The sequence below is a fragment of the Aythya marila genome (assembly GCF_965140915.1).
Source record: "Aythya marila genome assembly, chromosome: 5".
Taxonomy (NCBI): Eukaryota; Metazoa; Chordata; class Aves; order Anseriformes; family Anatidae; genus Aythya; species Aythya marila.
Genome location: NC_139046.1, coordinates 17,399,248 through 17,471,336, shown reverse-complemented (window position 1 = coordinate 17,471,336; position 72,089 = coordinate 17,399,248). Strand labels below are relative to the sequence as shown.

Genomic DNA, 72,089 nt, shown 5'->3' with positions numbered 1-72,089 from the left:
AATCTCATTTGTGCCAGAGACTAAAATCTGGCTACCATGATTATTGTCAGCCTGTTGATCTAATATTCGTAATCATATCCGTAATTACATAGCCAATCACTTTTTAACTGGCAGTAGGATCGCTGGAAAATACATCTGGTTGGAGTAGTAAATCCACCTGCTTTAGAGATTCCTGCTTCTAGTTTGTCTTGCAGATGATGTTGAGCTACTTGCAGACTTTCAATGAAGTCTACACAAGCCATAATTGGCAGTGCTGCCATTCACTGTACAAATTTGTCATTTGCCTGCCATTTATTCTGATACTATTTATCCTGCTGTGATATAACCAATAACCCAGTCATGAATTGAAAGGCAGATCAGCCACTCCAATTACCCTGGGGAGACACAGTTTGCAGTTAGTCAATAAAAAGAGAGACAGTCTCCTTACAAGGCAATGAGTCATATTAAGTTCTTTTAGGATTTTGTTGTATTTTAGAGGCAGTATATTAATAGTTTAGTGTCTAGTGTAAGTGAAAAAGACACCAGCTATATGGGCTACAGACTATTCTGGCTAAAAACAGATATTCTGTATTAAGAGTTTTAGCTAATTATCATAATTCTTTACTATAATATGTCCAGTTCTCCTCTACCTGAGTATGGTTCATAATGGTACAGGGCAGTTTTTAGCTACTGTAGGGGTAAAGGCCATGAATTTAGATCCACAAATGGGCAAATGCTTAGCAGGGCTTCAAACACCCACCAAAATCTTCAGGAATTGCATGGCTGTGTATTGTTTCTCTTGTCATCTCTCAGAAGTCATGACCCTGAACTGGGTGCATGGGCTCCCCTGAGAAACGCATGGAGAAAGTCAGGATCTTGAAAAAAGCTTCACAGGTGTTCTGCTGTGTTTGAGACACACTGTGTCTTATCTGTTAGCCGAGAAGTGTGGCATCATTAAAGAACAGACCAGATAAAAAGCTGGAGAAGCTTTCACTCTCTTTGATCAGAGCTGATTATTGAGGCTATCTGGCTTTCTGGAAACACACTGTTGATGCCTAGCTTTCAGACATTCCTAGCCACCTCTGGTGTGAAATCAGTTTGCATGGAGATATAAGGTTTGCATTTATCTGAGGCCCAGACCAAATTATGCATTTGCTGGGATGATTGCTTCTAAGGGCTGTGGAATTGCTCCACAGGAGCAAAACTTATATCAGGGAAGAAAAAAAAAAAAAAAAAAAGAAAAAGAAAATAAAAAAGAAACAAACAAAAAGTCTTATTATCAAGGAGATGTAATGAAGAGACAGATGAATGCAATTTGTCACCTATATTATAAAGAAGAAAAGCAGACCATCTCCATGCCAAGTCCTACTTTCAGAGCAAAGTGGAGGTGGAGTAACAGTGGAAATCAAATCCAATGGGAGAGAGCTCTTGTCTAGCTTGTGAGGAAACCCTGATACTTCCCATTGAACTGCTATAACTTGACAGTACTTCTAATTTAAAAAGTAGTAACTGTGCTCTGGTAAGACTACCCAAAAGCCTGGACTTACTACTGAAAATGCCCTGAAGTCCTGAAACTTCAAAGCTTAAGTTGAACAAAATGAAGTGTGAAACAGAGTTGCTAAGGAACGGACAGAACTAGTAGGACACATAACTGGTAGGACACAAGGAATTGGCATCAGGTTGTGCCAGGGAAGGTTTAGATCAGATATCAGGAAGAATTTCTTCATGGAGGGGCTGGTCAAGTATTGAAATGGGCTGCCCAGGAAAGCAGTGGAGTCCCCACACCTGGAGGTACTCAAGAGACATGTGGATGTGGCACTAAGGGACATGGTTTAGTGATGGGACTCAGAAGGTCAGGTTGACGGTTGGACTCAATGATCTTGAACAACTTCTCCAGCCGAGATGATTCTCTGATTCTTATGTCTGGAGTCAGTCAGAGCAGGGTGACCCTACAGGCAACCGGAGGAGGGATCTGCACACTCAGAACGTGCTTCCTGAGAAAACTCCACAGCCATTACGTAAATAGCTGTGCCCAGAGCCATTCATAATTGTTTTCAGGGAGTTTACAGAGCCATTGGCAACACAGTTGTCCAGAATAATACAGTATCAACAGTTTTCTCTAACCATCTAAATGCAGAAGAGGGGGAGGAGGAATTCTGAGATTATGAGACCTAAACCTTGAAGTGTTCTTGCCTATTGGCAACTGAACTGAATTTACTTCACTGCAACGGTGCTACATTCAGTCTCAATTAAATGCGCTCAAGACATCCCCTTTCAAACTTTATTTGTAATTTATGACCAGTTCTTAATTTACAGAAGGAGCATCCTGAGCTAAAATGACCACAAAGTAATTCTTCTTGACATGGGAGTTCAAACAAAGCAGGCTTCAGCATAAGGAGGCAAGGTGCCACACACTGCTGGGAAGCAGAAAGTCCCTGCCTCATGTACAGAAACACTCAGTGCCATAGTGAGACGTTGCCAACAGTGTGTGCCCAAATATTTGGCTCATTGTCTTTCCAGATGTCTTTAGGATTTAAACTTCCAATACTCTGTCTAGAAGGATACTCCACAAACTCACCTCTACCTATTTTTTTCTTTTTCCTCTTTTTCTTTTTTTTTTTCTGGGCAGTAAAATTGTGTTCTGCTTCTTTCTGTCATTCTAGTATTCCTAATTACATACTACCCATCCTTTCTCAGTGGCTACGTTCTTCAAGTGTTTACAAACTGCTTTACCATTCTTCCCAAGCCCTGCTATATATGTATGTCCTGATATGTGTTTCGATACTGCTTAGCTATTTTTTCATTTCTATTTATTATTGGTTTTGCAATGGTAAATATTTCCCCCTTGGCAATTTGCATTAATACATCCCATTCAGTCATTGTTTAGCTCTCTCACTTTACCATGTAGCTAGGATGGAGCTAAATTGGCCTATATTTTATAAGTGTCTCACTTATTTTTCTCTGCAGCTGTGACCTTTCTGTTTAGGGAGACAGTTGTCTTAGATTGTATGACCACTGCACAGATATGTACCATCAATAAGAGCAACAGCAAACAATAAATGAGTAATACAGGAGAAAACCATAAAAACCTAGAGCAAAGTGCATCTCTTCATGATGAGAAAAGCACACATAGACCTCTGCTGGCAAGCTCTATGTGAGAATCACTGAAATGAGAAAAAGCATCTTAAAATGTTCAACTGTTTAATGAATTTTATTTCTAAATGTAAGACCTCACTTGTGTGTCTGTGGAGGAATATTGTCATGTTGTCATGGCATTCTTTCTCACAATGCATGATTTGTTTTTAATGTGTATTTCCCACCAAAGATACTACTAACCTAGTCTGAAAACCCAGGTGGCTGTTTTCCACTACTTTCCTTGCAATCCATAAACTGGTCATTGGCAGCCTTCCCCTCAGCTTTTCCTGCCACAAGCCCCTCCCTGGACTCACAAATCCCATCCCTGGACTCACAGTTGCATGGTTACCTTAGCCTTTGCACATACGTGCACACAGTTAGCCCACTTAGGTGAAGTGAGTTGTTAATCTTTGTTCAAATAAAGCAGTTTGTTATCATAATTGTCCTTAGCATGCTAAAATATGTTAAACAATGTTGTCTTTCAGCTCTACCTGGTGAAGGTATAAAATTAATCTTAAAGGCTTGCCGTGTCCTTGATACTTCCAGATACTGGTGTGGGTTTTGTTTGCTTGTTTACTACAGCATAAACAGAAAATATATTCTGAGTCAGCTAAGACTTTCATGACAGACTGGGTTTAGGAGAGAAGTAGAGAAATATGCTACTTATTTTACTTTTAACCCTGAGTTCAGTTTGGAGCCAGGCCTCCAGGAAATCATGAAAAACAACTTAACTCTGCAATTTTTGAAATTGCAATTGTTTTTCTACTCTGAATTCTTCATCACTAGGTTGGCAATACATGGTAGATATGCTATCTCTAAAACTGATCTCAGGGAAGCACAGGTGGATTTAGCACATGCACTCACAAAAACAGATATCAATAATAAATATAGATAGATATTGGTTATATGTATTGAATAAATAGATATGATAGATATTGATACAATTGGTGATGGGAAGGCATTAATTTCTCAAATTAAATTATACTCTTAGATCCAATGATAGCTACAGTGCTGCATAATATTACCAGTGGTGCAACACGTGTTTAGCACACCATTTTAGCTGGATTTCTTTTAATTTTGCAAAAGGACCATTGTTCCTCTGAGTGGACATCTGCTGTTTTCATCCTCAGGCTGGGAAGGTTTGGTTTGCCATAAGCTGACATGCTTTTGAGAGCTGACAGCAGAATATGTTGACACTGCTGTTTCATATCCCTGTTTCATATCTGATTAACTGCAACACTTCCTCAGCTTCCATTTCCATGAGGTGCCTGCAGCCACGATCATGCCATGATCCCATCACATGTTGGGTATAAATACATGTGATCATTATTTGGATGTGAGACCTGGCAGCAACATAGTGCCACTGCAGAGACTTATATCTAGGTGTTCAAAGCATGATGAAGGCAGGAGGATAATGGAACAGAAAACTTTGTTTGTACCTTGCTGCTGATCCACATATAGCTTGTGTCAGTAGAAGATGAAACACTTTACAAATGGATGCTGGCTTGAAATCAGTTCTAATATACATTTCCCACTGTCAAGATAAGAACAGCAGCCTACGGCAACAAGCTTTGACTAGAGAAATGTAGCCTGTAGCTACGGCGTAGTACTGTAGCTATGTAAGCTCCAGAGATAGGTCATGTCAGACCTCTCATGGGTTACACCAGTTTCTGCAGATTGAGAAATTTACTCTGCAAAAAATGAAGTCTCTTCTAGCTCTAACTTGTATAATTTTACAAATCTTTGGCTTAAGCCCTTCTCTTGTGCTAGCAGAGACATAGACAAGTCCTACCAAATGCTCGCAGCACTGTTGCAGTCGATGTACTGATGCAGTGTAATACTTCTGACATGAAGAGCTTTTCACATGAGCCTGTTTCCAAAGGATTACAACCTCTTCATGTTACCATTCAAGAAATTATTAACACAGATGATTGTATGTTTCAAGTGCAGATAAAAGTAAACGACATACCTTCTAAAACAAAAGATTATGAAAGAAGAGGTGACATCCAAAATGTTAGAGTATGAGCAGTTTGATGTTAATGGAAAATGGTATAATCCTAAAATCAGTCGTATACATCTCTAAACACTTCATAGGAAATTATGGAATATGTTATCCTGACAGATGTAACATTTGGGTAGTACAGTATGAGGGAAACTGCAATGAATGAAGAAGAAGGAAACTGAAGAGTAGAGGTATTTTTTACAGCAGAGAATATGGACAGTTACACTACCTGTAAACCCAGATCTGAAAATCATTGCCAAGGCTGACTATATATGGGATTGGTATAGGGGAGAATTTGTATCAGAGGGACAAAGGATTTTCAACAGAGTTCAACGGAAGATAAAATGCAGTTTCAGAGCCACAGCATCACCATGCCTACTTCTGTTTCTCTTAAACTTTTTCAGAGGAGACTGGCACCTCCAAATAGTCCTGAATTCATCACTCTGCCCATTTTTTCAGAAAGGCCCGTATAAAACAATATCCAAACAAGAATTCATGCACTTCTCATTTCTCACTCCACATACCAGAACCACACTCACCCCACTGTATTCAGGGCCTTCTCCATTTTCTTTTATTTATTTATGTATTTGTTTATTTTTGTATAGACAAGAGTTCTGCACAGCCTACATAATAAGTGCTAACACTTCCACAACAGGGCTTTGGCTCTTAGTTTCAGCTGTCTTTCAGTAAGAGTATCCTTTGTGTGTGAGCAGAGGAGAACTAGAAAAACTAGAACTAGATGGTTTCTTCAGCAGCTGAAGAAATCATCTGTAGAAACTTTTTCTTGCAAGTGAGGATGACTGATTTGAATAACCCAATAGATTCAATTTGCATTATTAACAGTAAACATAATTACATAGGTATATCAACCATACCTCCAGATAGTGCTGCAATTACAGGCTGATTAAGCAGACTATGCATCACAGAACTGAAGCCACAATTATTCAATAGAGGATGTGAACATGGTGAGACGCTTGTGCAGCATTAGATTACAGGGCTGCAGGAAATGACAGAGAGGAGTGATTACATTAGAGCCAACAGATTAATGCAGAACCAGTACTTCAGTGAGAAGCAATTAAAACCAACATATCTTCATCTTTATTACAGTGGCAAGGTGGTGAAGCTAGTGACTCCTGGGTTATTAGGGGCATTAGGACTTTTCCGCTTGTTTTTCTTGTGTCTCGGTGACTTCCCGTTCTCCTGCACTGACAATAGCTCTCTGCTCTCTCCTCTTTCTGCTTCCCTTTAATGGCCTGGTGCATTCAGTCCACTTAGGCTGTCATTGTTAGATTCAGCCTTTCTTTCCATCCACTTCAGTGGTCTCCAGGACTGTCCCTAACTGCTTTCCAGCTTCAAGCCTCTCCTCCAGACTACTGCTTATAATTAATCCTTCACTGGCACGCCCACACTGATGGTCTTTGCCCTCCAGCCTCCCTCCTGTGTTACATGGGCTGAGGAGAGAAGTCCTGCAGAGCAGGCACACCCCTTCTGTTGGGTTTTGCAAAGCATGAGCACTCACAGCATTAAATAAAAGTAATTATAACAACTCGGCCCTTTCATGGGGAAAAACACACAAATCACCAGCAGTTACTAATTGGATGGAGCACACGGGCTTGGCAAACATCTGATGCTGTCTAAGAATGTCATACTGACACCCTAAGTAGCCAATACAATTTTTAGAAACTATTTCTATGTGTCATTAGAAATATTACTGTCTGTCTGAGAAATGAGAGGAAAAGCCTGTTTCATGTTTTCCTCTTTCCTTGAAAATTATTTCTCTATTTCTTCATCAGTTGACTGAGTCCTGCAGAGTGGCTCTGGAACAAACTTAGTTTATGTGAATGTTGATGGAATTAATGATAAAGTATCCAGTTTGTTAAAACCATCCTAGACTAATAGTATATCAATAGATTGAATCCGAAGAGTGTTGGGTGATTGTATCTTTCCAACATCAGGAACTATTAACAGGCCAAGTGAAGATCCTTGTATCCCATTCCGATGACTTATCTCCGTATTTCATCCCTTTCCTTTGTTGTTCTTCCAAAGTTAGTAATTTCCTCATCAGGCAGTCTGCTGTATTCACTTTCACAAAGCTACCAGAAGCCCCACAAAATACAGACTGGCTAGTACGTTAGCCCTTACGAACAAATCAACTAATTATTACATTTGCCTGCCACACAACAAAACATCCCCATAGCAACTTCATTCTTTGCTTGCTGCTGAATTACTAAAGGATCTTTTCTTACAGAAATGCAGTGCCTTGCATTTTGCCAGCCACTGTTTCAAAAACAGGAAGAAAAGACATTTTCTTCTTCCACTCACTTTCAGCTGGGTTTAGGATGCCACTTTGCTTTTACACAGCTGTCACTCACTGGAGCCCTCTGGGCCGGACTCAGCTATCACTTTGGGGAATGTATTTGCCACCAGAACCAACGAGGTGAATCTGATGCTGCTTACACTAAGGGAGAAGTGAGTTCCTTCAGCTGCTGGATGATAAGCCTGAGGCAGTCTCCTCCACCTACCTGCCTGCCTACTAGACTCAGAGATTTCGCCAAGGACAATGGTGTGTTTCTCTGAGACTTCCAAAAGAGACCATATGAAGACACAGTATATTACAAATGTTATTTTCAACATAATGGCTTGTTCTGCTATATTCCAAAACCATGTATAAGCAATTCTTCAAGCAAGTAACTTTCCTGAAGCACTGAAAAATTCCTAATTTTTTTATTATCAAGACTTTCAAAAGTACCCATAAATGCTTCTTTAGCTTCTTTCAAAAGTGCCCATAAATGCTTCTTTCAGTCTTCAAAGATTTAAATTGCTTTGATTTCTGCTTCTCCAGCTCCAAATAATTCCTGCCCCAAGAAGTTTGGCTTTCGGTAGCACTCTGAAACAACACCACACAGATCAGTGGGAGCTGTTGTGCAGAGGAATGAGTACCTGAAGATAAAGTGATGTAGATGAGTCCATGGCTGGAAGCTCAAGTGAGCTATCCGCATGAATAGATGCTGCAGAAAAATAAGTTTAAACACAACAGTTGTGTCACTAATCAACACAGCCAGCAGGGAAATGGGATGGGACAGATATTTTACAACATGCCATCATGCCTCAACTCCTAGAACAAAAAGGGACAATCAAAATTATGGCATCCTGTTTACACTGCTAGTAAGTGTGGTGTAATTAATCAGGCTCCTGAGGGTGAACATTTGCTGCACTGCTCAGATATTTCCTATTAACCTAAAAAAGAAACACATATTTATATTTGAAATCCTGCTATTCAGCTGTTGATGATTTTTCCTCATTTCCTGATCTCCCTCTCCCAAATGTACACATGTAAGTGGAACACCTTCCAGCTACGATGCATTGGAATGAGCTGTGTCCTCTGCAGATTAGAAACCCTTTCCTCTACTTGATTCAACTTGGCTTCAAGTAGGTGCTGCCCTTCAAATAAATCTTTGATGTATTAAATTTATTTATTTTTTTTTTTGGTGGGGGGGGGGAGCTACTGGATCAAAACTCAGCAAAACCAAGAAACTAGTAAATTATTCCTGAGTCTAGCTAGGAATATTTGGTTAGATATTTTTCTTTGGAAAGTGTATTTTTTTCCAAAAGTATGTCAGCAGAAAGGGTTTCTGACAATTAATTACTTTACTCAAGAAATGCTTTGGGGAAAAGTTTTAACATTGTCAACCCATTCCACTTGGCTTTTTAAAATAAGTAGGGCTTTGTTATTGTCTTTGTATTTCTAAATTTTACTTAACTTATACTTTAAAACATTAAAAAAAAATAGTTAAAATGAAATAAATGCTTCAGAATTTTTCTAAATTTCCATTCAATTTTTTAAAATTTATTCTCTATCATTGGTTTTGTTAGAAACAGGAAATAATCTGAAACCTCTCATATTTCAAAAGCATAAGTGCGCTGGAAATTTAAATTTTAACTAGGCCTTCAGACTTCATAACAACACGAGATAGATTTTCTTTGACTAATAAGTGTTAAAAAAGGGGGGGGAGGGAGGGGTTAAAAGTTTCTACTGAAGAAGAATTTTTGATTAGCTGGTAACCTCTAAAAGAATGAGACAGATTAAAGCATGCTACCAGGCAATTGTGGCAGCACAAATAAATTTTTTGAATAACAAATGCAAAGACTAACATATGAAGTTTGATGGTGATAGTGGAAATAATTTTCACGGGTTAGGAAGCCTTCCCCAGAGAGTTGCTGGGTATGTGTGCCTGCCTTGCCTGCTGAAGCTAGGAGGGAGAAAAGGTCAGCCTGGTAATTATTATAAGAGATGCTGCTGTAAGCAGCAGCATGTCAGGACCAGAAAAGCAGCTGTAGGTGCAAGAGGTGTCCCCAGGCTCCTAGGGGAAAGCCAGCAGGTATCAGGGAATGTGCTGGCAGCTGCTGCAGGTTTGTTCACTATGGTGTGTGAGTTAATCTGGCTGCTGAGAGCACCTCAGCCTGCCCCGGGCAGAAGGACCCTGCTTAGGGCATGGCCCTGCCTGTGCCCACTTGCCCCCCTGCAGCCCCGCAGACTTCTAGAGACCTGGTCCAAGGTGTTTTTACACAATCTGTTTAGACATTGGTGAAGTTTAACAGTCTGTTAGGTAGCCCAGTAGCCGTTCACGATACTCCCTCCTAGTGAAGGGTTAAGATTCATGTGCCCAGTACATTAAGATGTATTAAGATTCATGTGCTCCTTTCCTCAAGGATTAAAAAAAAAAAAAAAAAAAAAAAAAAAAAAAAAAAAAAAAAACCTTAGTTCTGTCTTCACATACAATTTTATAGAATACTCACAGCTTATACTCACAAATCTCTAAGCTGGTTGTTGCAAAAATCAAGTGCATAAAACCTCATTAACCCTTTTTAAAGAATGATCCCTGCACCATTTCTTACGTGTCCTTCTTTTAAACAGAACATCAGTAATCAAAAATTCAAATGAAGACTATAAGTAGTGGTGTCAAAACATTTACTTTTTAGTACATCTAAACATTCCTTTAATGTAGGTGCAGCCAAGAAATAAAATTTCACAACAGTAATCTAAGCATAAGGTTGTTTATGAATACAATAAATGTCAACTGAGGTTGTGTGAATGGAGGACTTCATGTTCAAGGACATAAAGTTCACCCACCCAGATTATTCCTAACCATGCAGGGAAAATGTGGTTTTCCTGTTCTTCTGGAAGTCACGCTGCTGAGGATTTTTAATCTGCTTTATTATCTCCTTTCCAATGTGTAGCATAATCGATCCACTTTGGCATCTACTTCAGTTGGAGCAGGTAAATGTTCTCACGGGAGTCTTTGGGACCACTGGGGGGAACATGCATTGATGTTTCAGAGGGCTAAGCCTGTAGCTGCAGCCCTAGCCCTCCATTCTCTGACAGCTGCTTGATGCTAATTCACGCAACATAAAGCTGCACTAGAGCTGGGGAGCCATCTCGGGGCTCTCCACTCAAACGAGCAATCTGCAGGTGGCTGTTAGCTGCAGTTTAGTCTTTCCTCCTGAGTAATAGTGTGGTTATTATGTGCAAGGAAAGAAAGGCAGGGCAAGAGCTCCTGACACCTTGGGGATGCAGCAGTCCCTGCAGACAAGAGCAGGCTGAGAGCTGCTCTCATCCACACTGAGAGCAAGGCAGCTGCAGAATATCCCATGGATGGGGAAGGCACAAGGACCACCACTGTTAGCAGTTTGAAAACACAGTGCCATGGCAAGGAAGAGCACAGACGTTCTGACTAACAAGACAAGTCATGGAAGATTGAGTGAATCTGTTCTAAGGGAATGCTATCCTCATTTGTACATACCCAATAATCCATACCCGATAATTCATACCAAATGGGCTTTAGCTAAGAGCCATGGAAGGGGGTATGGACAAAACTAACACTCCTTTTTAAAATGAACAACATCCAATGAATTGTACTTTGCACATGTGTAATGTGGATGTCAGGAAAAGAATGGACTGAAGGTGACATTCACATTTTTAAAATTATAATATTAGCCTTGGTGATGGGAGAAGGACAAGGTAATCATGCTGCCTAGTGTAAGGCACTTACGCAGCTTGGTTAAAAAAAGCCATCTCCCAAGTTCGCTGGATGGGCAATGTCAAGTAAAAGACTCTAAAAGTCTCTCCCAGAAGGTGATAGTTCTGAATTGGTGGAGAAACTTCTTGGTTGATTTGGAGGGGAGGCTACAGGGAGTCAGAACCCTGCCTATAACTCCCCTTCATGTAGTCATGTGCCAGTCAGCAAGTGGTGGGAATATCTTCCAAACCCACTATACGTAGTTGCAATAACAAGACTGATCTTTTTCTTATCTGGAGGTTTGTTTAAATCTATGAAAACATTTTAAAAAGCTTTAGGTGCCTTGCTATGTATTAAGAAATAGAGATTAAACTCAACAGTACAAGCAATCCTAGTGATTTCCTCAATGTACAAAGCGAGAAAAAACCTCCCTGCTAGCTACTAATCCCTGCCCCAGTATTCCCCCAGACCCCAACTGCCCTCTTCTTCCCCAAAAGCTTGGTAATAAAGATGTGAGCTTTACAATATGCCTAAAAGATCAGCAGTAAGCTTATGTCAGAATAAAGAAGAGGGAGTAAAAAATACTGTAGGAAAAACACAATGAAAAAAAAAATCACCCTCCCCGAACAATGCTCAACATTTTTTGATATGAAGGGCCAGCTTTTTGATGCTCTTAAAGCTACATTCATTTTTAGCAAACAAGGGACCGTATGTTCTTTTTTGCTACCCCTGCTTGTTCACTCTTTCTAGTGAGGGCAACACAAAAATCAGAGGCACTTTGATCATTAAACTTATTTATTCTTCACATTTCCTAATTTGACATCATCCAAGCTCTGCATCTAAACCAAAAATCTGGATGTTGATAGCTAAGATGTGCAGCCAGGTTACATGAGTGTATTTCTATAGCGCTCACAGTCAATCAGCATTGACAACCCCAGGAATTCAAAACCATTAACCAGATCACCCCAAATCAGGAAATTGGCTTAAAAAACACAGTATTTCCCTTCTGTGATTCTTGCTTTCTGCCACAACTGTTTCATAGCATGTATTTAAGTTAATGAGTTGGATGACAATCTTGACAACATCCTTTTAATGTAGCTCTCATATTCTAATATTTATAAAAGCTACAAAACCAGATTGCTATCACAGATGTGTCTTGTGAATTCAGAAATGCAAAGCTGAGCTTTTAGGTTCACCCCACACTCCTACCATTCTGGTGAGTTTATGAAATAATTCTCCCATTTCAAATGACTGCTAAGCTACAAGACACTAAAATCTGGGTTTTATAAGAAGTGACAAGAAATCTGAATCACAGCTGCACCGCTGGTGTAGTGGTATCATGCAAGATTCCCATTCTTGCGACCCGGGTTCGATTCCCGGGCGGTGCATGGTAACTTTTTGAGTTCAGTTTTGGGCCCCTCAGTACAAGAAGGACATCGAGGCCCTGGAGCATGTCCAGAGAAGGACAACAAAGCTGGTGGATGGCCTGGAACACAGGTCCTGTGAGGAGTGGCTGAGGGAACTGGGGTTGTTTGGTCTGGGGAAGAGGAGGCTCAAGGCAGACCTTATTGCTCTCTACAACTACCTGAAAGGAAGGTGTGCGGAGCTGGGGGTCAGCCTTTTCTAGCAGGTAACTAGTGATAGGACTAGAGGGAATGGCCTCAAGTTGCACCAGGGGAGGTTCAGGTTGGAAATGAGGAGACATTTCCTCTCAGAAAGAGTGGTCAGGCTTTGGGACAGGTTGCCCAGGGGGTGGTGGAGTCACCATCCCTGGGAGTGTTCAAGGAAAGGTTGGACGTGGTGCTTAGGGACATGGTTCAGGGACTACATTGGTAGTAGGGTGATGGTTGGACCAGGTGATCTTGGAGGTTTTTTCCAACCTCAATGATTCTGTAATTCTATGAAACCAGTCCTACCAGGTATAATTGTAAATAAATATGGGTATACCTGAATCTAAAGTGAGATTGAAGAGAGGACAGGTGTATATATTTTAGTGAGAGGATAGTCGTTTAGCGATACAGTGTAAGATTAAATAAATAAATAAATAAATAAACAAATAAACAGGTATGATCCTGTAAGACAGTAAATTCCATACAGTATGTGTTACAAAAGCACAGTGACTGCTCCTGCAGAGAAGGCAGGCACTTGGGTGCTGCAGGGGACAGGTGGGGAGCAAACTTGGTGGGCCCAAAACAGGGACGGGGCTGCTGTGCCCAGCTCTGTGTGTGCAAGCAGTGGGAAACAGGCTCAACCCCAAACAGGTGTTTGGTTCTGGGTTGAGCACATGCTTGTGTTCAGTCTGTGCTTTACTGTTGAGAATGTCAGTGGAAACACTGAAAGTTTCTACAGCTTTTCCCCAGGAAGTTTGCAGACAGGTAGTATGTTTACTTGGGGGATTTCTTCACTAGTGTTCTTTCATGGCTGCTTATAGGAAAAGCAATTCTTAAAAGAAAAAAACTCTGTGCTTTTATACTGAGTAGCTGATGGGAGAGATGAAAGGAAGCATCGAGTCTTGGGGAAAGAAAAAAAAAAAAAAAAGACTAACTTTGAATACAAATTCAAAGAATATTTACTACTCTTTCTCCGCTGCTGCTGCACTCCCACACAGATCTGCTCACAGCAAGGAGTCCTAACAGAAAATTCACCACAATGTTTCTTTATTGGCAGTTAGAAGTCCCAAAATTTAGATTTCATTCCTAGACATACATTTAAAAAAACTCACTTTCTTTGATTTGTATTTCCATTCTTTCATTACTGAGAAGGTTTTCTGGTTACTCTCTCTGCAAATAACTGTAAAACAAGGTTGGTTGCCTTCATTTATTTTGAAAACACAGATGGAAAAAATGTTACAGGAAAACAGACTTTTGGAAGAAGAGCTGCTGGCTTTTTATACACAAAGTTAATTCCTGTTTATATTGTTGGAACAATCAAAACACATGGTAGCTCACACTACAGGTGGAGAACAACCTGTACTGGTAGCACTCTGTAAACACTTGCTGCAGGCAGTACTCAGTGCGCTAGTTCAGGCACAGGTCCAGTAGAAGATCCTTCCATCAGTATTGCAAAACATTACCTCTGTTTTTGTTTTTGTTTTTGTTTTTGTTTTTGTTTTTGTTGTTGTTGTTGTTCCTTCTATGATTCTATTATTTATTTATTTATGGGGGAGATGGGGGAAAAAATATTTATTTATGGGGAAAAACGTTGGGGACCCAGGATTTGGACTTGATGATCCTTATGGGTCCCTTCCAACTCAGATACCCTATGATTCCGTATTTCAGGCTACTCTCTGTAGTGTTCACTTATCTGTTTTCACAGCACCAGGCCACACATTGAGAGCAGACTTTGCAGTATGTCTGCCAAGGCTAAGACATGACTGACAGTTTTGTCACCATGGTGTATTTAAATCCCCTGCCATGACACCAACCCGAGCAGGATGGCTTCCCTCACAGGTGCAGACAGCAGAGGAGAGCTGCAAACACAACTTGTGGCACAACAATACCAGAGTGCTTTGAACATTTATGAAAAGACCCCTCTCGTCATGGTTAGGAGGGGTCACTTGGACTGACAAGGAAGACTAAGACACGCTTTTCCAATGCATCCAGATTTAATATAATTTTACAAGATTTAGTATCGTTTTTATGGATATTAACATTGTGTCAGCTGGTTGATGATGAGATGTAGTGAGCATTGTGTGCTTCTGGTTCTGACATGAACTAAAGCGTAGGAATTTCTGAACATCTCCTGAGGGAAGGGAGAGTTGGAAGCTCCTCAGTCTCTGGCACTGAGGGGCAGAGCACACCGCTCCACTCGTTTTAATCAACAGCTGCCGCCCCCAGACTGCTCAAAACGTCACGCTTGGCTGTCACGGGATGTTTCTTCCGCTAAGAAAACCAGAAAAAGTTACACAGCAGCGGCGCCTAAAAGGGCGGCCGGGAGGAACCCAGCGCGCTCCTGCCGGCAGCGTTTGTCCCTCTCGGCGTACCGTAGCGCCGCCATCGCCCTGTCCCCTGCCGGCTACCGTCGGGCGCAGCGCTTCCGGTGCGGTGCGGAGGGAAGATGGTGAGGGGGGGACGCGGCCGGGGCTGGGGCCGCGGCGGGGCCGGGGCTGGGGTGAGGGGGGACCGGGCTCGGCCCTCAGCGCTCCGGCGGGACCCCGGAGCCCCCCCCGAGCTCCCCGGAGCCCTCGGCGCGTTTTGCCGTTTTGCCGAGTCACGGCGCGGGGAGCGGGGCAGCGCCGCGGGGCCGGCCCCGGTACTGTGAGGGGCAGCGCTGCCCACAACGGCCGCCGGCCTGGCCCTGCCCTGCCGCCTGGAGCCTCTTAGTGCTGTGGCGGCGGGAGGTTTGTGTAGGTGGGGGCTGAGGGGGCCTTCTGCTTACACGGAGCTGCGCTTAGGCCTGTGGGTTGCTGCCTTTCCGCGTTTATGTGCCCCTTGTGATTTTTTTTTATTCTATTTTATTTTATTTAGGGTCAGAGTCAAAGCGGAGGGCACGGTCCTGGTGGTGGCAAGAAGGACGACAAGGTAACTGAACCCAAACAAACGCCTTTTTCTTACGGCTGTGCTACTGCAGAGGCTGGCTGCCGTGGGTTTTGTTCACAGTGTGGTTTTGTTTGCATGAAATGTTTTGTCTCTTCTGGATGCACACAGGAGAAAGCAGGTTGCCGTTCAAAAATAGAAAAGGGAACTTTGGTGCAAAGGAAAACTGAAAATACTTGGCAGTAGAAATTTACTTATAAAAATAAAAGCCCTGTAAATCTGCCTGGGGTAGGAAAGCCTTTAAGGTGGCAGTTAAGTAACTGGTTTTGATTTGAAAATGGCACCATACAGGTGTTTGCATGAGGTCTTTATGTAATGCTGTGGAATCTTAGAGGTCGGTTTCCTTAGGAAAAGGCAGTATAATACTGTGTGTGGTGAGCTGTATATGAGCCAGTAAACTGAAGGCACGTTACATGTAGATTAAAACACAACAGAAGTGTTCAGTGTCAGTGTTTTCCTCATCCTTTTGTGTATGAGTTGTTTGTGATTTAGTTCAGGTTTCAGCTTTCTGTGTTCCCTGAAAATGGAAGAAGCCTAAAATAAAATAAGCGGGAGAAGAAATTTTAAAATTTTCTTAATACTGCTGAGATTAATACTACTTCTGGGCTTGTTTTTCCATATCATAAAGGAAACAATTTTGTTATGTAGTCGTTCAGTTGAAGTTGAGCTCTCAGTCTGTGTACCTAACCTCTGTGTGTGTTTTTTCATTGCTTTTATTCTGATTTTTTTTTCCCCATGAAATTCCCTTTATGGATAAGGACAAGAAGAAGAAATATGAACCTCCAGTTCCAACCAGAGTGGGGAAAAAGAAGAAGAAGACAAAGGGACCAGATGCTGCCAGCAAACTCCCTCTAGGTGAGCATTCTGCCTGCCCCAGCAGTCCTGTCCCCGAGATGGGGCTGTATGTACAGCCCGGGACACAAGTGATTAAACCACAAGGCCAGATGTAGTTTTGTTTCATAGAAGCTTAAAAAATACAAAATAAGATTGTTGTTATGCAAGATGCATTCCATGGATTCCCATTTAAGAGACAGACATTGAAATTAGGAGAAAAGTAGGGGAAATAGCATTTAAAAATTTTTTTGACCAGAATTTAGTGCGGCAAGATTTACTTAATGGTGTCACTTACTGATTGCTGTTTGTATAGAAAGTATTGTCAGAAAGTAAAGCAGAAATTCTGATGATGAATTAATAGTTAATGGATGAATTAGGTCGACTTTGACCTAAAATTTTACTTGTGATTGCAGTGACTCCTCACACACAGTGCAGACTCAAACTGTTGAAATTAGAGAGGATTAAAGACTACCTGTTAATGGAGGAAGAATTTATCAGAAATCAAGAACAAATGAAACCTTTGGAAGAAAAACAAGAGGTGAGCTTTGAGTGAACTGTTAATAATAAAATGAGTGCTCTAATGTAATCTGCTTCATACAGAAGCAATGGAAATAGAGTGCCATGAATGTGTGAGTCAATGTAAACATTACTTGTATTAAAATCTTTCCTTGCATCTCAGTTACTGTTTGGAAGGTAGGGTATTTTTCTAGTGAAAATTTCTAGAAAGAAAGAATATTTTCACTATGTGTATCCATATACTAGTGTCCATAGGACTAAAATAATTGTGAATTCTGTTACTGGCCTGTGCTTTTATGCCTTTCGGGGCAGTGAAGCAATAGCAAAAATTAGTTCTGTTCTTTTTGGCTTGTAAAATTAATTGACTAATACAATGAAATTCCCAAATGTGCTGTCAGCTTTTAACTGTGTTGCACTTCAGCTGAAGATAATACTCAAAATTTTGGCCCAACCAGAAATTAATGAATAGTAATGTTTTTGCCTGTGTTCTTAAGTTGTTTCTTGGATTCTCCTTGACAACAGGAGGAAAGATCAAAGGTGGATGATCTGAGGGGAACACCGATGTCTGTGGGTACCTTGGAGGAGATCATTGATGATAACCATGCTATTGTGTCCACCTCAGTGGGATCAGAACACTACGTCAGTATTCTGTCTTTTGTGGACAAGGACTTGCTGGAGCCTGGCTGCTCTGTTCTGCTAAATCATAAGGTGAGTTATGCAAGATGATAAAAGAAGCACATGCTCTTCTGCTGTTTTATCTGGCCTCTGTCCTGAGGATCACAGGATTACAGGGTCTGAGGCTAGTGCCATTTATTTCATGCACCTAACTGTATGGATGTTGGGTTTTGGTTTGATCTTGTATCAGTGCTGCTAGCTAACTTTAACAACTCTTAATGCTTGCCTTAGGTTCATGCTGTGATTGGAGTCCTGATGGATGACACGGATCCTCTAGTTACTGTGATGAAAGTTGAGAAAGCTCCTCAAGAAACATATGCTGACATTGGTGGCCTTGACAACCAGATTCAGGAAATCAAGGTATTCTGATGTGCTAATTTGTGCTGTTAAGTGAGCTATAAACATAGCTGTTAGGTCAGGAGCCTGAAGGAGCAACAGCAGAACCAATTGGCTCTGCTGTTGCAGGATACGGTTGGGTTTCTGGGCTGCAAGTGCACATTGCTGGCTCGTGTTGAGCTTCTCATCAACCAACACCCTCAGTCAAACAGCCAACTCAACTCTTTTGCTTTGGATACACATCCAAAATCACAAATATGCTTAAAACATTCATCCATAGCATCTGGTAGTTCATACTGGAAAGCATCATTTAAGGAAAGTCTGCCCCCTGAAGCACTCCACCCGTGTTTGAGAGCCAGGAACTGCTGAGTTCTAAATTCATCATGTGTTTAGGTTGAAGTAGGGGGTACTCTCACTGTTTCAACTTGACGTGTGAAGAGAAGCAATACGAAGACCTATTTAGATAGAATAGTTGCCTGCCTTAGAATTGCAGGCAACCAAGATGCATGTTTTTCAAGGTCTGCCTTGCAATTACTTGCGTTCTTTTTGTCTTTCTTACTTTTATTAATGCAGTCCTGAAGAACCCCACAGATCTTCTGTGGAGAGTGCTCGCTGTTTATAAAAACACATTTGTTTTTGTCATGATGCAGGAGTCTGTGGAGCTTCCCCTCACCCATCCTGAATACTACGAAGAGATGGGTATAAAGCCCCCCAAAGGAGTCATTCTGTATGGCCCGCCTGGCACAGGTATCTTAGAGTTCTGTACCAAGCTAGCACGAGAAAAATAAATTACACTTGGGTAGTGTTAAACCACTGCCCAGTCTGTCACAAATTTGATATGATTTTTTTTTTTGCCTGCAGACTAATTACAGTATTTCTTTGCAATTAGGTAAAACTTTACTGGCCAAAGCAGTAGCAAACCAAACTTCAGCGACCTTCCTGCGAGTCGTTGGTTCAGAACTTATACAGAAATACTTAGGTGATGGTCCAAAGCTTGTGCGTGAACTGTTCCGTGTAGCTGAAGAGCATGCTCCGTCCATTGTCTTCATTGATGAAATTGATGCCATTGGTACAAAGAGGTACGGTGTTCTAGCTTCCACTTCACACAGAGGTATTGCCAAGGACAGTAAAAGGCTTACTGGAAAGTCTTTTGCAACCATGTTGATACTGTGTTTCTTAGCTCTGCTACAATTTCTGTATTATTTTTGATTTAAGCAATTTTTGAAAAGTAAAAGGTCAAATATTCAGACTAACCACAACATTTTCACGTTAAATAGGTATGACCAGTGATTTAACCTCTTTTCTCTTGCTACCTGGTTTCATGACACAGCCTCTTGCACTGGAAGAGGGCACCGTGCAAGTGTCTGGCATGCTTTCAGTGCAAGTGCAAACACAGAAACTGGCTTTAGTGATTCAAGAGTAAAGCAGTGTATTTAACACTGAGTATGCCCATGTGTTGTTTGCCTTTCTAAATAGCTAACTGAACAGTTATAACTAAGTTTTTAGAATGATGTGGGAAGTTACAGAGTGTGATGTCATGGATGTGGAATTTGATCAGCATTGCTTATGTCAAGCTAAGCTGCTGTACAGCCTGTAGCCAAGCTGTATTTATTTGAAGACTCCTTGGGCTGCTTGGAGCTCTCCAATTCAGATAGTCCTTAAAGCAGTCATATGTTCTCCCTTAAATAAACAAAATGATGCTCATGTATCTTACTACCCAGCTGCCACCCTCAATCTCCAGTATGGAAGAGCTTCTGCCCCATGTATTTCAGCATATGTAGAACAGATGGGACAGATGAGGAAGTGGGTAACACTCAGAATTTTTCATATACACTATGTTGCTTCAGACTGTTCCTAAACATGGATAAGGCTTTCTGTATGAAGAGTACTTAGTCTGGTATTTGCAGAGTAAAGTGACTCATGCACGAAGCACAGCACTGCATCCCCTGGTACCTGTGTTTTAGTAAGGGCAGAGTAAGACAAGGAGCCACGTTAGTAAGGCTGAAAGGCATACAGTTGTACCTGTATGCATAAGGGGAAAAACAACTGTCAGGCTTTATTTTCTGCCAGTTTGGATGCATGTCCTTTTAAAAATTAGTGTTTTTTTTCTTTTATATTTTTATTCATCTGTTAAGGATAAATGAGATTTCCAACTATATTACAGACATTGGATAAGAACAGACTTCTTTCATGTAATTGCTATTATTTTCCACAGCTACAAGAATAGATCAGTGCCTTTGTGCTTACCTAGATGTCACAATTAGATTGTGAAAACCTGCCTTTTGCATTCTATAGGCGAATGTTTAAAATTCTGTTGTAACATGGGCATATTAAAAAGGCCATTTTGTGTATTTATGGCAGTTAATGTGAAGTATGTTCTTAAATTTGCATAGTGCTTTTTCTGACTGTGTTGTTGTCTTAAAGGTATGACTCAAATTCAGGTGGTGAGAGAGAGATCCAGCGGACAATGCTGGAGCTGCTGAACCAGCTAGATGGATTTGACTCTCGTGGGGACGTTAAAGTTATCATGGCCACAAACAGAATAGAAACACTGGATCCAGCTCTAATTAGGCCAGGTAAGAGACTTCCCCCTGTGAAAGGACTTGTCACACAGATTATTAAACAAATGGGCTGGTCAAAAGAACGCATGTCAGTGGTTTGTCTCTATTCCATCTGTGCTAGTGTATCTGTTAAAATCAGAACTCAGTCACAAGGGATTAGTGAGGGAGAAATAGTATCTTATTTTTATGTGTGTTACATGTTGAGCCCAGAGCTTGAACGGACACACATACTATTTTTAAACGGCCAGTAAAAATGTACCAAAACCCGCATAAATACATGCGGTGTCTTTTAAACGATAAATTTGAAAGCCACAGAGAGATCAAAGGAATAAGCTAAGCTTCCTGGTAGAGTCTCTGAATAAATCTGAAATATTGAAGGAGTTGTAAAGATACTTTTCTTCTTAAGTAACACAGGTAAAATAGAGAGCGAAGATAATTCTAGATTAATCTGATAGATAATTCATCTGAGGGGTCAATAGACTGTATGGAACCAAGGAGTTTAGAGAAAAATTTCCACAGTATGAAGTTGCCAAGGTGTGATTTTTCAATAAGCTGTTTTTGTCCCCATCTTAGGCTTACCCCTCCAAATCAAAAGCAGTTGTTTGAGAACTGAGCAGAAAATACTGTACTGATGTTAAAAGCCAAGTTAGGGTGGTCTGAAATTAAATGGAAAGAAACCTCCTATACCTATCATGTATTTTAGTTACCGTTGCTTGAGCAACCATGGTACTTCTGGCAGCTTGGTAAACTCTGTTACCAGTGTGTGTATTCTTCTGGAATACTGTATGTGGTACCATCAACCCCTTTTACTAAAGACTAAAACTAGAGAAGAAGTGTGATCTAGAGATGGAAAATAGCATTCCTTTTAAAGATTATTATGTTGGAAGCATAGGAGCTGCAACAGCTTTCAGGCAGTAGGGACTTCAGGAAATAGCTGGCAGGAACTTCCAGCAGAACTTATGCAAAGCCTTCTTTCTACATATAGGTTTTACAGTGCTACATAATACTTATAACTTTTTTTTTTTTGAGAAGATTATATTGGAAGGGTTCATGTTGCCACAGTAACTTACTCCTTTTTGTGTGTATGTGGCAGAGTTAAATGTAATCATTTAGCTTCAGAGCTAAATGTAATCTCAGTAAAATGAAGTGTGTTACAAGAATATAGGTATTGGATTAACACTTCTCTGTGGTATGATGAATTATTCTTAGCTTCCTTGAGTCATGTAAATATATGGTTTTTCATGCCTCCCAAGTAAGATGCCTTTTACTTGCAGTTACACAGGATTTTACAAAGCACCAGTGCATCTCTTTTCAGCTCCACCTTTGTGTTCATTACAAACAGAACAGTCTGATTGTACTTTCTACTGTAAGACATGATTGATTCTGGCATGAAGATAGTTACCATCAGTATGAATTTGAAACATTCTTCCTGCTCTTTTTCCAGTAGAAGCATGCACACAAAAGAACACAACATCAACAAACAACTAAGAGCAAACTTTTCTTTTGTGCAGGACGTATCGACAGGAAAATAGAGTTCCCTTTACCTGATGAGAAGACCAAGAAACGAATCTTTCAGATTCACACAAGCAGGATGACGCTGGCAGATGATGTGACATTGGATGAGCTGATTATGGCAAAAGATGATCTCAGCGGTGCAGATATTAAGGTGTGTACATCACCATTGTTCATTGTTCAAAACCTAAATCCCAAGTTTAACTGTATCCAAACCTATATGGAATCATGCAGAAGTATCCAAGATATTGTTAATCATGCAAAACAGTCCAGCATATGAAGCGTTTTTTAGAGACAATGCTGCACACAGATAAAAAATACAATTCTAGATTAGGAAGCAGACTACTATGTCTGAAGTAAACAGAGCTCTTGCTAGAGTTACCACCATGGCATTAAGTTTCTTTTGTCATCCCAGTGCAAAAGTGTAACAGTCTGCTGTTAAGAGCTGGATGCCTTTGTTCTGTGGGCAGGAGGGAAATGGAATTATTGTGAAGCTGCCTTTTTTTTTTTTTTGCCATGGAAATACTACATTATGGGAAGACATCTGGCTTTATCCAGGTTGTGTTACATGCTTCAGCACTACTAAACAGTATGAAAAACTTCATTTTAATTTTGCTAATAATCTTTAGCACTACAGCCTGTGGTGAACCTTTTCATATAGCTCTAGCTGTCTTCTGAGGTGGTGTTTGAAGTAGCTGCAGAACCAGTAACTTTTTCTGCTTTCTCTGTTGTAGGCAATTTGTACAGAAGCTGGATTGATGGCATTGAGGGAACGGCGAATGAAAGTAACAAATGAAGACTTCAAAAAATCAAAAGAGAACGTTCTCTATAAGAAGCAGGAGGGAACCCCCGAGGGACTGTATCTTTAAGTCATCTCTGCCTGTTAAGGAACTTCTGGAAACTCTTGCCTGGTTGAGATGACTGTTGTGTGTAAAACCACCTAGTCTAGCTAATTCTCATTCCTGAAGAGGTTAAATTCTGGTGGATTGTGGTTTTCAGTCAGTGTAACGCTTTGTTTCCCAATAAAACATTTATTTGAACTGAACTGCTTTGGTGGTAATTAAGAATTACTTACACTGTTGTTGCTTTAGTCAGGCTTGTGTCCACCAAGAAGTGCTGGCACACCCCTGTGCACAGCGAAGAGCACATTGGGAGGTTCCTCACCGCTCTGTTCTTGTTAGGCAGGGCCATCTTGTACAAGTACTGCAACTTGCCTCTATTCTTAGAGTACCCTTTTTTTTTTTTTTTTACCCTGGGTGGGGAGCAGGTCATGCCTAACTAACTAGTACAAAAGTCACCTCCAAGTACCTCGCTTTCCTAAGTAATATATACATAAAAATTAATGAAAAAAATTAAACCCTTAAAGTGTATCTGTTACTGAAAAGTACTCTGTATCTAGCATTTGTGCTTCCAAAAACAAGAAATATTTAGGTCTTTACACTAATATCACTGAGTAATCTGTTTGGGTAAAATACTTGTACCATTAACAAACGGCAGTTCTCATTTATTTCCAAACCCTACATGCTTAATTTTAAAAGTTGTTATATATATATATATACATATATAACTAAAAGCTGTAAGTTTGGTATACAGAATGCAATTAAGTAGAGCACAGTCTTTGCTGTGGAAACTTTCTGTGGGAAGAAAATCTGGACAGTAACAGAAATTTGGAAGTTAGTTACACATAAAGCAATCCCTTTGATAACTGCCAGTGCTGTTAACAACAATGGCAGCAGCAAGGCCAAGAGATGTTGTTTTTCCATGTTAAAGTTGTGGTTCATTGTTAAAAACAAATCTTACATATGAGGGGAATGTTTATCTGGATGACAGGAACCCTGAAATAGAGCTGGTTTTCATCTGGAGAAAGGCAAAAAACAGCAACGTTTATTACCCATTCCTGTAAATCTTATGAAATCTGTCTCCCTCAAAAACTCACAAAAAGCCAGCACTTTTTTAGGCAAGCACTTTCTAATCATGACAGGAGGCCTCGTCTCTGCTTGTTGGGCTCAAGAGCTTTAGAACATGCAGTAAACAAGGCTTTCTTTTTTATCTGGGACACAGTGGGTAAGGCAGGCTCGAAGCAACAACCACAGAGAGGCTGGTGGAACTGACAAGGAAAGCTGCAAGGTATTAAACAAGATCAAGAACTGTGTTCTGGTACACTGACTACCACAACATTAGCTGAAGAAGATACATATTTGACAAATGTTTAGCTTTTAAAGCAGAATTTAACTTCTACCACTTTCTCCAACATTTCTGAACTCAAATCAAAAACTTCACCATAGAGACAAAAAAATCTCATGGGGTCTGAATTAAAAGGCAAGACTTACTCCAAGAGCACCACTGAGTAACCAGCCTCTGACCATCCCAAGTGAAGGAAGCAGCTGTAGTGAGGCACCAGGAAAAGCTGTGCAAAAGAGAAAGAGAGGAAAGACCCCAGAGGAAGGATCACATGGAATAGAAAGGTGATTGAAGACGAGACACACACAGGAGCACAAAAATGCTGCCCCTCATCCCTACCTCCACGCCTCTTCCAGGTCTTTAGAGGAAATGGCATTCTGCTTTGACAGGAGAGCAAAAGCAAATTATAAAAAAAAACCTACTTTTTGATGTCACCATTCAATACACTAAGTAACTCTTACCTCCAATTCAGGTGGTCTCATATTGGAAAGAAGAATGGATTTTAAAGATAACTAAGCTTTGGGGAAAAAAAGTTATTTTATAGAAAAAACAGCATCACCTACAATCACCAGGATATTTTAAGTCTCTTAGAATATGCACTATTATTTAAAAATTATGCATGTTCCCTGTAACATTTATAATACTTTAACAAAGATGAATAAATGAAGCACAGCCTAAACTAACGTGTATCTTGTGCTATGCCACTATTAGGCAAAAATGAGCTAGAGCTTGTGTGACTTTCTCCAGCCACAGTTTTCTATGTAATCATCTCTCTCCAGCTGGATGACCCACAACTGTTTTAGTGCTGTTAGTGACAGTTGTTTGTTTTCTTCTAAAAACCAAACCAAACCAAAACAAAACCAAAATCTCTGAAACAGTTTCAGGTACTCAGTAGCTGCAGGTACTCTATTTCAGATGAGGATCTAGTTTCTGAGTATTTGGGTGTCCTGAGCAGGAATGCTAAATGCAGTCTTTTAGATATTTCAGCATCTTCTGTCTTACAAAATAAACGTGTAACAATTATATTGCTAAATTGTTACCATATTTCACGTTATTTCTCTAGAAGCTGGCCTAAAGATTCTTGGAATTGAAGCTACTAATGAGACAGTCATGCTTCGACTATTCTGCCTTCTTTGGTGAGGATTAAATACAGCATAGACCTCTACTTCTCTCATGATGATTGCCTATATTTGGGTCAAAATAGAGTAATCAATTACAAAAACTTTTTTTAAACTGGGCTGCTTAGAGATGCACTATGGATAAAGTTTCATTGTTGATACATTAACAATCTTATTAAATTAAGAAAGAAAGAAAATCGAGTTCCATTTGAATTTTAAAAATTAAAGGTATATTTTTCATAAATATACATATTAAAATGGTCATCTGTCAAAACATACAAATACAAGTCCAAAATAGGTGCCTGCACAAGCAAAGATTTGGCCTTCACTGTTTATGAACAGATGTAACTGTTGTTTGACTCGGTGGTTATATATACACACGCATACCAAGCTGAAGGAAATTACTGAAGTCTGCCAGCTGGAGGACAGTGGAGCATCCACTTGGCAGATGTTTATTTCCTGTGCTGTTCACCAAACCATAATTGGCATGTACTGAATCTCTATTGAACTCCAGGGAATGTAATTTCAAACAATAGAAGAAGAAATGTGGGCAACATTCAACAGGAGGATATTTGCGAGAGGGTATCCTTCTGTGGGAGCCAGGAATACTTCAGAGAAATGGATGCATTTCTGTGGGCAAAATGCAGTACTTGATCCCAGAATACTCACAGCTAGTAGAACTCCATTTTGATAGCAACTTGTACAAAAAAATTAAAAAAAAAAAAAAAAGTACATAGTACCCAAGTCCCAACAGAGCTCCAGCTTGTAGAGACAGTTCTAAGTGTTAGTTTTGGAACTAGCTTGTGTACTTTCTTTGCTCTTACACAATCTTCTCTTAGACTTCTAACAGTAGATCCAGCTCTTCCATAGGTACCCGCACTCTTAATTCTTTTTCAGTCATTAGATCAAGTGTCTCTTGTAGCTGATCAGGGAAGTACTCTATTGCATCCATATACAGTACCTGGAAAGGCAATGGTAAAATGAGAACTTTTTATCTGCCATTTTTCTATCACAGCAAGACACATAATAGAAAGAGTATGCAGACATGCAAACAACCCTGCAGCAAGAACACAGGAAATATCATACACTTCCTAAAAATAATACAAACAGAATTTCTACATTCACAGCAGTGCAGATGTTTAACCAAAGCCTTTTCCAACTGTTACTAAACAGTTGTATTCAAAAAGATAAAACTCATAGATCAAGAGGTGCTGGAGCATTTGCAGCATACTCAGCCATCATTTGGGGAGTTGTGGGTGCTCCTTAACACCCTTCTGTTCTGAAATGCAAACAGCCAAACAGCACTGACCACTATGTTTGTCTCCATTTCAGATCTTTTTTTTTTTTTTTTTTTTTTTAAAAAAGCTGAAGGAAATTACTGAAGTCTGCCATAAAACAAACAAACAAACAAACAAACCAGAAAATATTATAGTTGCTTTTTGGAAAGCTCTACTTTCATTTCATTTACCCATTATGATAACTACTAAATTATAACTTTTTTTTTTTTTTAATACAGAACTTCAAAAACTAGAGTACTGATGACAGGCTTATTTTTTTCAATGCTTACTTTTGTCCAAGGACAGTTCTGAATGGCTTTATAAAACAATCCTTTACTTTTTTCTTTTTTTCCTACTGAAACCTGTGTGAGAAAAAAAAAAAAAACAACGTTCATAATTCAATACAGTAATAACTGAAATAATAAAACAACTGTCTATGAGACAAAAGAAATTCCCAACGAAAAGCTCGGTGTTCCTCTGTTGAGGAGTCCTTCCTACTATATCCTGTGATAGCTATACAGTTGGATAGGTTACAGTGATGACTACCTGTGTAATCAAAGAGATGTCCTTAGGGCGTTTCAGTGTTTTACTCGTGAGACAAGTAGTAGAACAGAGAGCAGCAGCAGAAGCTGCCACTGAATATTTCAGTTGAAGCCAGTGCCTTTGCCTGTATTTCACAGTAATATTGCAATGGACAAGAGTGTGCATCACTACCCAGAACTTACACCACAAAAAAGCATCTCTGGTACTGTGAAGGTGATAATATATTATTTTTGTGCACTGAAGAGACTATACCCATGTGCTTTTTCACTCCAGATAAGCTTGTTACGGTTGGATAGCAAAAATATATTAAATGCATTGAGATGTTTGGAGAAGAAGAGCTCTTCAGGCACAAAATCACATTTTCTCTTGTTCTGACTGTTGCTAAAAATGAGCAAGTTCCCTTGTCAATTCTTAAAATCCAGAAATTCTTTTGCATATTATTGTGATGTTGGTTGCAGAAACTTGTGCTGTTCAGGTGTCCTGATCTCCCTTTGCTGAATAGTGATGCATATATACAAATAACTGAAAAGGGGACGCAAAGAGGATTGAGCCAGACTCTTCTTTTCAGTGGTGCCCCGTGCCAGAACAAGAGGTGAGAGGCACAATCTGGATCTCAGGAGGTTTCATCTGAGCATCAGGAAGTACTTTACTGTGTGGGAGACTGAGCACTGGCACAGGTTGCCCAAAAAGGCTGCAGTCTCCCTCCCTGGAGATCTTCAGAAGCCATCTGGACACGGTCCTGGGCAGCCTGCTCTGTTAAGTCCTGCTGAAGCAGGGGGGCTGGACCAGATGTCCTCCAGAGGTGCCTTCCAACCTCAGCCATTCTGGGATGCCGTGAAGTTATACAAGATCGGGATCTAGCTTTGACTGAAATATCAGAGTCCTTACAATTTCCATACAGAACACTAAAGTAGGTCTAAGATACGAATACAAGTCATCACTGCTTATTTATATAAAAATCATAAAATCCTACATTCCTTCCTTAGATTTGCTTCCTTTTTCCTTAAATTTTGCTACCCTGACCACTAGCCTCTATATTGTGAGACAAACCAGGGGGAATCCATCTATTGATATCTCATGAAGTAAGTTTTACTTGTGTGAGAGGGCAGCCACAATAACTTACATGCACCTGTATTAAAACCACACTGTCAGAAGCTATCACTCCTTCTGATCTTTATAAAGGAAATTTTCCCTAATATGCCAAAAAATAAGCAGCATTACAATTCACAAATAAGTCACCTTGAAAATCATATAGCTATGGCACCATTTAGTGTTTCTTTTTTAATATATCATCATAGCTGTGCCCATAAGAAATTCCAGATATGGTAGATGTAGTAAAATGGATACACTCTTCTTACCAGAAAGTTCAAATACATCCTCCACAGCAGCGGACAATGGGTACCATTTTCACTCTGAATGGCATGTTCAAATAGAGCTATAATCCTATTTGTTAATCCAGTTTCAGGAATAGTATAATATATTTCACCAACATCTGCCCTGAAACAGAGAGGGGAAAAAAGAAAAACATAATCACTTAAACACAAGATAAAGGACCACGTTCAGACGTAAAGATCAACATACTGTCTTCTGTTCACACAGCACTGTATATGGACAATTTTGCATTTCATGCTGTGAACTCTGAATGTCATAAAACTGATTTTTAGCACTTTCTAATCTAATCAACAGTTTTCTAAATAGGAAATTCCATTAAAAGTAGCTAAATGAGATATTTTGTGGAAATTACAGCATGCTGGAAAATTAACCCTGTTCAACTGGAGATGATTTTTCTGAGGATAATCATCTGCTATCATATAATCTTAAAACACTTACCTTAGTGTTCATTCCAGACATTGTATCATTCAAAACTTGGCAAAGCAGCTCAAACCAAATGCAAGTCTAGATCAAGAAGCCTTCTTTTGGTACCCAGGCAAGTCTGCTTAAATTTACCTTTGTAAGACCATCTGTAGGTCTTGTATCAAGCCCTAGGTTACAGCTCTGGATGTCAACTGTGATTGGAACAGGAAACCAGTTTCAAATCCCACAAGTTCCAGGCCCAACACAAAATGTTTTTCATGTTTTTCACTGAAGCAATTCTTTCTATCTACAGCTGATACAGACTGTCTTATTTTTGATGCTTGTGTTGGAAGAGCCTGGAGCACTCACGGCAGCATCACCTCTCTTTCTGCATTTTCCTATCCTGGCAGCTTGCTCCACTCAAGCTTAGTGCTCCTCATTTGACTCTTTCTTCAAGGGTCTTTAAGGTCATGTTTCCTCTCATCATAACCTTAGCCATGGCAGAATGTGATGTAATGTACTCTCCATGGAGCATTGTATCTCACCTTGGTTTATGTATGCTACTGTTTTACTCTTGATGTTCATTTCTTTCATGAATTCTATGCATTTAAACATGAAGAAATGAGAAACAGAACAAGAAACAGTCACACATACTACAGACCTTTGCTTAGTTTGTCACAACATTATAAAACATTATTTTTAATTCGTGACTCACAGGCCATTTATCTCCTTTGCAGTAGTTCAGCTGCACTCTTGCAACATCCAGCTTGTCCCTATACAAATGTAATTTACAGGAACAGCCGTGCTAGCAGAAAACAATCTGGAAAGGAGCTAAATGTCACAGAGAAAATCACCACTCTGGAATTTTAACATGGGTTTCCAGTAACGAGAATGAAAACCATCATATTGTCAGTCTGCAATTAACAGTAAATCAAATCACAATTGTCCTTTACATTTGATGGCAGTAGAATTTTTACTACAATTTAGGATCACAAACCCTGACAGCTCAGGAATGTCACTGCTACGAGTGCATGCCTGTTGCCAGACTGAGGCAATCAAAGCAGTGGGCACATCATCATTTTAAAGCATACTGATAATTTCATCAAGTGCTAATATTGTATGCTTACAGCTATGGAAAGCCTCCAGATAACATTTTCCTAGAAATCTCTGTTGCTATGTGCAGACACAAAGAACCAAGCTGGCAGTATTGTAGATACACAGGTAGCATGGCATAGGTAGCTTGTAGCAATGGGTTGACAAGAGACTAAGGTTTAAGAACAAACATATACCTCTATTCCTCACATTTCTTACCCCTTTTTTCTTTCCTGGGAGCATAATACCCAAGCCCAGACCACACCACAAATTCAGGAAATTTCCAGCCTCTTCTACCTAGCAACAGCCCCATATAAAAACTGAACCCTCAAGTACTCACTATGGAAACAGATCTGCTACCACTGTATTCTGCGACTCAGGAGTAAAGTAGGGCAGTGAGCTCAGACAGAAACCAATATAGCTCTGTTTTACACTCCTTTTTGCTGTACATATTAAAATTCAGCAGTTTATAGGCTCATCATGTCTACTCTGGCCATCTAAGCAGGCTCTTAGTCATTTAAAAATCATGCAAATAAGTATGTACCATCCTGATGTCAGAGTCGAGCAATCAAATACAAGCAACACGCAATCTGAGCCAGCAGAAAGGACATGAGACTAGAACCTAGGCCTTTAATTTTGTTCAGGATTCTGTCACCAGCTCGCTGTCTGGTCTCAAACAAATAACCCTCCCTAGTCATAGCATCTTCATCTGCAGAAAAGAACGACAGCATTTTCTCTCCTTTGTTACGTGATCAGACAGAAAAAAAAAGTGTTATCACAAGGAGCTGCAAGATATTACCTCTGGACGTGCTCAGTAAGTTTTTTTCTCATTTGCTCTGCTTGGATTGCAAACAGCCACGGCTCTAAAGAGCTGGTAGACCTCGTGACACCATCAAAAAACCTTCGTGCTTTGCTAGCACTGTGAGACTTCCCTTGGACCTGGATGTACGACCTCCAGAGGGACTGGTTGCTAGGATATCTCCTCAGTGCCTCCGTTAGGGCCTCTCGCAAAGGATTCAAAGGATAAACGCTAATTTTCATGTGGAACCTGAGTAAATTTGTGTGCAGCAGTGTGACAGCTTCAAGAGTGGTGGGAAGATTTTGAACGCCAGAATTCATTCCGGTATTTTCACATTTCTCTGGAGCAGGAACTTGAAGCTTTTCCGAAGCCTGTGCATATACCGATACCGCAGCATCGATCCCAACAGTCAAGTACTGGAACACTGCGTAACAACCAACCAAGTTAACCAGCTGGTTAGACTCACCGACCTGATCCCAATCAGAAACTGGTGTTTTATTTAAATAATCTTGCAGTGCATGCTCATACATCTTACGAGCTTTCAGGACATTAACAGATAACACTTGTCCATTATAGGGCACATACGGTCCACTTTCAGTCAATTTAGTCAATATATGAACAGCGCGTGACGTGACAGCTCCTTCCAGGCTTTCCAGGAGTTCCACTTCCAGCTGAGCATAAAGCAGACTGAGGCTGCACAGCTTGGGACTCTTCAATCCTCCCGTCTCTGCTGTGCTCAGAGCTGTGTCAAATACCTTCCTAGCATCAGCAGTGTTTCCAAGCAGCCATTCTAGGTAGGCATACAGTTTCCAGAGGGAAAGGTCATTTCGGTTGTCAGGTGCTTTAAGGAGATTCTTGGCCAATTTTTTACTTTTCCTTCCTTGTGCTTTCAGCTTCTTCTTGTTTTTTGTTTGGAGACACTGAACTACCTGCAACGAAGAATAAACAGAACACATTTTGAGAGAGGTGAGAAAAAAGAAAAGAAAAGAAAAAAGAAGAAAAAAAAACAAACCTCACAGCATTTTGATTTCATTACTGCCTTTGTTTTCATATTGTTCCATATTTCACCACTGGCCAGAGCTGTTGCTACTGAATACTGTAAGTTGTCAGAGCTGCCTGTTGCCAGCTTCCTCCAACATACCCAAATTGCACAGGCTTATCATCCTCATGCCTGGCACTGCCATTAAATAGTATCAAATTCCACTTGTTTAAAAGGCCAACTCATCCAAAAAAGGAGTTGCTATCCTGTAATGGTTGAGAAGAACTAAATAAAAATCCCTGTCTGGCTAGATGCAGCTTATGACCAGCACAAATAAATCTCCACGTAACTTTCACAGCAGAAATCTGCTGGGGAAAAAAACCTGGAGATTTCATGGGAAACCTTCTGGTTAGATGATGTTTGGGTAAAAGGCAGAGAACTCTTCCATAAAGAAACACAAAATTAAACTTTCTGAAGTGCTAAGAGAAACTGCAGTCTTTTGGGCATCTATTGGGCATCTAAGTGAACAGTTTCACTTAAATCCAGATTCAAGTGATAAGGTGTTATTTCCTTCAATAACACTGCAAAAGTAACTTGTAAAGGAAGCAGTGGGTTTCTTCATAAGGTGCTAATATCATGGTATGGGGGATTATGCACTTTGGGGGATTATGCACAATATATTGATGAAAGTTCTTGGCTCATTCACTTTGCCTTGTAAAAAGAACAACTTGCATCCACTCTTGTCTAGCATATGAAGTATCATATAGCAGTAGACAATATGTTAACATTTATCTAAGACTGCAAGAAATACTTTACTACATGAAAATATGCTTCTGTATAAAATGTACTGAAGAACAGGGTTTGTTGTTTGTTTTTTTTTACCCTTTTTTCTTTTGCCCCCAGGGCAATCTTAACTGACACTTACTGCTTTGAATACTCAGTCCTCTAAGACAATTTTCCTGAAAAGTTATTCTAATTAAACATAAACACACAAGGAAATCACACATCACAAAAGCAGTTATATGCAGATTTCTCATTACCTTAGATATTTCATACTGTAACCAACAAATGGACAGGTTAGATTTTTCCTTTCCTGAAAATAGCAGGTACAGAGCATGAAAAACATTCTGTATGAACTCCTCTCCATCCTTATAGTGGCCTATATGCTGTCTGCCTCTTAGCATCGTGTCCATATGACCAATACTGTTGAATCCAGATAGTGGCACATCAATAGAAGTCAGTGGCTTTTCATCAGAAAGTACATTGTCAAAGATGTTATTTTCGTCCATGGCAATATAGAGGTTGGGAGGAAAGAGTTTACTTATACATGGCACTCCCAGGAATTGCAAAAATGAGTACAGTAGTTGATGTTGAAGGTCTGGATTAGAAAGCTGGATCATGGATGGTCCAAGATCATCAAATAAAACCTTTAAAACAAAAAACAAATCAAAACTCAATTCATGCAATCAAGTAAAATCAACAAACCTATGTAACTAAAGAAACTTTTGAAGTCAATAAAGATTTATAATTACTATTAAATGGTAAGGGAAAAGCAATGCATTTTCCCAGTCAGATGGTAAATTTGCTCTCGAGAGATTTCTTTGCTCTAGATTATCAGAGACCCATACAGAACACTTACACAATGAAAGTCTAAAAATATATTATTGATTTTTCCAAATAAAAATGCGTTAAAAGGCCCAATCAATGTCTGACTTTACCTTTTCTCCCAAGAAAAAAAAAGTCCAAATATCTGACTTGAATCTAAATTCAGGCAACAAAACTTTTGTTTATTTAATGTGGATATCATCTTAAACACAGTCTGTGATATTTCCATATACAGCTGAGAGAAATCACAGAACAGCAAGGCTATTCACCTACAGCCCAAAGTTTACCATGAGGTTCCTATGGATTTCAGCAGTCTCAGCACAAAACCTAAGGTGACTTTTGAATTCCAAACAAATGAAAAAAGAATTACTCCTCTGAAAGTATCTGTTGGCAATGAATCCAAACATAAAGCTAATTTTATCTCCCACTGTTTATTATATTAGAGTGACCTGTCTTTCTGGATCTTCACAGTCTTCCTCAGTTTGGTTTTTGGTTTTGTCTGGCCTCCAAGGTAGCCAATGTCTTGCTTCACGAGAATATTCAATATCCAGCCAAATGTGCCACTTGGGGAGAGTTTTATCCTTTATTTCTTCATCTTCATCTATCTCTTCTTCATCATCATCATCTAAAAACAGATCAAAACACCCACACAAATATTAAAGAAAAATTAATCTATCACATCCAAAGACCAGACTTGACATATAATTTAGCTATTTTTAAAATGCCTGTTTTTATTAACATTGCATCTGTTTCCAAGATGGAGCTGAAAATTTCCACATCATAGTTCTGGGTTTTGACATTTCTGTAAGTGCAGGTTTCCAACCTATTTGAATCAGTAAATCAGTGTCAGCACCCAAACTTTATCACAGAGATAACAATAAATCCTCAGCAGGCTGTGGGGCACTTAACAACAGCAGTTTACAAGCCACAGCAAAGGGCCAGTAGCTACTTTTTTATGCAGTTTAGTTTCTTCACTTCATATCTGGGCATGGTATCTCAAATGCACTCTATGAACATTCATGTGCATAAAACATTTTACTTACGTTTCCTCAAAAAGCATTATCACAATGTTGAAACATTGCAAACTAAGACTGACAACGCTGCTTTAAAACACCTGGTATTTTTCAAAATTTTAAGCAACACACAACAGAAACGACCATTGTAGTTAAACATATACAAACAAAAGTATTTAATCTCATCCTACTTTTCTGATAATCCTTTTGGTACTTAGACATTATCAGCACATTTTTCCTGTGATAGGTATATATTAATTCCTTGCTGTAACTGATAAGTCCTTCTAAGTTAATGTTAAGGGGACGCTTGTAGAGACTTCCTTGTTGCTCCAAAAAAAAAAAACTTCCTCAAAATTTATGGTTACCTGCACTATTTTTTTTTTGGTAGTAAATCATGCCATTTTTACACCATATCCAAATTCTTGTTGTGATGTTTACCATTAACTATGTGAAACATTCCCAATTCACAACACATAAATTTCCAGTAAAATAAACTGATGGCAGCAATGTTTTTACTCACTGTGCCCTTTCTTTCCTTTCCCTGGTGAATTATAGCCACTCCTTTCACCAACTCCTCTAGGAAAAACGACAGCATTTCTACAATCTAACCAATGATTCAGCTGTAATCTTTAATTAGGTCTGTAAGACTGTCTTCTTTTTTTTTTTTTTTTTTTAAACTTCTGAGCTTGATAGCAAGGGGGAATAGCACTTACACCATACATGCTGGACCTGCCCTAGACCAACAACTGTTCTCTATAATGAGTCTTCTCAGTTTGTGAGCAAAATGGCCACAGTCAACAGCAGCGGAAGTGCTGACCTCAGTTTAGGGACAGGTAGTTTTCATTTTAACCCAGGGACATGGGGTCATTTCTCACTTCCTTTATTAAAAGCAGAGCCAAACTTGCTTCATTAGAGTTGCTGCTTCAGCAGGAGCAGCAAAACAAAGCCAGTTCATCTTTGGTCAGACCTTGTTCCAACCCCCTGCTTCCCTTCAAGATGCATCTGTTTGAGAAATAGTTCTTGACATTAGGGGAGGCGTTGTAGAAGAGAGGACAGGGTGGCACTAAGCAGCAAGGAGGTGTTTTCTGAATCCCTTGCTGAGACAATTGCCTTCAGTTTTACATGTTCTCTATCCAAGAAGCACTCCAGCCAGGTGAAAAAGCAATTCCTTCATTCTGTTGTCAAGAATGAGAGAAAGGGAAAGTTTTCCTCTTACTGCTACTGTATTATTTGCTATAAGAAACTGAACTCTTTCAGATATATGCTCCTAGGAACAAAATTACTAAGTTTGGAAACTTTTAGGCAACTATCATCTAAATACTACAATCCCACCTGCTGTATCAATATGCAGAAAGGGTCTTAAGGAAGGTATTTTCCTTCCACTTTAATAAGTGGGAATGGGTCTCAACCATGTACTTGCACTTGCAGCCTTTCCAGAGGATGTGCCATCCTCTCCCTTAATTCTAGTCCCTAGGAAAGACGACAGTATTCCATAAACAACACGGTACACAGAATACTCAAAAACATGCTTTTCCCTGACAGGTATGATACAGTTTACCTTGATCATGGTAAATATTTTTGAAAACTTGTATGCAAAAACATGAGAAGAAACAGCTTTTATCATTCAAAACAAACTGGTTAGAAGAATACATGGACATAGGAACGACACATATTGACATGGGCATACCAGGTTTGTCAACAGCAATCCAGCCACCCTTTTCTTGTTGGTGCATCCATGCCCTCCAGCCTCTAGCTCCTTTTTCTCCAATTCGTGGTTCTCCACTATCCCAAAAGGGTTCAAAGAATTCCACCTGTTTTTTCAGCAGGGGAAACCAAAAACAAAACATATTTAGAATAATTTTTGCTGTTGTACAGACACTGATTGGATCAATACAGTTTTCCAGACCCCTACAGTCACTCATTGATGAGCAGCTTCTGTATCTAAAGATTTTGTTAGATGCTACTTAAGAAGCTGCAGCAACACCTGAGTACTTTGGTTATGTCTGTGGCACAGCACAACTGTCATCAGCTCTTCTCTTTAACATAAGGATTGTTTTTAAAACAAACAAAAATTAAAATTGTATTAAGCTTTTACAGAATGCGGAAGACTCTTGTGCCAAATATCCTATTCAGCTTCTTCAAGGGTAAAGATCTGAAGTCCCCAAGATGTGGCTTTCAGAACCCAAATCTCCTTTCCTCCCCATCTTTTTTGGGACCATGAAGAATTTGGATAATAGAATGATGATTTAGACAATCATACTCCTATGATCAAATCAAAATGCTACACTTGGACATAAACATGAGTGGACTGAGGATAAGAGGAAAAGATCAGTAAGGCCTTTTATTTCTCAGATTTCATGTGATCAACAATCTCAGGGCACCTTCCAGTGAATCAGAAGTTCAGGGTTGTAGTTCTTCACTGCTTGTATGCAATCTATCACCTTTAGACTGATCAATTCCTCCCCTGCATTGTGTATACTTTGCTCTAATAACCATCTCTCTCCTACTTCATGCTTCTGCTGTGTACCAAACCTTGGCTTGGACATTGAGATGCGACTCAAATACAAATATTAACAACAAAATTTACTGTAAGAAAAATCAGCATCACTGTATGAAAAAATGCAGGGTTTACAAATCTAATTCTACTCCTTATGGATTTATTCTTTGCAAAAAGTGAGAAAGTAAACTGTGAAAACTGTATGGAAGCAACTAATTCAAGACTGAGTCATGATTCTACAAGAGGGCAGAATTAAAGATGTTCCACCAGCTGTAAATCTGGCATTTTATTATTTTCAAGAACTGCACTTTCCAACTAGACTTTGTCCTTTTAATTTAGGTTCCTTTCCATCCTGCCTTCTTAATAGATTTAAACACTACAGGTAATCTTACAGTCTTTTCAAATGGTTGGAAGTGTAACAGGGTTTTTTTTTGTTATTTGTTTTTTGTTGTTGTTGTTGCTGTTGTTTTTTTTTGTTTGTTTGTTTGGTTTTTTTTGTGCAACTATGCCAAGTGTTCCATCCTGCATGATAATTATAATTAAAGTCTACACTTCCGGCATTTTAAGAGGACACCAGTATTATTTAAAGTAAAAGATTGCTCCATTGATGGGCAACAGCATCTAGAGGGCAAAAAATAATGTCTTAGCAGTGGATGCTGGAGAAGGTGGGGATAATAAAAGGATTTTGGGGAGAACTTCTAACTTTGGGGAAAAGAAGCAGGAAAGCACTGACTGCCAACACTCTGGTCAGCCAGCCGAATTTTCTCTGTCATTTTAGTTAGAAAGAAGACAAGGTATGACTGGTCATTGCACTTCCATTATATACAGAAGCAGCAGCAGTTTGGCATGTAGTTCCAGAGGACCCACAATATTTTTCCAATGCAGACACCACCTTGAAGAGTCACAAAGTCAGTTGCAATTCAAAGTATTTTCCTTATGTCCTTAAAATTCATCAATATTTTTCTGCTGCAGCATTCTCTGTAATGCACAAGGACATAAACCCATTTAAATGGAAATTGCTACCTGTCCCTTTGTTGGCAGATCTTTTACACTGTCAGGTTTAAAGAAGGTGAAGTCAATCAGAGCCTGAAACAAAGACACTGCTTTCTCAGAATGGCCAGCCTGTCGCAGGAAGTGGCATTGCTGAATAAATATAGCTGTAAAGGAAAGGAAAGAAAGTTTTGTCTTTATTTCAAATAAATTGTTGTTGTTAAGTATTTTAATAAAGCCCACAAATACACAAAAGACATACATGAAGTGCTGTGGAGAATAATTGTTCTGGAACAGTGTCAAAATCCAAAACATAGGAGTAACTGACATAAAAGCATGTCAAAATTATTGTAGTCTGTAGTTAACTTCAAGTCCTCCCACTTTAAATGTGCTAAACAGATGCCATTTTATTTTCCTTTATGAGAGTCTGGTCTTTTGGCCAAAGCATTACTGCTTGAGATTAGCGAATCATCCTGTCCCTTGCTCTTCAACAAATTATTTCTGTAATCATTGTCATACCCCTACTACACACTGAGCCTCAAATCCCAGCTTATACAGGAAAGAATAACCTCAGATTTTCTATTCATATGTTTGCAATGACAATTTTAGGACAAAAGAAAAGAGCTAGAAAAATAACATATTAAAAACAAACAAACAAACTACTACTAGATAATGCAAGGACATTTCAGAGATATTCCAATACTCTAAATAACATTCAACTCTTAACAAAACAGGGGCTGTTTGACAAAGTGCTTTAAATTATAATTTTTGCAACAAATAAGACAGATAATTCATTGATAGTTTTGAAAATAGTTACTCAAATGCTGCTTTGTTTAAAAACCTTCAAAACCAAAACAAAGTATGTATGTGTCTAGATACACAAATGCAACTTCATAGGTTTATACAAATTATGATGACTTTATCTCTTTATATTGAGTGGCAAACAATTTACTCCTCTTGTTCAGATTTACACCAGATATGCGCACACAAAAATTTGAATTCAGCTAAAATATACGAAGTAAGCGTTCCATTAATCTTCCTGCAAGGTCATTCTTTCTGACAACAAAGACTTAAATACCTTCAGAAATCTCATTAAACAACAAGAAGTGTGCTAAGTGTCTGATAGAATCTTCCAAAGTATTTTAATCAGTTTAGGCACTTATTCCATCAATTTTGGTATCCAATTGCCACTGAAAAAAATTGTTGCTTCCCAGTTCAACAGCTTCCAACTAATGAACATTGATTAAAATGTTCTGAATGAAGAGAATATCTCATCAGGACTTGCTGTCAAACTGGAGCCAAAAATAACTAATAGCATAAGACTTTCTGCATGACAAAAAAGAAAACTGAAGAAATGCAAAGATCAGTGTTTTCTTTGTGATAAAAACTGAAAACAACATGCATACATATTTAATTTGGTTTACGATGCTAGGACACTTCTAGAGCTGAACCTAGAAGGTATGGATGTTTCTCCCCAACTGGTACATATAATTTGAAAAACAGGACTGCCTTTCTACAGCAGAACTTGAGGATGCTTATTTTCTCTTGCTTTACATTAACAGATCCTAGTAAATTTAAAATGTTACAAGATAAAAATATTTGAAGACTGATCTATAATTTTAAATACATCTTTACCTTTCTTCATGTTTAAAAAATACACTGATACTGTTTTGAAGCAGATAGTATCATGCACATAATTGAACACTAGATGGCACAGTCCACCACTACTTAAACTTAGCTCTTACACTTTATCATTATCAAAGGTTGATGATAGAAGCCTACATACATCTACCCCTAATTCGTGAAACTCTTAGTAGATTTATGTTAACAAAAATTTGTAGTTTTCTTAGTTCAAACTTACCTCAAGAATTACAAATAGTTAAGGAACTAAAAATAACAATAATAAAAAAAACACTTTCAGACCAAGAAGACCCCCCTGGAAGTTTCTCCACTCCTATTACTTGAATTCCAAAGTGTCTGTATGGGTGGGGTGGAGTGTGTGTGGGGAAGATATAACAGAAAAAAAAAGTTCTTGACAGAGCTTTTAAACAATTCACTATAGTGCTAATACAGGACAAGTAGAAATTAAGAGTGAACAGAAACACAAGAAAAGTTGAGTTGTTTTTTCAACCTATTTATATGGGTAGACTTGCCAACAAGCATGCTTTGTGAAAAATGTTTCAACGTAACATATTAAACTAGTCAAAGGGACCATATTGAAAAACATTTTTTTCACAAAATATTTAACAAGTAAGTATGTTCTGTGCAGAAAAAAAAAAAAAAAAAAGGAAACCTTCCTGTTTGAAAAAAATATACATGTAGAGGCTGAATAAAACATTTGTCCCAAGAAACATCTGTTGTAGTTGACGTACAAAGTGAATGAAGTATTAGAAGTCAAAGACCGTAATTAGAACATCAGAAGATACCAGGCAGTACAACAGCCACCTGCCAGTAGGGGACTTTTCCTTTACAAAACATTTTCCAGCTCTTGATCCAAAATGAATCAGAAGACCACCATAAGAGATCCAAAGAATTTAAGTTATTTTGTAACACAGCATTGGCATCATAATCTTAAAGTCAAGACTGCACATTGCTTAACAGATAGCATTATTGTTCCAACAGCACTTTCAAGATTTGGACAAAAATAGAAGTTTCTTGGACTATGCCACAGATGAAAAAGCATGAACTACAGCATAATAGTCTCTTCTAGCTTTAAAATGTATTTTAAAGAAAAATAATCCAGATTCATAGTGACACTAATATTTTCCTCCTCAGCATATCCATAGATTAACGATCACAATGACCCTTTGAGTTTAGAGAAGCATAATTGAAACGGGATATGACTTTCATTTGGCTCCAGACAAATTTAAAGCCTGTGCCAGAACTGAGCACAAACCTGTTTCTTGCCTGGATCCTGTCCAGCATCCTAACCATCTGACTAACTTTCCTTCCAGGCATAATTATATAATAAATTTTAACTTGCAGATAAATGCATACAATAAATGTAAATGGCACGATTATATAGCATTGCAGTTCAGAATTCTGAATGCATTCATTGTAACTCTCACAAAAATTTCACATTATCCTTTTCTTTTCTGGATAAAAGTAATTAAAAATAAAACTTTTGAACAAGAGATAATTTCTCTCACAACCAAACTTTTTTTTATAAAACACTTTTCAAAGATAAAAGCACCTCTCTTGGCTGCTGGCTGCAATTCTTAAGCCTTGCCGTTGTACTGTAAACCACTCAGGACATTATACTTGGATGGTGTATCACAAACTCATCTGGGGAAGGGAAGCATCTGCCGTACCCATATTTGGTTGGAATGTCTGCTTCAATTCTCAGCTAAGAAAACAAGATGCCAGCATTTTGAAGAGAATAAAATTTTCCTATAACAGATAGGAAAGTCTGTTCTTACAGAGAATGTATTCAACTCTTATGAAGACCTTTCTGACCATACCACAAAAGAGAGAAAAACTTCCTTACCTAGCATAGCTTCTTCTGTGCCTGGCAGTGGGGGATGTGACACCATGCTGCCATCCTGTACAGCTGCCAGCGTAGTCAAGCATTTTCCATAGAGCCCATTGATTTTTGAAACAGAAAAGGTACTGAACTGACTTTGACAGAACAGAAGATATTTCTTCCACAGCTCTGGGTTATTGGGATGTATGAAAATTAGCTTCTGCCATTCTTTGATCAAAGCTGGTGGTTCCCAGAATTCTGTGCAAACCTTCAACCTGGCGAGTCTCAGATCAACATTACCTGGATTGCTTTCAATTGCCCTCTCTAAAATAGCTAGTTTCTTTTCTAAGATTAACTTCAGTGATTTTCTTCTTACTTCCTGCTCTCCCATACTTGCATAAGGGCTAGGTCCTCTCATTAATTCATCCTTTAAACAAAACAAAGATCATAACAACATTAGGAACAACCATCATGAGAAGAACACTGACATTTGTGAAAATGAATTAACAGCTCATTCTTTTCTAGTAAATATATATAGTCCTAAACAGAGGAAACTGAAATACATTTGTGTATTTATTACTTAATAATGAGCAGTCATGTCTGTCAAAAAACATACCTGAAAAGAAACAAATTCCATCCAAGCATTAATATCTCTTGGGTTTTCTCTGACTTTCTTGTTATATTCTTCCACTTTTGTCATTAGAATGGGGTTAACATTTATCGCAGACTCCTGAAATGCCTGCTGTGTATTTACAGGCTCATGTTCCGCATCTTTGTTTCCTTTTCCTTGCAGCCACACTGTAGTTGATGGATCATAAATCCCAAGAGGGTTTACCTCTGTTGTGTCAGAAGGATCACTGCTTTCCATTTGGAAAACTGGTATAAAAGCAGCTGAGTCAGATGGAGAACTTTTATTGCAAACAGGAATCCCATCTGTGTTTAATGTCTTCACATTGTTCTTTGAAAAGTAGCGCTCAGGTCGCCTCTGTGATTGCTTCTTTTGGGATGCAGGACTGTCCCAAGTTATACATTGTTTCTTTGCATCTATGCCAAGACAGGACTCTCCTTTCCTTTTATATCTTAAAAGGAAAAATACAGTTAAACGTATTCTAAAATACATGTAAGAAAGGATAACTCCTTTTTGAAAGGAAGTATGAAACTATGAAACAGTACTTTAATCCAAATTGACCCAAATAGCATATGCAGAGAGCTTCAAAAGTTTAAGAACTTGGGAACTCTCTAAGTCTTTAATTTATTTATTTTTGCAGTGCCATCAGAACTTCTATCATTTAAAGCTTTTTCTAAGTTCAACGATGGCCATCCTACTTCCAGAAAAAAAAATATTTTTTCCTCCAATCAATTTAAACCATGTAGACATACCTGGACAAAGATCAACAGACAACATTATTTAATGGTATTTAGATTAGATTATTTTAAAGTGAATAATTAGACAACAGCAGTTCATCTGGTAATTTTTCTTTTGCATCCCTAAGCCTTTCTCCATCTTATAAGCCAACCAGAGGGGGAAAAAAAACAGATTCATGAAGGCCACAATGAAGGCTACGGACTAACAAAGAAAGATGTCATTTTAAAATATTACCAAAAATGTCATTTCAATGGCAGATGCAGTGATGTGCAATGCCGAAATAACATTTTCCATCTCAAACAACAGCTGACAACCCAAAGTTGGCAGAAAAGTGGAATGGATTGTAACCAGGCAGTTTTACTACACAGGTATACATATTACAAAAATAAAAGACATCAATCCCTCTTCCTCCACAAAAATAAAAGACATCAATCCCTCTTCCTCCACAAATAATTACATTATACACAGTAAACACTTTTCCTTGAGAACATGAAGCAAAAAGTGTGCATGCATAATGCATAAGCCCAGCGTGAGCTCCCTTGGATGGACTTCTCTGTTAATTCAGGGAAAAGCTCTGAAGCATTAGCATAATACTAGTAACCCACTAAGGATGTTGAATATGTAATTTCATCTACAGCCATTTGAAATGTAGCAATGCATTAAACAGATACTCTTTGGTGTAACGTCTGCATGATCTAACACAGAATCCATTTGCTAAGAAAGTATTTGCACTTTTTGCAAAAATCTCAAACTACTCAAGTAAGTAAATTTCTTGACATTTCTAATATGAGAAACATAGTATCTTCATTTCCCTTTTAGGCACAGAAAAAGAGCAATGAAGAGATCAAAATGTACGACCTGGAGACCATCCAGAACTGAACCTAGAGTTTCTGACTTTGAAACCATGCCTTTTGAATGATGCCACCTCCAGATGGCAGATCTAGAGGTTCACATGCCTGTGGTCTACTAATAAAGAATGTTTTAAAAAAGTACTTTATTCCCATTTTTTCATGGCATCTTTTGTCTTCAATGATATTTTGATCCAATACAAAGTTAATTTTTTAAGTACGCTATTAAGTACGCTATAGAAGGTATTTTCTCACCGTCTTGTAGAGCTTAGGGATATGGTTTAGTGGGGACTGTTAGTGTTAGGTCAGAGGTTGGACTCGATGATCTTGAGGTCTCTTCCAACCTAGAAATTCTGTGATTCTGTGTGATTCATAAAAATTTGAAATGTCAACTATTTCACAACCAGCCTCAATTTAATGAATCTTGAGTTAGTGATTCCATGATAGCTTGCAAACCAATACAAACCAACGTATTGTACCTTGCAATGTCCCCTCGATACAGGGATTTGTAGGCCCAGTTTGCAGGATCTGATTTCTTGTCTATTCTGAAAGTTTCTGCTGTGAAAGCCTGGACGTCATCAAGCCAAACAAAGCGGTTGTTGGTAAGATTTGATGTTTTATCACCTAGACTGAAGAAAACGAGAAGTATATTCTAATTATTTGTGCACATATTCAGCATTTACAAAACCAGGAAACATCGTGTGTGTGTATATATATATGTGTATGTATGCATATACACACACATATATATGCATACATATATATACACATTGTGTGTGTGTGTGTGTATATACACATGTGTATACACGATGTATACAATGTGTATATATTTATAGCATATACAGGTGCTTATGAACCTGTGCTCTCAGCTCTTGCAAAATCTGCCTTGGAAAAGTAGAAAATAGAGGAAAAGTCAAAGATGGCCTGGAGTACACCCAGCTGTAACAATAGTTCTTCAGTGTGACCACATCCTCACTCCTTCCCCAGGAGCAGATGCAGAATCAGAGAGGCAAAATGGCTGCTCAAGCTGACAAACATGATGAGAAACAGGGAAAGGCGATTTACACAGCCAGTTAGATTGAGCCACTTAGATTGAAAACATCAAAAACCAAAAGACTGAGAAAAACATATGACTGTGTATGTGGTTTGCCAAAGCAGAATACTCAATGTGTTTGTAGAACCTCTTTTACTGCTCAAGGATCATGCTCGTTACTAGACACCTACTATTTCATGCAAAAATGACACCTCCACCAATTACACAGTACTTCAGAGCTCCCAGAATTAACAAAAAAAGATCTGGTAAAACAATTTCAATTGTTTAAATACTCACCCAGATATACTAAGAATAAGAAGTATGAAACATATGGCATATAGCAATAAATGGATGGACATTAAAGAAATATTAAATTAATATAAGCTTTGTCTTAATATGAAGAAAAAAGCAAATGTGAACTCTGTAAGTAAGAAGTTATATTACAAGACAAATACAGCTGTGTTATTGCACTAATTAAGAATAATGTTTAATGCAAGCCCTATCCAAGCTCTACAAGTAAAGCAAGGACCCACGACAGGAAACAAGATGCTTACAAATACACAAAATTAGCCTTTAAACATCTTTTAAAATACTTCATTACACCCATTCGGTGTTTTGTTCTGAAGAACAGTATTTTCCAAAATATTTTAGTCACATTTTTTCAGAAGTGATAAAACAGGTGTTTCTAATTCGAATCTTTTTCATTGTTTTGAACATAGGTTTGATCATTTAAAGCTTAGGAAAAAAAACAACACACCAGGGGCAAGAATCTCATTCATAAAGTTGAAGAGACAAGTTAAAAAAAAACACAACAAATTTACATTTTGCATAGTATTAATAAGTGCATACTTTGCTGCTGCTTCCTTTTCGCGATTTCTGCCACTTGCTGTAGCTCTGTCCTTGATGTGCTTAGTGTCCAAGTCTGATTCGCTGCTGCTGGAGTCCCCTTTGGCTTTCTTTTTTGTCTTGTAGTGGTGATGCTTTTTCTTTTTCTTTTTCCTTTTCTTGCTTGACTTTTTCAGATTCTCATCTGAATCACTTTCCCCTGACAGCTCTGATCTTGAAGTAGTCCTGCTTGGAAAGGAGTATATATATCTATATATACACTTAGATATCTGAGTAGTAGAACTGTAAAAAGATATCACTGTGAGAAAGCTCATAAACATTTTTACCCTTCACCTTTCTCTACCCTGCCTGTCTTTCTGGAGAAGAGAGTTAACAGCAACCCATAAAACGTAATATACAGTAGAACTGCAGTAAATAACAACTATATTTTTCTCATCTTCTGGAATTGCTGAAAAACAGTCTTAAATTTTTAATTGTCAAAGACATTTTGATGTGGGATCTATACAAGTATCCATCTGTTATCACCACCAAATTAAAGAAAATAAATGAGCTGATAAAATCTTGTAACAACTGGGTGGAGACAACTTAGGTCAAGCTAAAAAGATTGTCACCTTTCACAGTGACCCCAAAGAAAAAAAAAGTCTGTACCTTTTCTTTGTTTCATTATGATTTACATAAAAAAAAAAAAAATCAAAGAAGTATTTTCAAAATCACTTCCAGCTTAAAAATTCAAATCTTACTTCTTAAGGAACAATTTTTGGTGACTACTGAATTAATGCTGTCGTATAACAAACTGTAGTAACATCATATAAACATCGTATAATAAAATGTAATAACAAACACTACATGTGATAGACAACTGACTTACTAAGAGATCACACTAAAAGAGGAGCAACAAGGCTCAGTATTATTAATGAGTCAATAAAAGGAAATGCATTGTTTCAGAAGCAAGGCACCTCCAAAAAGAACACAAAGCAGTGTCTTTGTATGAAAGTATGAAGAAAAAAGAATCCATGGGAGAACCCATCAAAATCTTAAAAACAAACAAAAATAATAATAAAAAAAACACAATCAACTACCTTAACTGTATTAATTAGTTTTTATTGAAATGAGAGTGTACCCCAGTAATACATAAGAAAGATTTTTTTTTTTACATTCTTTTTCAAAAGTTAAATATGGTGGGTTTATTAGATCATTCTATCTGAAGGGTAATTTGTAAATTCCTTAGTGACAATAAAAGTAGAATATATGACTGATAAATAAAACAGTGATGGCATTTCATTTATACAATATGTGTAAATGTAAACATAAGTATATGAAAGGATGTATTCAACTATGATTTTTATTATAAAGACATTCTGTCTCACTGCCACCAACAGCCAACATAAACACCGGAGCTTGTTTCAAATTAAACATGACTAAGTTTTCAAACTTGGCAACTGCAACTGGATTCTATTAATTATTCAGTTTTAGTTATAGTCTAGATATGTCAAGTACAGCAACTGTTCAAGTGAAGGTATTAAAATCAACCAGTACTTTAACAAATGTGGTGCCCACAACACATATTTGTAAAAATAACATAATCGGCCTCTTCAGTGAGCAGCACAATCTATGCTGCTGAAAAACTTGATACAGGTATTACCTCATTAATTCACATCTTCAACTAGTTTTTAAAAAGTAAAAAAAAAAAAAAAATAAATCCTGTACTTGACTGTGAAATGGTTGATTTAAATGGTTTTCACAGAGAAATCACAAAGATGATGCTTAATCTTTACATTATTTCAAGGGTCACTAAGGACATTCAAAAGCTAATGAAGAATCATCATCATCACTCAGCTCCATTTCCCTGCCAAAATAACAATGATTTAAATGTAGCTGTGAGAAAAAGAAAATTGAAATGTAATTATATAAGTATAACTTCTCATTATTTTAAGTTAAAGGACATGGAAGCATTATTCATACTTTCATATATGACTCAGCTCAGGCCTTTATAAATAGTGAACATTGGAATGAAAAGCAGCACTAAAAGCTCCTGATTTTGGTCTCCCATAACAAAAGATAAGCAGGACCAAAAAAAAAAAAAAGAGGCTAAAGAGATATTGAAGTATATTCTACCTTATTAGCGGTGATTTTTCAGGGGTAGAATTTGCAACTTCTGTAGTGCGTTGATGCACTAACAGTGCATCTTCGGTAGAGAAGCTTGGGTTACTCAGCCAGTCCAGGTCTGCAGGTGAAGAGAAGCATGAGATCAGTACAAATAAGCTTGCTATGTTTTTTAAAGTTAGGGGTTAATCTAGTCAGCAGACATTTAAATGTGCAGCAAATGTCACTAAGTCACGTGTAATAGTTGAGCACACTGAAGAGCAGTCCATGAAATTTCCATTTAGCAGAACAATAGGTTTCAACCAGGTAAAATATTTAGGAGCCAGGATTCTCTTGGGACATCAATTTAAGCTTTTAAAAAGACACTGTGTAACAATACTTAGAAGTTCATTCTGAAAGCAGGTAATATGTTTCATATACTGCTATATATATATATATTAATTTTTTTAAGTCTCTTTCCAATATTAATTTTAACACATAAGGACTCAAAGAGTATAACTGAAAAAAATACAGAAGGACATAATTACTTAAGAAACATAGGTAACGAATGAAACGCAACTTAATGCAAATTTAGAAAATTACAAAATGTGCTTTACTTGCTGTATGGAAAGTATTTTAAACACAATTTTATTGATAGGGACACCCATTACTGATAAGAATACTCAAGTGTTTTATACAAGGTCAAAATACAGCACTGGATTCTCAGTTCTCTAACCACTGAGATACCATTACCCTTGGATACAGCATGAGAAAAGGCTAATTGATGTTCATGTTGATGCGTTAATCAGCATTTAGCATACAGACCAACCATTTCGGGTATCAGATCAGGTCAGATGTTGACACATTGTAGAAGGTAGACTTTCTGACCTAATTTTACTGATCTTAAAACTTCTATGAAAGAATTCTAGAAATGAAATTTCTATGAAAACCCTTAAGCGTGTGAACTTTTCTAACATTAAACAAAAATTGTTGCTTAGCATAAGCACAGAATTTATCAGCAGCCTCTCTGGTGCCATTCCATAGGAGATAACAAAGGAACAAATTTTGTCTCCCTGCCTGTTCTCCATGCGCTTAACAACCATTTTTGCCTCAGTGTTCTTCCTGTCACATTCTTGTCTTTGTGCTTTTTACCACGCTGACCTCTGAGACTTAAATAGCATGAACTCATTGTCTGCCAAGCCATACATCTCTCCTTCTTCAGAAGTATTTCTTTCAGAAATATCTCTTCATACCAAAATTCTTTCTTCTGTCTCGTGTCTCTGTTGTCCACAAAAGGATTTAAAATGGAGCAGGCTGCAGAACAGTTTGCTAACCTAAGATAAACTCATCAAGTACATATAATCAAGCAAAGCTCCAGTTGTCACTTTCCAAGAGCTGGCCCTAGCCAGCAAAGAACAAGCACCCTTGGGGAGGGCTGTCCTCGCTGGGCCATGCCGAGTCTCCATCTCTGCACAGAGAAGAGCCCCAGGCAGCACACTGCAGGGTACTGCCATGCACCATCCTTTCCATCACCAAAATGCAAGACACAGTGAAAGACAGAAAGATAAAAATTCATCTGTCTAACCTGTATGCATTTGATTGTATCCATCTGCCTGGCAGTGGAATCACTACACCTATGGCAAATGTTACCACACTTTGTTGCAAATCCACCCCAAAACCCTTCCCCCCCCCCCCCCGGAAGTACTTAAAATATATTAATGCAAAATTACAATAACAATCAAGACCTTAAAACCATTATTACTTATTTAACGCATGATAAAAACCTATTACTTAATTCAATTGAATTTAAATTAATCCACTGTGGCACAAGCACCTTCATCTTAAATACGTGTGCTTGATTCTAAACCTCTAAATCTACCACAACGCATTCAACCAAAACTTTTGGTGACCTTAAAGGGGAAAGATTTCTGCTGGCTAATATCCAAGCAACATGTGACTTGCCTATCAAAATTCCCCCTGCTGGGGAATAAAGTGCTCTGCAATAATAAGTTCTCATTTCAGTCCTGTAAGAAACGTACTAAGAAACAACCTAGAATCAGAATTGCTTCTTAGAAGAATTTTATTTAGCATTTTTCACAAAATCCCATAATGTTTCTCAGGAGATAATTCTGCAACCATACCATATGTGAAACACACAAGACTTATGTAACTTCCTACACCCGATAACTACATAACCAAATGAGTTAATTCAATAAATGTCACATGCTAGTGTGCTGCCTTATGCCTGAGATTCCTCAAGTATATTTATTAAATACGATGCTGATTTAAAAATGGGTATCTTCCATATATTCAATTATTTCTGCTCATTTTGGTTTTGAAGAAGCGATGTAAAGGAATGCAGGAACAAACCGTAACCCTAACACATCTTTCCTCTGGTCACGCTCCATCTTCCTTATACATAGACAAATTCAGAGATTAATCAGTCCCGAGCACTCCAGATTTAGGTAAATACAACCAATTTGTGCATAAGGGTTTTTATTCATTTACAGAAATAAAGGAGAAATTCAATGCCCTTAAAAAAAAAAAATCCATCTTTGTTTTAATTTGCGTGGTATCCCCCAGAAGCCTTTGAGCTTCCTTTTGATAAATTACTGTTTCACTTTGCAATGTGTAATAAGTCATTTACTAGAATTATTTATTTTGGCAGAATTTAATTTATTGTAAGGTAGTTCTGTATTGATCTGAATAAAGAACTATGCTTCAAAACCACTTGAAATATATTAATACCAATACTCATGACATTTCTTAATAAAACACTGGCTTAAGCTTTTCAGAAAAAAAAAAAAAAGAATTAAACTACGGCAGAACAGTTAAATGAATTGTTTTAAGCATACAGAGTTGTTGGTGATGAAATTCAGATTTCAAGACTTATGAGATCTAGACCATTAGTCTAAGACATATTTAAGATCTTGACCTAACATCTTCTAACATGCTGTACATCTCAAAATAGGCTTTCCGTCAATTTCAAGAGCATAGTATCTGGTCCTCCAAAGATTAACACAGATAATGCATTTTACAATATTACTTGACCATGTAAACACTTTAGATACAAAGCAGCCCAAAATAGGAAAAAAATGCCTGCATACAAGTATGCTAAATTTTATAACCTCGAGCATTAAGGCACTGCGTTCCAAGAAATTTCCAAATGGAGATATGGATCTTTAGCAGGACTAGGAGCTTTGGGCTTAAAAATTGAAAAATAAAAACCCATTGATACATTACTTTTTAAAATAGCATTATTGATTACATTGACAAAATGAGCAGAGAATAAATTAAACAAAGAAAGTAGTAAAGCTTCAGCTGCTTTAGAAGACAATAAAAGCAGGGGCTGATCAAGCATACAAATTTTCTTGAGGCACAAAACACACTTGGAATCTACAAGTTAGTTTAAACAGAGCTTATACCTGATTTGGCACAGGAGTGGAAAGCAGTTATCTTTATATTTCTCTGCCTTAAAGGCTGTTCTAAGACAGGAACCACGTTTTTAAATAACGAGGGAGTTGGCAAAATTTTCACTTTCCTCCCTCAAAATAAGTCAATAAATTAATCTTGCGTCTTACAAAAGAATGAAGCCTGGGTTTCCGAGTTGTCCCCTAAATCCTTTACACTCTCCCCCACTGCCACAGCTTCAGGAATTATCGGAGTTCTCCAGACCCTGCTGCTTTCCCACATCCCCTCCCTATCAGCTGGGCAGGAGGCAGCCTGTGCTGTATCAGTGTGATCTCTGAAGATGTTTATTAGTTGGCTAACATGCATATGCTCAAAGCCAAGTAGTTCAATTCATGTTACAGCCTCTCTCTCAACAGTGTCACTTGCCTAGATTTACGTTTTCTAAGCAAGTGCAGATTTTCATAGACCCCTAGTTTTGTGACTTCTCTCTCTCACTCACAATTATTTTTTTTTTGAAAGGGTTAAAACTCCTGAGGGGGGAGAGAGATACTGAGGAAGCAGGCTGGCATACTGGCACAGCAAGCACACATAAGAATGATTTCCATAGGAAATTTGCATTAAATATAGCAAAATAACATTTACTATTACCATTTTAACAAACTTCTAAGATGTTATTTTGACTTAACTTTACCTGCAAGTATCTGTTATTTCCCTACAGATGTGAAGTCCCTCACTAAACCAGGTACAGTGTGCTTATGGCAGTAAGCACAAGCAGAGTAACATTTAATAGGTCAAATTATTGTTTTAGTGCCTCACAGGAAATCTCACCTTGAGAACTGGAGTCATAAACATTAATCCCCTGATGGCCTAAGCTTGGTTCTACCTGAACAGATGAGATCAAATTGCGTTTTTAAAATATTGAAGAATCACACTGCACGAACAAACACCCCTAGCACAGTCAATATGCCTCTGTGGACACACCAGTGCAATGTTGAGAATTCTCCAACTACAGAGTTTTCTGAACAATTTAATCAAACTGACCTGATACTCTGGAAAGAATTGAACAAATTTTTCCATTACGCAACATGCAAGTCCAAACCTCCTTGTAAATCTCCAGTGAATCAGTTAGGTGGATACAAATATTTCAATCTTTAAAATTCTACCACTTCTTTTTAGATGTCTGACAAGAAAAAATGAATGTTTAGTATTTTCACAGACCAGATCTATGTTCTTCAGAAAATAAAATAAAAGACAAATTTTTGGTGATAATATGCATGCATTTACTATTCTTCCATTCCACCATCTATATTCATGAGTGCAAGAGTAGAAGTAAACCAGTGGCACTTTTTTAAGCCTTTCCAAGTTATATATATATATATTTTTATAAGCATTATATATAGTGTTTATAGATAAAATATATAGTATATATACATATAGTGCATGTCTAAGGGGCATTTTAAAGAGTTTTATGAAGGTCTTCAGTTGCCTTTCCAAATGCTGAAAATGTGCTTTCAGCAAAAATCACGGTATCATAGTAACTACGGAATACTTTAGATTGTAAACAATGTTGTGCATTATGCTTACTACTGCCTGGGGGGTTAATTATTACCACTGTTCTGTTCAGTACTGATAATTTGTGGTCTTTTACCAAAAAGTAATTAAACTTGATAATATAATTTAATTGATAATATAATTTTAATTGATAATATAATTTTAAGAAAACATATACAAAATTACTTTGTGCTCAAGAGATGGCTGCAGCTCAGCATTTTAGCAGGATAGGATGAGCATACAGCAATACTGTTTCAGATATTTATAAATGATTTATGGAAGTTTGAAAGAATATCAGACAGAGGTCAGAAGAATGAAATATGATAACGGTGTTTACGTTATTACCTATTTTTTATTATGAAACTATAAAGTTATCCTGAATGACTGCTGAAGACACCCCAGTTTTACATATAATGTTAAAAAACACATATTCAGTGATCTCCGTATCACGATGGATTTTGGCTTCATCTCAACTCTGAGGAAAGAGAGTCATCTATCAGACAGATACCAAAGTTGTCTGTCAAGTTCTCAAGTTCTCACAAGCTGAACGTGTGAAATTTGATATATGCCACCATTAATGTGTTTCTGAGTACTTAATTTTTATTACTTATACTGAGATACGATAGTTAAAGTACAAAATTGCGTAAAACATAAAAAGTGAACAAATGATGATCCTTAAACTTTTGTCAATAAATCTGATATTAAAAGCTTCTAGTAGACCAAAACATATCTCATAAACAATGCTATAACTGAAATCTATACCTGCAAGTACGCCTTAACATCTTTTTCTGTGTAACTTAACCTTCCAGGCAGGTGGTCTGCGGTGACACAGACTGCATAACAAACCTGAGGCTCTATTCCCAGGGTTTTAAAATGTAAGCAAAGGCCTCACTACTAGAGCAACATTACTGTACATCTGCTTGGCACAGCAGCTTCTCTCTTCCTAGAAGCTGTGATTTGGGATATTATTATGCTCACTGTTCCCTGCACCAAGTGCATTACCAGAACGGCTCCCCGACACGGCTAAAGCATCTCTGTACTGGCAGGCTGTGTATCAACAGGTGCAATGCCATCAGGGCAAAACGCAGAACTTGCTAGGAGGTGGGAAGTAGGTTATCCTATGTTGTATTCCTGAAAGTTTCTAAAACTCACCATAATGACTGGACCAAACATCCAAGAAATTTACACCAGGGATTACGTTAGTTTTCTCTTGCTGTGGTCTCTAAAGGACAGGCAAGGGCAGTGGAAGATGGCAAGCAATAAGCTGAGTTCAGAACACCTCCCAATACAATTAATGCACGTTGTGACTGAGTGTGTACTTTATGTTTCGCAATACACCACCTAGTGTTCTTTGCTCATTTAATAGAAGTATAACTCATTAGACAGCAGCCGTGGTAATCAAGAGATCAAGCTGAATAATATTTTCAGTCATAAAGTTCCCAAAGCGATCCTTTACGGCTTGCACACCCTTCCCCAGGATGAGCGTTTCCACAGCCACGCCTCCAGCAGACACCTGGCAACAAACCCGCGCACACCCAGCCCACACCTCAGGTGTCCCTACTTCAGCTTCTCTCCAAATTTACACCGCAAAAGGGAACTCTGTTCAGCAGTACGACAACTTTATTGGAAGCAGCAGCGGCTACTAAGTTTTCCCAGCCTCCCCTCGGACCGCGCAGCCCCGCGCAGGGGAGGGAGGAGCCGGCGGCGAGGGCAGCCCGCCCCGTGCAGCCGCGGCCCAGAGGCGGGCCTGGCAGGCGGGAATCTCCTCCTCCGAGCCCCCCGCTGCCCGCGGACCCCACACGCAGGCCGGTGCCGCTGACGGCCGGGTCGGCGGCCGGGGCAGGAAGCTCCGTGCGGCGCCCGCTGGAAGCGGAAGGGCTTCCCCGCGGAGCGCTGCCGGGGGAAGGGTTCCCTGAGGGTTTTACCTTTCCTGGAGCCCTCGCTGCTGCCCGCTGGGGTCTCCCCGGGCTCGGCGGCACCGGCGAAGGCCGGGAACAGCGCCATGGCCCCGCTGCCTGCCCGAGCTGCCCGCCCGAGCTGCCCCGCGGAGCGGAGGGGCAAGATGGCGGCGCGGCGCCGGGCCTGCTGGGACGTGTAGTTCGCCTGCCCCGGCTCCCAAAATGGCGGCCGGGCCGCTGTGGGTGCTGAGCGAGGAAAGTCTCTGGGCTGGGGGTGTCGTGTTATCCTCCTGCCCTCCGCTGACGGGAGTGAAGGAGGGGATTACTGTTCAGCTCGCGGGGAAGAGCCGGGGATGGGGTTTCCATAGCCTTTCCTTCCCCGCCACTCTTATTTTCCCTCATGCATCACGCTGGGAATGAAGCCCCAAGTGAAGGTCCGTCTGGCTAGGGAGCCTGCCTCGAATGGCGGTAGTGCAGGCTTAAGGAAGAAATAAACTCCCACAATGAGCAATTTTTAAGTCCCCTGACCAGTGGGGACACCATTCACGTTTAATAGTATTATTGAATATGCCCTCCATTAAGGAACTGGGAAAATAACGAACAGTCTTATGGTTTTGACTACTTGGGCAGGATGTTACACTTGAGTTAATGTATTGTAAAAAGTAGTATTTCCTTTTTTTTTTTTTTTTTTTCCCCTCAAGCTTAATTGTAGCATTGTAAGGAAAACAAACAAACAAAAAACTGCACAGTCTTATACACCATTATGATAACTCACTTCAGTTTTCATACTTAGTCATCTGAGAATTGCTTTTTTTTTCTTTGCATACCAAAGCCATTCCACAATGCTCTCGTTTAATTTTTCTAGTTTTTCTAACTGATATACTAGCACCGCTGCATGACCAGAATTTCATGTAGTAATCAAGTGTACAAATGATGTACACTTGTACATCGTAGTTCGTACACAGTGTAGTGTACAAACAATGCAAGTATTGTACTACTTGAAATCATAATGACTGGTTTGGTTTTGGCTCCTTTCCCAATGCCTTATACCAATTCTGTTTTTCTTTTTGACTATTATGAGCTACAGTGTCTTTTAAGAGCCTATTCCTGAGTGGCAAAAGATTCTCCATTACCATACGTATCGCTATTAGGATTAGTTTCCTACAAACACTAGACACAAGCACTTTGCACTAACTAAGCTTTTTGCTTTTTTTTTTTTTTTTTTTTTTTTCCTGGCGTTTTATAATTTATTTGTGCAATACTTCAGCAACCTTCCTCAGTCAGCTTTCTAGCTAATTATCCTGAATACTTTGAGTCAACTGCAGACTTCATCAACTGTACATTCACTGCCTTTTGCAGCCTTTTGCAACGCTGAACTGTCAGATCCCACAGAATTCTCTAAATGACTTCTTCCTTTGGAAAACTAGAAAACTCTTTCTTAATCATTGTTTCCTACCTTTAATTTATTTTTAATCTGTAAAGTATTATTAATTTGCTAACAACAGAAGAGGAGAATGTGAGACAGAGGGAGAAGAGGATTCAGAACAAAATAGTAGTCATCATCACTGGTAGTCTGGAAGTCATCAAACGTGTGTGGTTAAGAGCAGGGCCTGACTGCCAACTTGGAAAGAACTGACTTTAAAATTTATGTTCACATAATGATGTTTAGCAATGCTTTTGTTCAAGTGTGTTAACATCTGTCACGTTTTGAAGTAAAACATTAGAATGTGAAAATGCAATGAGTAATATATAGAAACATATATCTGCCTAAAACCGATACAGAAGATAGAAGGAAAAATCTAAAATAATCACATTACCAATTTGTGACTAAACTCTGAAGAGACAATTTCAAAAAGAATTATCTTGCCACGTGCAATTTCTAGCCTTTTTCCTGAGAAAAGAAAGCCTATGTAATTATGCTACTTGAACAAGCATTTGTCCTTCTGTCTGCCTGGCACAATTTCTCCAGGTAGTTTTAGAACTCATGACCAATTTCAACCAAATTTAACAGGATGTTACAGATTATTACATTACTGCAAATTGCATGACAACAGGTGGCAATCTAGAGCAGGGTTTTCAGTGGTAGGGAAACTCCAATGTGCAGAGTTCTTAATGCGAGTCTAAACTACTGGGAAAGTTCAGTCAGAACTCTCCTGCTTATGGAAATATTTGTTATAATCTTATTTGGATAGGTAATGAAATATGTAGAAATTCACTCTGTAAACTTCAGTACTAGGAAAACTACCACTTATCTATAGAAAATTTATTACTTACCTGTTTTCTTAAGGACCAGACTCAAAGCCCATTCAAGATAGTGATGTTCTAGATGCAGAATAAACTAAACTGATTTCATAATAAAAGCATTCAGTTTATTTGCTGAAATGTTGTTATTCATATTGTCTCTCAGATGTTCATAATGATTGTAATTTATAACTTCTCAGCAAAACAAATACAGAAAGTTTTTTTTTTGTTTTTTTTTTTTTTGTTTTTTTTTCTGAGTAAATTAAATGCCCAGAGAATAAAAATCCTAAATACAAATTTACGAACTGATTCCCTAGAAATTAGCCATAATTATGGATAAACAGGGGGATAAATTAACTAAGGGTGTTGTTATTATACATGTATTTCTATGACATCAAAAATCAAAGACTCATTTAACACTACTACAAACATATTTAACACTACCACAGAAATGTGGGCAAGATTTCCCATTATCACAGGTGGAAATTAAACTTGTGTGAACTTTGCTTTTAGATTATCCTATTTATTTATATATGTAGTTCCTATTTACTGTTGGTAACAATTGGTTTTGTAGTAAAGTCTTTTATCTTGACATTTCCTTGACCTACTGAGTAAGCAATGTCAATCTTGATAAATGCAGTCTTTTTCAACATGTTTAGCCCTGCATTTAACAAGTTTTTTGCAGCTTTTGTCTTAAAAACCCTGAAAAAATGCATTTCAATAGCATTATACAAATACTTTACTAAGCTGTTATAGGCAAAAAGTACAATTATAAATACATTAACGAAAATGTCATTTTCCTCAACTAAGTTGAGCTGAGTCTTTTCTTAGGATTTTGTGGAGAAACCAACCAAAACACCTCTTGATACTGAACACCTGAAATAAAAAGTTACTTGAGCCTCTCAGGATTGTTATTTCAGTTTTATCCTAGTAACAGCAAACTTTTTACAAATGGACGTTTGTAAATTTACAGCAGCTGTCCTCAACAAGAGTTCCTTGTTAATAATAACTAACTAACTAGAGGAATTAGTAAGTTGCTCTTTGTATTTTCAGTCTGCTTTTTACATTGTGTCCACCTGTTTAACATATTGAAGTGTGGTTTAGTTAATGCTTTTATTAATAATACTTTTTAAGGATTTTTATTATAATTATTTGAAAAACCTTATGGTGGGTAATATACTGAGATGCCGAAGAGATGTGACAGTTTTCAGTAGATTTGAGTTCTTTTGTATATTTTGACAAAAATCATAACATTTAAGGGAAACACCTCTTATCATCTCCATAATATTTTCATTATTCCAGTAAGATTGTAATAGGTATTTGTGAATCCAACTTCTGGGAAATGGGTGACATGTGAAGCAGTAATTCAGGACCTCTCACCAGGGCCTGGAAGGCCACAGCAGGCCAGTTTGGTTCTTGGCTTCACATATTCACAGTTTGCTCCGTCACACTCTCCACACTCTGACTTTATAATCTGTGACATCATTTCTCTTATATCTTTCACATTTTCTGTTGCTTTCTCTACACTTTCTGCTTCCTCTATAGTAAACCCTGTGGTTAGTTCTTCCTTCCACCCTGATGACTGAGGAATCCCTGTAAGGATTAGGTTAATCTCTCTAGACAACTCACAGAGACTGTTCTCTTTACAGAGGTAGGTTTGTTCCCATATGTAAAAACTTACAGAACAAGCCTTAGAGTACAGCACTATAAACAGTGTAATTTAAAGCACACCCAGTGGGTATCTTGAATAAAAGCATTAGAAATAAAGCCAACCATTTGGAATAAAGGCCACACTGCACTGATTTAAAGAAATAAGCATACATAAAAATACTGTAAAATTTTCTAAGAATGTAAGACCAGAGGTCAAATTAGGGAGGACACAAAATGAATTCTGACCAGAATGAGAGGGATAATTGGATTTATTTACATGCACTCTCTTCACCTTCCCGTAATGACTCCTGCATTGATAGACTAGCAGCTTCCAGCTCTGTGCTCCAGCAGCCTTCCCAAACCTCATTTACACAGCACTGAGTTCTGCTAGCATCGTGTGTTCATGCACTTATATCATGGTAAGGATGCTCATGCAGTTTACTCCAGTAAGAAAATGCCTGTTTTTAATGACACTTTTACAATTTTCCAACAGTGAGCGAAACAGGGTGAATGTAAAACAAGGGTGTTTTAATTGTATCTCCCTGCAGGGAGAACTATGGAACACAGTGAGGTTTCTAATAACACCAGTTCCTTTTCTGATGGTGTGCCAAGTTTCCAGCCTTCCTCTACATTTTCCCAATCTCTTCTCAGGTTTCTTTCACTGAGAAATCCTTTTGTCTATGCCAACACTACTTAGATGTATTGAGATCCACTGTGTATTTTTACCAAGGGCTGATTTTTTATTGAGACCCACCCAGCATGCAGGAATGCGACAGCTCCTGTTTCAGCTCCACCAGGTGCTGTGCACCACCACCAGGCTACGACCCCAGCACCATCCCGTGGCAGGTCTTGCCAGGAGAACAAGATGGAAGAGATCACCTCCTGTAGGAGCATCACGTGTTTGGGACTTGAATGATGTCCTGATAAGGTCCCTGCAGCTATTTTATTTCCTCAGGAAGCTCACTCTGTCTGCCCTTCTTTCTGGGTGCTGTGTGGGCTGGGAGCTATGGGGGCCCCCTAGGGTGCAGGGCAGGGTCTGGCAGCCAGGTCCCATCCCACTGTCCCAGCCAGGAGCGGGGCAGCTGGGGGCACTGGTAACGAGACATCTCCCTGGGGACAGGCTGGGTTGGGGACGGGCTGGGATGTAGGCCCATGGGTTGGCCTGGCTCAGCTGTGTCCATGGCCAGGCAGGGCTGGGCTGTGGGGAGCTGGAGCCTTGCCCTGCTGGGGCCTTGCTGGGGCAGGGGCTGCCAGCCCTGGAGTGATGTGGGATCAGGGGCAGGTGGGAGAGCCCCACTGGGGATAAGCAGGGGTAGTGTGTCTTGGCAGTGCCCTCAGGCCCCTCACACTTTCACCCCACCCCACTCCCCTTCAAAGTTGCTGTCATACTTCCCACCTTCTTGCTGCCTCTCTTGGCTGCTCACATGCAGGGGGGGAGAACTGGACTCCCATGAGCTTGGATGCAGCCTGGCAGCAGCCAGCTCTCCTCCCCACCCATTTTTTTCCCGGGTAACCCAGCTCCTGCCATAAGCATCCTGCAGCTCTCACATCTCACTAAAAATTATCACTAGTTTTTAATGGTGACAGCTCCAGAAGACATCTTCTAGGAAGTAGTTCTTCTTAAGTGTTTTGATATTATTCTTCCAGTCCCCAAAACTGACATATCAAAACTGAATATAGTTTGACGCAAAGGCATAATCATTTTACATCTTTCAAAAACACTTTTACTGTATTTTTAAAAGGAAAAGAGTTGACTCATGTCTAGCAGAAGATTCCAATTACTAACTTTCTCTTCAAATTTTAATTATATAGTGTGTTATGTGTGCGGTTAGTATCCTAGGTGAGAATACTTTATAATACTGTTATTAAATTAGATGTATCATATTTTATTCTCAAAATACTTATTTTGCAGGTCAGTATGTATATGATTTTTAGATTCTTTTATACACAGATTTTAAAAATCATGCTATTGCTCATTAAAAATATACAATTCTACTGCCTTTTCCTCTTACAATGAATTCAATAATACATTAATAAAATCTTAGCAGTTTACACTATTAATAAAGCAAGGATATAAAATTACGTGGAAGTGGTGCAAACATTTTTCCTTCAACAGAGAAAATTAAATAGAAAATAGGCATACAGTAGTTGATCTTATTCGTACACACCTTATTGCTAATATTTATACAAAGGCTGTCAGGCCATCTTTCTAATGCTTTATTTTAACAAATCTAGTGATTTATATATTTACTGTTCCAGGTTTTTCAATGTTTCTATTCTACTGTTCCAGATTTTTCTATCAGTAAAATCTTCAGTTATGATAAGCATTGTTATCAGATACTTGCTTGGGTAGATCAGCTTTAAAAGGTATGTTTGTGATAATTGGTTCAGTGCAGCAATACATTCTGATTCTACTCTTAAAAACCCTAAATGAGGCCTTTGCACTTGACTATTCAAGTTGCAAAGCTGTGCTGGCATTGAGCTCTGAAATAATGCCATGGTCAGACTGACCCTGTATGCATATATGAAACATGTATACAGTGTTACATCATACAAAACAGAAACAGCAACCAAATTAAGCCGAAAAACTTTTCTTTCAAAGCCATACTCTAAAAAGGCCCATTAGTTTTTTAGGCATAAATGTCAGACTTGTCAAGTAGTAACTGCACATATGCATATATGAATATAAACCTGTATTTCTGAATATATTACAAAACATTAGAATCTTGATATCATTCCCTCTACATTTCCTGAGAATTTTGTTGTAAACAAAACTATGAACAGAAGACGAAGAAGGTATTTTGAAGACATAAGCAGAGCATTCTGCTCGTGAGCATTTTATACAAGCTTTCTCAGGGCAAAGACTGGAGAACTAGGTTCAATTCTTCCTATAAAGTCAAAGACAGGCAGTTTTATCCATTTTCCTTTTGTAGAAAAACAGAGGCAAAGAGTTTGATTCCTGAAAAAAAATCCATTGCGGGTAGCTGGGTATTTTTCTACATTGTACCCTGGAGGCCCACTATCCTTCTTTCTAAAACAACAGAGGTATAGGTCTTCCTGTAAGAAAAATGCATTTCACATACTTCTTTTATTCTCAAATCAAAATAAATAAATGTCACATGCCATGCAGACAGAAAACATCCAACTTATTGCAGCATTTTGAGGTCACTTTGTGGCTTTCACAGATGAAGCTTCCAGTTATTGAAATGCTTTGTTTGTTTGTTTGGTTTGTTTTTATTTGTTGTTGTTTATTTCTTTTTGGTGTCTTGGAATCATATGATCAGATTTTTTAATTTGAAGGAGTGGTAATATCCCTGATGGACTATTCAAAATGCAGTCTACAAAACAATTATCATGCTTAAGTAATCAATATTTTCAAAATAAAAAAGCTACACTATCTACATGAAGGGATTTCCATGTTCTGTTACCCATTCCTTCAGAAGCAGTTTGCAATTCTTTTAGATTACTCACGGGTTTTGTGATTTCTCAGGTAAATTCCTTGCTAATTTGTCATTAGCCTGTCCCCCAAACAAAATTGATCTGGCCATTTATCCCTGGTCTCTAAACTTTTGCGAACATATGTGTGGAAGGCATAATCTAAGTCACTGAGTTCAACCCCTGCAGAAATCCCTACCATTTAAGTCTGTTCTTGGATTCCACCTTGAAATTTGGGCTTTTTCTACCCACAACTCCTGTTGCAAGACTATTTCAGAACCTTGATTTTCTGATGCTTAGACACATCCTGATTTCCTTCTTAGTCCCATTCATGGTCTGTTTATATCCATCTGCTTCTGGGCCAGCATTGTGCTATGACTTAAAATAACTCTTCCTTCATCAAGGTGCTAACCTGGGTGTAATTTATGCACAGACAGTAATCATATGCCACTCAGCATTTCTTTCATTAAGCATTTTTTTTTTTTAATCTTTCTTCATAAGTTTGGTTGTTCAGTACACTTTTTGCACACCATGAACAATTACTACACTTCGGCATTTCAAACCTATCACTTCCTCTGGATGAATCCCCTATTATGCCAGAAAATCTTGTTATTAATCCCTAAGGACATGGCCTTGTATTTTATATTAAACTTAATTTTATTTCAATTACTCCAGCCTGCTAGGTCACCTGTTTTCTAGGAATGCCATTCTTGATACAGCTCTTTTTGAGCAAGGCCTCTCACTTCTTGTCATCAGCAAGTTTAATTAGCACATTCTTATTTTTGTGCCACTGCCTTTATTAAATAAGATTGAGCCAAATGCTGGTATAAAGATCCCCACTTGAAATTTCTCTCTGGTTTCATAGTGCCCTTTTCAGCAGAGAGCTATTGTCATCCCTCTTTTAGCAGTTCTTTATCTAAGTTACATTTCTTGTGCTATTTCCCATTTCAGCTAAGAATGTAACAAGTACTGCATTTTCAAGTGTTTTACTGAGAAGGAAATCAATTGGATCTATGAGGTTTCTGCCCATAAAAAATCTGCTGTTATTAAAGGACACTCCTGATGTACCTGTGGTAAACTTACCTTTGAGTTAGATAAATTCCAGATCTCTGCCATATTTAAGCCACTGATTTATTCAGTCCATACAAATACCTCTACAAATTACCAAAAATTGTCATTCTGGTATTTAAAAAACCCTCAAAAATTGTAGTCATTGAAACAGCTTTGTTTATTCTTCCATTCTATTTAGACTTTTCAAGCAGGTGGGGATGGAGAGGAGACTGCTCTGTTTTCACTTCAAATGCAATGAGCTCTCTCCGCAATGTTACTACCTACCTAAAATTAGTCTGCAGTAGCACCAGTTTGTGCATAGTAAAAAAATGATTGGTTTCCATTTACACAAACATCTGGTCTGTACTGGTATTAGTAATGCATGTTTTCTATTGTACATCTTCATTTTTGTATCTCTTTTCAACCTCATCAGAAATATCCCTCATCCCCATGTTTCATCAGCCACTGAACTGTGATATTTGCAGGAGATTTTCCTTTCTCCAGTTTCCATTTGTGCTGCAAAATCCAATTAATTTACCTGACAGCAAGATTGCAAACTTTTCTCCAGACTTTTCTAGAAAACTTCAATTTCTAAATAATTTCACATAGGTGTCCATTATTGGCATTGAGAAGTTTTATCACCAGACAATGTGTATAATGCTTGAGTTGTATGCAATGCCATCTCTCTGACAGAATGCTGACTGCTGTCACTAGAAAATCAATACGACCAGAATTGAAACTGGTTGATATACACACAGTAAAAACAATCTACAACGTAATGAACTGAAACCCTGCTGTCCTGAACTATTACAGTGCTCTTTCAGCACACTGAGGATTATTATGCCTACAAAAACAGTAGCTTAACATACCTACATTATGGATATCATTGCTAAGTCACGATAATATATTAACTGGGACTAATCAACTGTATACTTATTAAAATGAAAAACTCTATTTTATAAGCAGTGAAAGTCTTTTTATACAAACTGCAATTATTCTACTGCAGTGTTGTTACTTTTGACCTGGAAAACTTCAATATGCTGCACAACCTTGAGAAGAGATTGCATAGGCAAGTACACCCAATAAGCACTATAACAGCATTAGGAAATCTAATTTTCATGTAGAGAAGAAAGGACATTAATTTTATTTTTATGGTCCTCCTTCAAAGATACAACCATGCTTCTTCCATACAATTCCTTTTCACCTTACCTGTCCTTCAATGTTTTTCTACACCCATTAAATTACATAAAAGCAGCTCTTTTGGCTTAGAAGGTTAGGAAAAAAACCAGAACATACACACAAAAACAAACAGGTGAACCTGCATTAAATGTACTAAGAGGAGAAGTAAGGGTGATTCAAGCCTAGTTCTTGGGGCAATAAAATAACCTAGGGCAGAATAATATGAATATGCATGTATCTTCATCAGGGCATGAGTGGAAATGTATGTCTATACACTTTTGTATTTGGTATCGTATTTTATACAAACATACATGAGCACAGCAGTTTGAATTTTGCAGATTTACAAGAAAATTAATGATGTCAAAAGCCTACTACTCAGTCTGTACCGCAAACATGTATGTACAAAACTTCATCATAATGTTTGCCACAGTCTTCTTCCCTACAGGAGCAGGAGACTGGAGCAGCTTCTGAAGCTGCTTCCAATCCGACTTGTGCTACATTCCGATACGTATTCTCTCTCCCTCCAGAATTTTCTCTCTCACACACTATTTCATATCCAAACATGCACAAAAACAGAAGATAATCCTTTGTCAAATAGCTTGCAGTATAAATCTGTCTCCCATATATACATATGTCCTTTTTGGCACACAAACTCAGGATGGCCATCACCACACATGACCAGTTGCTTACAGATGCCCAGTCACATGGATTCTCTTTCTTTTTCCACTCACTCAGATCGTACAATGCGCATTTACCTCACTTTCCATCTCACATACTCTCTTCCCACTCAATAAATGTTACTTTCTTGTTTTCCTCCCCTCAGACTCATCATCACTTTATCTCAACTCATCAATTTTGTTCAAAGCTGCTGGGCTTCCATGAACCCTGAGCCTATATTCACAAGTCCACCCATTATCTGAAATACTCACAGAATCACAGAATCACAGAATTTCTAGGTTGGAAGAGACCTCAAGATCATCGAGTCCAACCTCTGACTCTTTACCCTTCTGGCCATAAGTAAGTCCTTTTTGGTCAGAGGGCTTCTCACCTATTTTTATGACTTCACTTTTGGCAGCATATGAAATCCACCCCCAGAAATACAAGGTTGGACTTACCACTGGGATGGAACTAAGGGATTACTCAGACAAAGGAAACCACCACTTGAGCGGTACAGGCTAGTCCTTGCAAAAGAAGCATTACGTGTACATCAGATGGGTGAGGGAATGTGATAAATACATAGAATGTGAAAGGGTATCTTCTTCTTCATTTGTATCTATCAATCTGGCTGTGGTTACTCTGCTTCCCAAATACTGTGTGCCTATCTGTAAAACAGCAAGGTGGGAGACGTTCATAGTGGCCTTGAGAGATAAGACAACTCTAAGTATCTAATCATTCCTGAGAGGTCGAACAGTGGAAACTAAAGCCCATAGCCAACAAAGAAGTGTAGCAGAGCTTGTAATGAGTGACTCCGTGAATGAAGAAGCCAGGTGATTGATGTCTATACTAGTGTTGTTTGCTTAAAAATGGCTTTAAGTTATACTTCAAATAATGTGGATCATTCTTACTCAAATTCTGCTAAGTCAGTGTGTCTTAAATACATCAAGCATACTGATGATCCATCTCTAGTAACACTCTCAGTTGTGTTTTGAGGTGACTGGAGTGGTTCTAGCATTTCTTTTCCCAGTGTAGACTAAAACACTACCAATCTTTCCTCTTCGATTTATTGTGCTGGTCTCATTTGTTAACAAATTTTGTATACAAAATGGTAGAGCCAACCTACAGCATTTATTATTCACTTAAGTGGAAAAGAACATAAGCAGAAACCCCAACTATCTTCTAGATTGTCTGTAAAGGTCCCTCTTAACCCAAACCATTCTTTGACTGTATGATTTACAGATCATATTAACAAACTAAATATTAAAAACAAAACAAAAACTAAGCAAACAAACAAACAAAACACCATTCTTCTGTAATATACAATCCCATGTATGGTGTGATTTGGTGTAGCCTTTTCTAAACATGTAGCTTGCAGGCAGCACACTCCCTGCAAGACTGACATTGCTTGAGGCCTTAAAAAAATACTGCCTTAACTATGGTCCAGGGTGATAAAGAACAGAACAAGTGTTACACCTAGAATATTAATCACTCATGAAGAACAATACTTAGATAGCAAAGCTGAGGCACACAGTCCATTTTGTTGTCCTCCACTGTTGATTTTCATCGTTGATGTTGTTTTCACAGGTTATTTTGCTCCTGACTAAAGATTTGAAGAAAAATAGGTCACTTTGCTATTTGAGATGTTATAGTGGGGATAGGTTAAAATACAAAAGGAAGGAAACAGTAAAATTTACTCCACTAAAGGTTAAAACCTCTGAAAACCTATGAGGCTTGATCCCAGATTGTTATAGGACTGAAGTTTTTCATGTTTTAGACTACTAGACCAGAAAAATAATGTAAAGGTCCTTTTAGTATTCTCTATTTTCTTTTTTAAACAAATGAAAAGCTTTGCTTTTCTGAGGAAGAAGTGTTGGGAAAATTACTCAATAAATTCCCAGTATCCCAAGTATATTATTCCTCTTGATCATAAGTCACCAGAGAAAGAATTGAGTTGTGAGGGGCATGTAGAAATTGTGAGAAAGTGAGACTATGTGAAAAATAATTACAGCATAGAAAAGAGTAAAAGAGTCAGAAAAATGTAAAAATCAAGTGCATTATTTATACTGTATAATTTAGTATTATTTGTCCAAAATGTCTTGTACCATTGGAATATCATTTAAATACAGAAAACCTCTAAAATGTTTCTATGACAGTTTATTATTCATATTATTTTACTTTGACAAACAGCCGTAGTCCATTAATTTCTATCTGCTCTTTTCATTATGATCTGTACTAAGTATGAGCTGTTCTCTGTATAATTTAGCCTAGCAATTACATTAGGTGGTTATTCCAAAATAGAAATCTGATATATTAAAGAAAACCAAAATATCCATACAAAACTGAGTCGAAATTCAGCTAACACTGAAATACTTAGCTGACCATATTTAAGCAATTTATTAATGACTAAGAAAATATTATTCCTGTTTATCTGTATATCCAGAACAACTTCATCAACGTTTAAAGCGTAACCAGCCATGGCAGACAAACTTTGCGCTTGAGTCAATGTATCTCCGAGGACTCATGCCCTTTCGTTCTTAATATTTAGGACTGCCCAAAGTCCTTATATCCACATAACACTGAAACAATATTGCACCACCTTTGCTATCACAAGGGTGACAGTGAGTTTTAGGATGAATAATCCTTTTGAGCTAAGCGCAATGCCGTTCTAATGAAGAAAGCACAGTGCATGCTTAAATCAAAAGCTTTCTGGCACCTGCGCAGTGAAACGGGGAAGCTGCACTCCACCCCAAGCTATGTTAGGGCCCTTGGCAGACGCACGGCGAGCTGTGTAGTCTCGTATGAACCAAGGAATCTCTAAACACTGTCAAAGCAGCCCTTTGGGAAGAGCTGCAAAGCAGGCTCTGTGAGATTCATCCTGGTTAGTTTATAGAAAAACTACACCTTGGGGTTTTGAGTTGGTATCCCAAATTTCTTAGCAAACAAATCAGTAGCAATATACTGGAGAGGAAAAAACTCCAATGTTTTCATTACAGACGTGCTTGAACAGCCGTAATCATTAACAGAGGCCACAATGTACTAGAGTAACACCACTCAAATATGAACCCTGAGGAGTTTAAGACCTAGATCAGAAAACGCTCTATTTTAAAATGCTAAGATCGGGCTTTTTCTTCAGCTGCTAGAAGTAATTGCTTTTTATTTCTACTCAGTAAATAACTATTTGAGAAAAGTAAATTAATAGGATTAGCAGTTGCAGACAAGCCTGGAGATAAGCACATGCAGATAATGAGCACAATATGCTCAGCAAGTTGTCAGGAGCACAGACAAGTTGGGGGGAGCAGGGAAAAACTAAAGAGGAGGAGCAGGAGGGAGGAAAGCAATAGGAAGGGCTAGAGTTAGAAAATGAGAGCTTCTGAATGCCATTTGTAAATTAATAGCTGTAGCCCAGCAGAGAGTTTCCTGGTAATAGAATTTGTTCTTCTCAGGTCAGGAGAAATACGATCTTTTCAGGTGATCTCTGTTGCTCAGGGATCTCTTTCTGTGGGGTTGCCAGCTGTGTTTTGATAGCCAGATTGGCTGGGAGATGTCTCCAGTGACAGAGATATCTTTCTGACATCTTTTTTTTTGCCTGTCTAGGAAACAGCTCGACAGCCATCAGTACCTCTGCTTGTCAAGGGAATTTCTTTGCTCCTTGGCAAAGAGCCTGCTCTCTATTTATTCCCTTTGTTTGGATTTCTCTCCCTTTTTTTTTTTTTTTTTTTTTCAATGAAGATTTCTGCACACAAGCATTCTCACCCTCTAAAGCACAGTCACAGTTAAAGCTATCATACACCAGTCCTAGAACTGACTTTGGAAATGACCTTTCTCCCTCCCACCCCCAAATACTATGCCCCCCCCCCAAAAAAAAAAAAAAAAAAAAAAAAAAAAAGGGGCAATAGATCAAGAGGAGGCACCAGCAAGGACAAAACAGGGATTTCTGTGCAATTTCTAGCCTTCTGACACTGTGGCTATGGGACAGAGAGGCCCCTGAGGCCATTTTGTTTGTAGGCTTTTCCTCATTGAAGGTACTGACAAAGGTCCCTGGGACCCCCAAGGCTCTATTGTTTCCCATTCCAAACAAGCCATGAAGTGTACGGCCTCATGTGGCTTGCTGAAGCCACTTCATTTTCACAGAGTGCTGTGTGGTTTGTAATTTTGCAACCCTGAAGTATTCTAAGTGGTGATTAAGTACTAAAACAAAAAGATTCTAGTATTCATGTGCTAAAATGAAATCTTTCAATTTATTAATGCTATTCCTAAAATATTTTATTTGCAAGGGAGAAGAAGCCTTCCCTCAAATCTCCACTTAACCTACCACCATTTTTCATTTTTTAACATTTCACCTTCTCATAGCAAAGACGTTTGGTGGTCTTGGAGACATTGCTTTTACTTGAGATTACTCCTAATTTACAATGGTATAGCTATTAGTGGAATTAGAGGAGTATAGCTGCCCTGTGGCTGCTGTTTCACAATAAAAAATTGCAATAGTGGCTTAAAGCCTCCTAAGACTCCCTCTGCTCTTCAGCTGTGGCAACATAATGGGTTTTGGGCTTCTTAAATAAGGCTCATTAAAAAGTTGTCAGCAATAAGCCAGGGAACTAACTGTATTTTTAAAAAATTATTGCTTATAACAAGGTATGCTAGCACAACTGAATGGGTGGCATGCCACAGACTGAAGAGGGAGCAAAGAAAAGGAAGCAGGAATACCTCAAGCTGACACCGCTGCTTGAAGAGCAGTAAAATCACAGACCAAGTGAGATCAAAAGCAAGAGCAGGTTTGTAATACCCATGGAGCCAATACTAAATTCTCTATGATTAGATTATCTGTGTTGCAGATTATCCATGCCACAGATGTGAAAGCACCTCACATCCAGCACAGTTATTAGCTGAGGCCCAGCATGATACAAATGCTGCTCACTTTTGTCCCTGGTGTGGAAACAATACAGGCACCTCCGTGCAGGACAAAGCCAGGGAGGATAAATCCAGCTGAACCAAAGTTGCCTCCATGAAGAAACAGCTGAGGCTTCTCCCCAGCATATCCCCAGACTGAGGAGTGACGGACAGCATGCTGCAGGCGCACCTCGCTGCTTCCCCTCACAAACAGCTCAAATCCAGCCAGGCTTCAGGCCAGCTGCAGCCGACTTCATGGGGAGACAGCTGAAATGAGCTCCAGCACGCGGGACTGTGGGAGGCCTCAGAGGTCAGGTGAATATGATACACGCGCATGGATCCAGTTTGGATATCTGACCCTACAGACTCTCCTACAGGGAAGGAAGGAGATAGCACTGAAACATCAGCAACGAGAAGCCCAGCCAGTTTCTGGAGGAAAGTATGGGAGCAGAATGAAAAGGCCAAAATGTCATAGGTGACACCATTAGTGAGGCATTTACACTGCAAAGTATTACTTGCAAAAGAAAACAGGAAACATGGCAATTACGAGTAGGATGTTCAGAAGCATTCCCTCCGTGGCTCAGCTCCAACCCTACCGAGCTCAGTGACACAGAGGGTCTGGCTGAAGCTATTTTTTTGTTGTCTGTTCTAGCACTTACACAAAGCCTACAGGTACAGCAGCTTTCTGCAAACTATGATGAAACAATCAATTCTTGGTGTGGAAGTACATTTTTGCATCAAATAGTAGCCTTGAAGCTGATTATTCTGTATTATTTATATTGCACCACAAATGTGCTTACCTTTTGGGATCATTTTAAAAGAGTATAAATTGCCATAGAAAAGCTAGCCAACTTCCAGGTGAACAGAGGTATTTTTAATCTAATGTAATAGCTATCACATTGCCTTTAATAGCTCATCAGAAATTCAAAACTAATGATTTTAATTCTACGCAAATACTCAGAAAAGGTGCACAATTCTAACTAAACCATTAGCTTTGGGACTTTCACTTTTGTGTGTATTTTGTCTGCCTCATATAAGCAATACCAATGAAGCCAAACAGGCTTTTGGTCTGTTCCTATGTTGCAATATTGTGTCATATTACATTGTCTAATAATGCCAATTCTTTTTGGCCCAGAGTTGCCCAGTTTTCACATCTTTAAGGTTGTTTCCACTAGAAAAATAATGCAATTCAGTACAATCACCTTTACTCCTGAAGAATGGGCACAGCATCCTATTTTATGGAGCACAAAGGAATTCAGAAGAGTAGGAGCAATTTATCTACCTGTAGTTTCCAGACTCTCTGTAGGCAGCTGTATTCAAAAAATCTTCCTTCCAGTGTTTCTGATGCCACACAGACAGACTTATAGCTTCTTTCAGGCCACCACCCCAGTTCTGAAATTATTTCTAAATCCTCAGAAAACCACTTCAACTGTCAGACCCTCCTATTGTCTGCACCTACATGTGACTCGATTTTAGTACATTTTATTTTGCCTGTACCTAAATTGAAGTAAATTTTATTTTTTCCTTGTGTATTCTGGATGGAACAAAATGGTTGAACTGTCCAACGCCCAACACAGTGGTACATTCTTCAGACTTCATTTTTTGTATTGTCAAACAAATCCCCTTACAATTGCACAGAATCACTTGGCTTAGCCAGATATCACAGGCAATCCCATGTGGCCATCCACTGAAGCGAAGAGAATTACTGCAGGGCTGGATTTGGCAGTATAGCATTTTGAACTGAGTTCCCTTAAGCAAGAAATCAGCACAAATGTACAAATCTGGCTGTGTTTGAAGGTTCTGTTTTGCAGCCATCTGTGCAGGCTTCTATTGTTAAACAGGAGTAAAACAAATTCTGGACTAAATGATACTCATTTATACATGTGTTTAGGTAAAAAAATACACAGAATTAGAAAAGATGAAAATAACAAGAAAAAGCTGTTTTGAATTATTATAAAATCCATAAAACAATACGCTTGAGTACAACACCAAGCACACAGCTTAAGACACATTGACACTGCAAATTAACATTGGAATCCCAGTATGATTTCTTAAGCTAAAAGACACAGTCAGCTGAAGGCAGTTTATTGTGTGTTGGTTTTTTAGACAAAACATTAAAAAGCTGAAATGTTGTCCCTTTGTAATGCTACATAAAATCTTGTACATTTTTGTAGAAGTAATGTGCTTGATTACTGTTTGCCAAATCAATGAGTAATTACATGGTGAAACATACTGCTACAGAAACCCACTGAGGTCAAGAACAAAATAAATTCTAAAAATGTACATGAATAACAAACTACTCTGAGCTGCAGTTGTTAACAATAATTCTGGAAGCATTATTACATTTCATGCTTTGAGTTTAAGAAAATCACTTACTGCTTAAATCTCTGCAGTCAGAGGGGTTTTTTAAATACCACTTTGTACACAAACTTGATCCACACTCTGCTCTCACTCCTATGTGGGACCAGCTTCTGATCAATTTAAGCAGGGGAACACAGTGAG

At 38.6% G+C, this 72,089-nt stretch overlaps 2 protein-coding genes across 6 annotated transcripts; one reads left to right on the top strand and one right to left on the bottom strand.

The window, feature by feature from the left end:
- Window positions 1-15,166: 15,166 nt before the first annotated feature.
- Window positions 15,167-23,147, top strand: PSMC1 (proteasome 26S subunit, ATPase 1). Of its 3 annotated transcripts, none has more exons than XM_082760581.1 (11): window positions 15,167-15,192; window positions 15,600-15,653; window positions 16,427-16,523; window positions 16,916-17,040; window positions 17,541-17,726; window positions 17,925-18,053; window positions 18,680-18,776; window positions 18,919-19,108; window positions 20,454-20,605; window positions 22,102-22,256; window positions 22,837-23,147. In XM_082760581.1, the coding sequence occupies exons 1-11, from the start codon at window positions 15,190-15,192 to the stop codon at window positions 22,969-22,971; spliced, it is 1,323 nt and encodes a 440-aa protein (XP_082616707.1). In that variant the 5' UTR covers window positions 15,167-15,189; the 3' UTR covers window positions 22,972-23,147. The 3 variants fall into 3 exon arrangements, with proteins under 3 accessions (XP_082616707.1, XP_082616709.1, XP_082616708.1); XM_082760583.1 differs by lacking the exon at window positions 15,167-15,192 and adding an exon at window positions 15,408-15,472; XM_082760582.1 differs by lacking the exon at window positions 15,167-15,192 and adding an exon at window positions 15,455-15,478.
- Window positions 23,148-25,654: 2,507 nt separating this feature from the next.
- Window positions 25,655-54,950, bottom strand: NRDE2 (NRDE-2, necessary for RNA interference, domain containing). 3 transcript variants are annotated; one of them, XM_082761411.1, is made up of 14 exons: window positions 54,516-54,950; window positions 47,662-47,770; window positions 45,550-45,774; window positions 44,147-44,296; window positions 42,070-42,532; window positions 41,478-41,880; window positions 38,024-38,157; window positions 36,191-36,314; window positions 33,940-34,115; window positions 32,926-33,312; window positions 30,907-31,835; window positions 28,580-28,718; window positions 26,969-27,040; window positions 25,655-26,362 (listed from the first exon to the last, which is right to left on the bottom strand). In XM_082761411.1, the coding sequence occupies exons 1-14, from the start codon at window positions 54,592-54,594 to the stop codon at window positions 26,237-26,239; spliced, it is 3,516 nt and encodes a 1,171-aa protein (XP_082617537.1). In that variant the 5' UTR covers window positions 54,595-54,950; the 3' UTR covers window positions 25,655-26,236. The 3 variants fall into 3 exon arrangements, 2 of the variants coding, with proteins under 2 accessions (XP_082617537.1, XP_082617538.1); XM_082761412.1 differs by having other exon boundaries at window positions 25,657-26,362; window positions 45,550-45,771; XR_014317591.1 differs by lacking the exon at window positions 25,655-26,362 and having other exon boundaries at window positions 27,026-27,040; window positions 28,580-28,713.
- Window positions 54,951-72,089: the final 17,139 nt, after the last annotated feature.

Coding starts and splice junctions, on each gene's coding strand:
- NRDE2 (XM_082761411.1), bottom strand. CDS start 54,594: ATGGCGCTGTTCCCGGCCTTCGCCGGTGCCGCCGAGCCCGGGGAGACC. Junction 38,158..41,477: donor CACAGAAGAAGCTATGCTAG/GTAAGGAAGTTT, acceptor TTTCCTTTACAG/CTATATTTATTCAGCAATGC. Junction 31,836..32,925: donor TACAGTATGAAATATCTAAG/GTAATGAGAAAT, acceptor TCTTCGTTGCAG/GTAGTTCAGTGTCTCCAAAC.
- PSMC1 (XM_082760581.1), top strand. Junction 15,654..16,426: donor GTGGCAAGAAGGACGACAAG/GTAACTGAACCC, acceptor TTTATGGATAAG/GACAAGAAGAAGAAATATGA. Junction 17,727..17,924: donor CTGTTCTGCTAAATCATAAG/GTGAGTTATGCA, acceptor TGCTTGCCTTAG/GTTCATGCTGTGATTGGAGT.